Source organism: Amborella trichopoda, chromosome 3 (genome assembly GCF_054954075.1).
Source record: "Amborella trichopoda isolate Santa Cruz 75 chromosome 3, AtrichopodaSantaCruz75HAP2 v2.0, whole genome shotgun sequence".
Taxonomy (NCBI): Eukaryota; Viridiplantae; Streptophyta; class Magnoliopsida; order Amborellales; family Amborellaceae; genus Amborella; species Amborella trichopoda.
The window spans coordinates 58,210,873-58,282,961 of NC_142338.1; the positions used below are offsets into that span (position 1 = coordinate 58,210,873).

Consider the following 72,089-nt stretch of genomic DNA (forward strand, 5'->3'; position numbering starts at 1 on the left):
TTATGGTATTGAAATCATATTTTTCGACACTATTTGAAGGTAGGCTCTAATTTGATTGTTAGAGCCATTATTATATAATATTTATTTCACTTGGGTACTTTAAAAAAGACTTCACTTAATTATACCCAACCTTTTCTACTCAGGATTGGGAACGTGAACCAGTATTTTAGTGATGGGTGTGGTTTCTATAAGGTTGCAACCCTAAACAATCCAATTAAGGAGCACCTCCAAATTTTATCATATCATGTAATTTTGGTGTAAAACATTCTCAGCATTATCTCAAAATCTATTTTCATATCAAATTATAAAATTTTAAATTTTAAAAATGGTTAAAATCAAGTAGTTCTATAAGCATATGAAAATCTTGAAAATGGATGGTATAGATAATGTGTTGCAAGATGCATTATTTATGGACTCAAAATCTTTTTTTGCCTCATATTCATACATCTTGTTCTCGAGATGATCAATTAAGGGGTTTTTCAATATTAAAACATTTTTTTTCGATGGATTTTTGAGATGCACATGTAATAATTCTATATTTAAAGGTTGCGACCTTATATAAACTTTTTCCCTTAGTGATTTCACCCCACTTAAGTGGCCCGAATCCAATGTTATAAATATCTCTGCTTGTTCATTGTTCTAAATATATAACATGTTTTTTATATTAATTTTTCTTGTACATGCTCGTGAGGCAGAGGCATTTCTAAAGTAGTTTAGTCATTCTTAGGAAACAAGAATAGCAACATCTTATTTAATTAGAAATGCTCCTAAATCTAAACAAGCAGGGAGATTCATGTCATTTGGCTCGAGCCCCTTGTTTATGGTTTTGAATCCTAAATAGAGCTCTTTATGGCAACCTCCCCAGGCCTGATCTAGAAAAAGAACCCTGTTTCTCAAATAACAGAGATTAATTAAGAATAAAGCATGATATTTTAGATGCTTTTCGTGTTGTACATTTTTCCCAATAAGGTAGTTTGTCTCATGTTCCTCTGTAACTAGGTTCCCTAAGGAATAGCCTAGAATTGAATGATCATTAGAGTTAATCTAGGCTCAAGAAGAATAAATGGTCCAAATAAACAGAGCTTTAACTAAAGGAGGCATCTACTATTACTTTATTAAAGTTTGGGGTTTACATAGTAACAGTTTTTCATGCCCTTATAAATAGCTTGGAAAGAAATGGTTGTACTTAGTTTAAAATTGTAGTTTTGATACAAATTCCTACATATAAGAGAGGTGGTCATATAGACCTTAAAATTTCAGCTATGGATTCAGGGAGAAATTTGAAGAAGATTTATGCAGCTGTAGTTAATGGCGATTGGAGTTATCTAGAAGATCTTTTCGTGGACACCATGATCATGGAGAAGGAAGAAATCACAAATAATGATGATACCATTCTTCATGTAGCTGCGCAAGCTCGACAAACGGAGATGATGCAGAAACTTCTGGAGCTAACGGATACAGAAAATGTAGCTATGAAGAACAAACATGGGAATACACCTTTGCATGAGGCTGTCATCACTGGTTCGGTAGGAGTCTGCCGGGCTTTGGTCGGTAAGGATAGACAGATGCTAGACATGCGAAATGTTTTGGGAGAGACACCATTATTTTTGGCCGCGAAATTTGGGAACAAGAAGGTGTTGAGGTCCTTGGCTTCTCAAATGCCGAGTCTGTTTGACCCAGATGGTGATAGGAGTGCCCTAAGGAGAGATGATGGGCACAACATCCTTCATGCTGCCATTGAGCAGGAATCCTATGGTTTGTCTCTTACGTTTCACTCACTATTAAAATCACCTCCTTTGATCTCAATTCTCAATAAACTTAATTTGGAGCATGCTCAGCCAATTGAGCAAATTACAAAATATTTACATCAAAATTGAAGAGAGTTAAACATTTATGAAAAGAGTAAGAAAAAAAGGTCTCGGATCGGAACTCGATATGTTCCTCTTGGTCAATATCCATTTCATCCTTAGTCGCTTTAGAAGACTCTTTTATAACTTTGGAGTCTGAACAGGAATACATTGACATCACCAACTAACAGTTAAGTATTGTGCAACAATACACGGAAATAGATGGTTTTTATCAGTTTGATTTCACAAACATCTTTACAAAAAGGTTTGTGCCGTGATCAGCTTTCTGTAGTTCTTAGAAAATCAGGTGCAGACAAAATTAGGAGCTCAAAATAAAGCTCCAAATGAGTTCATATTCTAGATACAACTCTAGATGGCCATTTATTCAAAGCTATGATCTAGGGGCTCAAGAGCTCAAGATCGTCTTTTTAAACGGATCCCATTGTTAATCAAAGGATCGAAGAATAGCAGGTCCTGAAGATTCTCCTAACAGAGTGTTTGAAGGGATTGGTCTGTGATGGTCCAGAGAGAAATGTCAAAATACATCATCTTGAGAGTTTTCAAATTACAGAAGAAAAAGTAGGATGGAATAGTATTACACTGCAAAAGGATTGATCTGTGTTATTTCTTGCAGATTCTGCATTAGAGATCCTTAAGAACTTCCCATTTTTGGCACTTTACAGAAATGAAAAGGGCTTGCTCCCTCTCCACATCCTAATCCGCATGCCTTCTCGCCGCTTAGGATTAGTACATCGAGCTATCTATGCATGTAAGTTCCTCTCAAGATCCACTCTCATTTAATAAATAAACGTGCAATTTGGTGCAATACATGTGAACCACGTGCAATGCACAACAGAGGCCTACACTGGAACAGAAGATGTCTGTACAATTGCAATACACAAGAGATGCAATGCACTTCTTTCTTTTTTTCCTTGTTATTATTTTTCTTTATCAATTGCCATGCGTGCAATCACAGAGATATGATCATTATGCTCCAACCACGTTATTTTATTCCACCTCTTATAAAGAAAATAACTTGCATCAAAATACATAATAATACAAGGATACATTTGTACAAAACTTCTACCCTTGATAGACTTATACATTTATACAAACTTCTACCATGAGGATATGCGATGAAGCCAGAGACAGTCAAGAGATATCCAGTCCACAAAAAACAAAATCTGATATAAAGGCAGTATAATTGTTGTAAGGGTAGTAATGTTAGAGGAATCATTACGATAGGGTATAGAATGGATGCGGAAGGCAAATATATATCTAGTGGAATCATAACCATATAATATGACCATAATCAAAATTTCTAGATTTGTCTCATGCACTATGCGGATGAGAAGAAGAGATATATTTGACTTCCTAAATAAATAATTCACAAAAAATAAATTGATCAAAATAACCCTAAAAGTTTAGGGGTAGTTTGATAAATTTAAGTTTTGCAAATTATTATTTTTATATGTTTATTATATTATCTTATTTTTAAAGAATAGATGCTCAAAATTTCAAGAGATTTGGATTTTAAAATTAAAATACGAAATGCAATCATTACCATTAGATCGACCTAAATTCAATCTGGACCATTGAGCTAACATGGTAGTAGTTAATTAGTATATATATATATATATATATATATATATATATATATATATATATATATATATATAAGAAAAAGCTTGGGTGAGCCCACTAGCTCACAGGAAAAAATGAACCCAACTGCTCGGATTGAATTTGGGTTAATCTAACGATCACAGATGTCTGATAGTGTTTGAATTTTAATTTTATTTTTTACAAATCCAAATCACTTGAAATTTTAAGCGTGTGTTCTTCTCATCAAGCCGCACCTAATAAAAATATAAAAAAACTAATTTGTAAAAAGTAAATTGACCAAAATACTCTCGAAACATTTCGGGGGTAATCTGATCAATTTATTTCATGTAAAATATTTTTTGATATTTTTCAAAGATTCACCTATTTTTGATGTACACACGCTCCAAATTTCAAGTGATTTAGATTTGTAGAAAAAAAATTAAAATTCAGACACTACCAGACATCCGTGATCATCAAATTGGCCTAGATTCAATCTGAGCCGTTGAGCTCATTTTTTCTTGTAAGCTAGTGGGCTTTTTAAATGTCCCTTCTATAACAAATCAATTTTTTAAATCCATTTTTCTATAGATTTTTAAGTTTATTTGGATTTTTAAGGTTATTTTTGGTTTTATTTTACTTTTAGCAACATTATTTTATTATATATATATATAATTTTATTTTTTACTTTTTTTTTTTACTTCCAGTTTTTGGTATTGTACTTACTCGATGAGTACATTGGACTCGCTGAGTCACTCGAGTCCCGTAACATTCCATTAACAATATATTGACCACATAAATTTGAAAGAAAGACTGCATTGTTAACGGCAAAATAAGTAACGATAGTCTTGGAATTGTTGCAAATCTCCCGATTTAGAGAAGTATAGGCATTCTAAATAAAATAATGAAATTTTTTAAATTGAAATATGTGGGGGCCATGCTTTTTACTTTGTTCCTAGTATATGCCTTTTGGTCATGTTTATGTGATGGAGCAAATTTTTAAGGATTGTATACGAGTATCTACTTTCAATTTGAATATATCATACTCACCGTTAGGTCAATAACTTTTCTTCTGAACTTTGACCCTGATCAATTGTAATCTTTTTAAATTTAAATTTTAATGGCCTGATTGATTGTGACTTTCTTATACTGATAGCGAATTTTTTTATCATATAATTTTTTTATTTATTTTTAGTTATTTGTGTCATGGATGATTTTATGGTATAGTTTTTATTTTCAGATACAATAGGGAGAAACAAAAACAAAGTTCCAACAAAATGAAATAAAAAACGATGAGAATTAGTACATAAATATCACATGGCAGTTTTTTTTTTTTTTGATAGGCACCCTACTTGTTCCCCCTGAAAGGTGGAGTCCCGAGGTCATACGAGACGGTCCAGATGCAACGTTAGAAGACAACGGGCCTAAAAAATCGAGGGTGATTATCGGCTCCATGGTTAATCTTATTAAATCTGTGCACAACGTAACAAGGAGTACAGGTATGCTTCCTCATGTTAAGCGTGAGTGCCGGTATTGTTTTTAAAATATATAATAAGACTATTTATTTTGAGTACAAAGACGTCAGCATCATTCTTGACAATTAGATATAAAATCCGGCTGCCTTTGTGTACTATTGAATGGCTTAAAATTTAAAAGATAATTTTTTGAGCTTTGTGACACACATCATAATTTTTTTTTCAATTAATTGAAGTCGGCTGGTCCGTCAGTCTGTTCTGTTTAAGATCATACCTTCAGTGAGGCCATCTTGATGATAAACAATTTAATAATATAAAGTATTTATTTTTTATAATCATTAAAAACTTGTTGAGAAAATAAACAACCGGATAAAAGATTAACTGTTTACCGAAAGAGAAAAAAAAAAAAAAATTGAAGCTGATGAGCCTCGCCAAACAAGAACTAAGAAACCAATCGTATTAGATAACCAAGAACTATTGAAGTCAAGGTAAATTTTGAAGTCGGTAAGTAAATTTGCCAGGGGATCCTTATGAACTTCTTGACTTGGAAGTCATACTTATAGACTGCCACTAGATCATAAATAAGTGAAATGTGTAATTCTATTTATTTATTCGAAATAGATCTAAACTTTAAGGAAAATATTATTAAAGAGTTTACATTGTTTTCTAAAATTATTAAAGGGCCCAAAAAGATCCTCCATCATTGCAGGATTCGCTTTCAAAGTTTCACATTTAAAAGCTGCCTCCTCAAAACAATAGATAAAAATTACAAGATGCCTATGTTCAAGGTTGGGATCGCGCACAGTTGCAAAGTGACCGAGAAACGCAATCTCATAAAACCCCAAGAATTCCAAGATCGGAACTGCATTATCTCACGCGAATCCTGAATAATTAGGGATATTTTGATAGCTTAGCTAATTTAAGTGGGTCAAGCTGACGTACATCGCAGATATGGACGTCAAAATATTGTGCTTCCACTATACCTCAAAATGGATGGTGGAAAAGCATATTAAAAAAATATTTATTTATTTTTTAAAATTTAAAATTCTAAATTCATAATTACTATGATTGCTGAGATTAACAAATCCCCAAATTTTGGATCCAAAATCTACCTTAAGGGCAATTATTTCATGCAACCGTTGTATAGTAATATGATGCAATAACCTTAAAAGACCATCTTATGGCTATTTGTTTGATCCAAATTTTGAAATATACACTCTTTCATTCTAATGAATAATCACAAAAAAGGAAAATTTGAAAACACAATTTAGAAATTATTTTTTTAGCTCAATTAACATAGGACGTTTATTTTGGTGAGATGCTTAGATCTAGGCCTTAGAAGGATTTTTTCAGTTCCAATTTTTTTGGATGGCTTTATTATCAGCAGATGAACAATGTTAAAAAGAAAAAAATGATTTTGAGTTTATAAATGCTAAGATCTTGAAATTCACAAAATGAATAGTTTAGATTCGTTTTTGGAAGGGACTCATTTTGACCATATGGAGGGTTCAAATTGAACTTTGTTTTTTTTTTTTGGAATTGATTATTTAGATGAAGAGAGTGTGTGTGCAAAATTTGGGATCATACGAATACCACAAACATGGTTTTCTAGAAGTGTCGCTGGATTATACTATAATACAACCATTGCATAGATCATTGCTCTCTATCTTAAAGATGAATTTTGAAGGGGGCCGCATATCTATCGGTGAGTTGGTTGACTCACCAACACTTACCCATTACAGAAATATTCTGTACTCTTAAGTGCGGGGAAAGTAGAACCATTGTTATCAAGACCGAATCGAACCGACGATCCTGTTGGTTCAATCGCCGATCGATGCTTTGGCTGGTTTGGTCCAGAGTAAAACCTAGATTTCCTAAACAACCAATAAAAATTAGTATTTGATTGCTTTGGTTGGTTCGACCAGTTTGATTACTTTATAGTTTTTTTTTTTAATATTTTTAAAATCCAGTCAAACAAATTCGATGGACGGTCAGACTAGACCACTCACCGGTTCAATGAGTGGTCCAATTCAGTTGACACTGAATAGAACTACCAAATGACCTAAACAACCCTTAACAACCAAGGATATTTGAGTATAGACACTTAAAGTGGGATTACTTCCAAAATACCCCCAGTTTTCAACTCTGAGCAAGGGTAATTTGGAATGTTTTAGGGTACGTTTGGATGGTGCGTAATATATCCCCTGAAAAATATTTGCATATGTAAACACTTTGCAGTAAAAACTTTTACAAACTTATATTTGACCATGCTGGTTAACACAATTAAAAAGCACTATGTAATGAATTGCTTATATTTGATAACTTGTTTGGATTTAAATATATTTTATAACTTATTTAAATATATTTAATCTATACATGCAATATTTAAAATAAAACGTTTATATAGAGCGCAGGCTCTAAACAATCAAATTAGAGCCTACTTCAGAAATTTCAATAGAAGAGGTTGTTTTGATGCCTAAATATCCTCAAATTGATCATTGCAACATCAAGATGCATGGACATGAGAAAAAAATGGTTTTCAAGTTTTTGAAATAGTGCATCTTGTAATAAAATTTTAGATTGTTAATTTTCAAGATTTTCAAGTTTTTATAGATCTGCTTGATTTACACTATTTTTGAAATTTTAAATTTTATAATTAAAGATGAGAATATATTTTAAAGCTATCGCAAATATTTCTAATGTTAAAATCATATTTCTCTAAATTATTTGAAGGTGTGATCTAATCTGATTGTTTAGAGCCTCGGCTCTATACAAACGGCACACAATATTTACATATTATAACTAAAAATATAGTTAGCCTTAATGGAAACTCAGTGTCGTGGTTTGTTCTTAATTTTCTTTTTGTAGTTTATTTCATCTCTATTACTTTTCTTTCAATTTTGTTACACACAAATTCTTGGATATTTTCCGTTGGTTGGTTTGTTGGAACCACAAATTAGTGTTTGGATGAGTAAGGACCGGATGGTGGGAACGACTCGAAGGGCTTTCAATTTCCAAAAATTACCATGTAAAGAAAAAGGCTTGTGTGTAATGTATATCTATGTACGTCGTTTATAAACAGGAAATTACACATCATCTTTTTTTTTTCTTGGACTTCTAGCTGGGTAGAAGGCTAGCTCAGCTTTGGTCGTAACTAACTTGAAGGATTGAACGCTTGACTCGGGTTTGGCCCGATTTAGATGACATTCCTCAGCCAAAATAAATACTAAGTGTAGGAACTATTCATTATCAGTAATGGAGGTTGATCATCATTATCTTGATAGCCGTTTTTTAATTAATTGCGGTTGGTTATACGAATCGTGGTCCACTATTCTGCTCTATTAAGAATCATACCCTTATGGAGGTCATAACTCCCCATATCTTTTCGAATTACTTCTAACTGCGTCTTTTTGGGCCTACCCCTTTTCATTTTTGAGCCTTCTACTTGAACTAACTCGCACTTCTTAAGAGGTGTTGTACTTGGTTTGTCAAAAAAAAAAAACAAGTGCTGTACTTGGTGTGCGCTAGCCCACCTAAGTCCACTCTCTCTCATCTTATCGCCTATTGGTACCACCTAAATTTTTTCAAATGTATTCATTTCGAATTCTATTCCTTATTGTCTTGCCATTTATCTATTTCAACATCCTCATCTCCGCTACATTCATTCTATGTGTGTATTGTTTATTTTCCGCTAAATATTCTGCCCCATAGATATGACATGCAATTTGAAAACTATAACGCACCACAATATAACGATTTACCTTGATTCAGTATTCACTAGTTGGGATTAATGCGTATTTCTTGATATGCAGGGCGGAAAGTATTAACTTGGCGATTCCGGACTAGCTCGAGCGATAAGAGAAATATCTTGCAAGACCTAGAGAATCCCCCCGTAACTTCCACATTGAACCTTGCGGAACGTAGCCCCCAGATGAGTGAATTAGATGGCCAGGACTACCTTGCGGAACGTGGCCCTCAGATGAGTGAATTAGATGGCCAAGACTACGAAGGCCTTTTAGAAACACAAACTACAAGGGATAGCCATGCACAAAGATTGGAGCGTTCATGGTGCATCACATTCAAGACTTCTATAAATTTCACATGGAGAGTATTTATGGCTGTTTTGGTAAAGTTTGTTGATCCTATACTCCACGTCGTGACAATTGCCTTGGGGTTAGGTAAGCAGCTATGTCTCTTACGCACCCATGCCCCTCGCATTATTTCAAAGGAAATATAAATAAAAGAAAGAAAATTGTTTCATGCGGGGTGGACCACATTTCTACATATGTGATCCAGAAAGTGTAAAGCATAGTAGGTGTTCCATCTAAAAACAATTGAAACCAGGAGTCTTAATGTTTTCTTACTAGAATTATTACTTTTAGTTTTTAAATTTTATTTTATTTTTTCATATTCATGATCTCCATCTTTAAAAATTAATTCTTAAAATCCATCTAAAAAATAGATTTATTAAGAGGCCTACATTTCTACATATGCGGGTTTGGCGGAACAAAAACTGAGTCCAATACAGAAAGGTCATAGAACAATATAGTTGTTCATGGGTCAGTTTGGATGATGCAGTATTGGAAAGCAAGAGCTCATAGACGAGCTCGGTTATTTGGTGTCTGGTGAGGGGCAAATATAAAGCAGAAAGAGAACCTAATCATATAAAATCAATTAAATCATTACAATTTTTTTGGTCGTTTTATTTATGTATTTAGATGGCTAAGAATAGTTATGAGTTCCTTGTGAAAAAAAATAAAAATAAAATAAAATAATGAAGGTCTTTCTCTCTCACTCTCTCTTTGTTTTTTTTAACTGAAAAATAGCAGACAAAAAGCGCTTCAATCTGAAAAGCCTCAAACATGAGAGAAAAAAGTTTAAGTTGAAATTTTATGTGAATAATTCTGTTTTAGTTTTAAATAGATGATTGTTCAAAATTTATTATTGTCATTTAGCAATATCATTTTCACAAGAACGACCATATTTATTTTTACCACACAATCACTAATATTCGGTCACTGGCACGTTGAAGGGCACACATCGGTGAAGGAACTTAAAAATATGAAGCGGAGGCACAAACTGGGCACCCTGCTTGCGGTAGTGGCGGTTGCTAAATTGATGGACCATGGGACTGCGAGGGCCGGCACGCAAGGTCCACCAGCAGGCAGTGGATCATTCGACATGCACAATCCGTTGAGCCCCTTCTTGCGCATGGATAAACCCCCCAAAGCCATCGCATCAGTAACCCCACATGAAACCAGTCTGGGCACCTCAGACCCCATCGATTATGTTGGCTTTTTCGGAACTAGAACAATTGGTGCCAACCACGGTGGCTTCTATGGCCTCACACCAATTGATCGAAGTGGGAATCATTCGACATCAATTACACAAAAAGGAAGCGACAGCTCAGGTTTGAGTGCACAGGATGCCGTGGTTTGGAGTGCCCGCGACTCGGTTCTATGGGAGGCAACAAAGAACGGGGTTTTGGAGGTGGTGAGAGTTATTTTAGCTGCTTCGCCTGATGTGGTGAATGTGGTGGATGAGAGGGGAAGGAACATTTTGCACCTTGCAGTGCAGTACAGACAACCGCATATTTTCAAGCATATTCTTAAGTCTGGAGTACCCTTGGGGTTCGCTTTGAGGACTGTAGATAAGGATGGGAACAATTTATTGCACTTGGCAGCTAAGCTACCAGAGCAAACCAACCAGCATGCGGTCGTCCAGGGAGCTGCTTTGCATATGCAGTGGGAGCTGGAGTGGTATGAGGTAAATCTCTCGCTCTTAGTGGTCATGTTACAAAATCATACTCCCAAAATATTGACCACAGAGCACCCCATTCTTACGAAGATGAAAGTACTAGACCTCATAAATACTCAAATTTTATTTCAAGGGAGTATGAAGATTTTTCTTTATTTAAAATTAATAATATATTTTAGAGACATTTATGATCAAACTTTTGTTACTAGGGTTCTCTAACATCATGTACAAAAGAGTGATTTACGTATGTACCCTAAATTTTTTGGTAAAATACAAAATCGTTCGTTTATAGGCGGAAATTACAAAAAAGGTCGGTTAACCCATCTTTTTAACTTTTTCAAAATTACCCATCGGACAACCTAAATTTTAATTTTTTTTTTTTGATATAGTATTTTTCATTAGTAGGGCAGTGCTTTTATTTAAAATTAATAATATATTTTAGAGACATTTATGATCAAACTTTCGTTACTAGGGTTCTCTAACTTCATGTATAAAAGAGTGATTTACGTATGGACCCTAAAATTTATGGTAAAATACAAAATCGTTCGTTTATAGGCGGAAATTACAAGAAAAGTCGGTTAACCCATCTTTTTTATTTTTTCAAAATTACCCATCGGACAACCTGAGTTTTAAATTTTTTTTTTTGATATAGTATTTTTCATTAGTAGGACAGTGCTCAAAGCTTTAAGCATTAGTAGGGCAGTGCTCCAAGCTTTAAGGCACTGCCCTACTAATGAAAAAACTAAAAAAAACTATAAAAAAAGAAAGTCAAAATTTGGGTTGAAAGAGATTCAACTTTGAAAAAAAAAGTGGGTTGAACGACATTTTTAGTAATTTCCATATATAAGTGGAGCATTTCGTATTTTATCTAAAATTTTAGGGTCCATATGTAAATCACTCTATATAAAAGGAAAAGGTTTACATAAGCCTGCAACATTAAAATGTAGAATTAAGGTGTACCCTAAATATCCATCATAAATAGTTATTTTGACGTTGGAAAACCCTTTAATTGATCATATGGACATCAAGATGTATGAATATGAAAGGAAAAATAGATTTTGAATCCCAAAATAGTGTATATTGCAACACTTTATCGGGACTATCTATTTTCAAGATTTTATGTATTTATAGATCTACTGGATTTGACCCATTTATGGAGTAGAAAGTTTAATAATTAAATATGAAAATAGATTCTCGAGCCATCCTAAATTTTTTGGACACCAAAATTATATTTATGATAAAATTCGCAGATGCGCCTTAATTTGATTGTTTAAGGTTGCAACCTTACAAAACCCTATATAAAATGAGATTTTTTCTCTAATTATTTTCCATACCGAACGCTGATTAAGGGCCTATTTGGATTTGTGCATCATAGGCAGCCCGAATTCAAGTGCCCACCCTTCTCTTTTAATTTAGTTTGGGGCCGATTGTTAAATACGAATCGCTCTGGCTTGCATGTTAAATGCCGCTTATTTTAGAGTGGGTAGAATCTATGAAAGGTGTGGTTAAGCTTATGAGGTGTATTTTATACAGCGCCTCAAGTAAAAATAAGGTCGTTTTATAGCAACCATTTTTTTGGGTAATTATTTTAGGAAAAATATCTCTTTATCCTCTATTTTTAACTTCCATATCTCATGAGATCCAAGAATTGAAACTATTACTTGTAAACAAAAGGTCATCATCTTTTCTATCTTACAACCCCCTGGATCCTTTTGACCATAAATTTCTGACCCAAACAAACACTAAAACGATACCCTATTCAAACTCTATATCTCTCTCTCTTCGCTTCTCGGTGAGTTTACCAGCAAAGGGGTTTAGCTTGAGCTCGAACATGAGCATACCTTCTTGTGTGTGAGAGAGAGATGAAGTTTGGGTTTTAGAGAGAGATAGAGTTTTAGAGAGAAAGAGATAGAGTTTGGGTTTTAGAGAGTGATGGAGTTTGGGTTTTAGAGAGAGAGAGATAGAGTTTGAGTTTAAGGGAGAGAGAAGGAGTTTTGAGACAGAGAGAGAGAGACGATGATGTGAGAGAGAGACATGGAGTTTGGGGTTTAGAGAGAGATTGAGTTTTGAGAGAGAGACGATGATGTGAGAGAGAGATTGAGTTTTGAGAGAGAGAGATGATGATGTGAGAGAGATGGAGTTCTAAAGAGAGAGTTAGACTCATTTCATAATTTGTTGAAGTCCATAATACATGGTCAAAAGCGTTTAGGGGTTGGAAGATAGAAAAGATGGATTCCGTTTGCTTACAAGTAATATTTTCAATTTTTGGATCTGATGAGATATAGAAGTTAAAAATAAGAGATAATAGGATATTTTCCCATTAGTTTGTACCATCAATTGTAGTTGAATAGTATCGATTTGACATAAAACTTAAGATAGTATCAAAATTTGATGCTTTAATACTATAACAAAACTACAACTAAAATGAATGATGCTGTAACCTACTCCGTTCTTTCTGCAACTAAGATTATTGCCCTATATAGACTTTCTCCGAACCTAAATTCGTTTTTTTCATTCTCCGGTAAGTTGGCCTAGTGCTACGGATTTGTATACCGCATCCAAATTGACCCGAGTCTCACAAATCACTGATAATATCTTCATGTCTTGAAATTGTGAAGATGGTGAAGGAGTTCTTGCCCAACCACATGGTCCTCAAGCAAAACAAAGACCACAAAACGCCCATCGAGCTTTTTAGGGCAACGCACAGCACACTGGGCAAGCAAGGCGCCGACTGGCTCACAAAGACCGCCAAGTCCTTCTCACTAGTGACCACACTCATTAGTACAGTGTGCTTTGCCGCCGCCTTCACGGTGCCAGGCGGAGTCAAGCAAGAGAACGGGCAGCCCGTTCTCTTGGGGAAGACTCCATTCCTTGTTTTCTTGATAGCAGATCTGGTGGCCCTCTCTTTCTCTATCACCTCTCTGGTTATGTTCCTTGCTATCCTCACATCTCACTTTCAAGAATGGGACTTTCACCGCCGTTTGCCATGGCAACTGTTGGGGGGCCTCTCTACTCTCTTTATCTCTATTGCTGCTATGCTGGTGGCCTTCAGCTTTGGGCTCATTCCCCTTTTGCATGGAAGGTTCAAAGACTTGAGGCTCATTATCATTCTTGTTCCAAGCATTCCGATTGGTATCTTTGCATTCGTTCACCTTCCTCTCTATCTCGATCTGTTCGAGTACAGTCTCCGGAAATTGCCACGACTTAGTTACAAAGATGATGTGCTGTGATGAACTACTCGGGGGGTAGAAAGCACAGCGCGTTTCAGCTACCAGAATGTTGGAGGATTATCCTAATTAGTCTCTCCCTCTCTCCTCTCTCCAAATTTGTTTTTTTTAATTGGAAAAAATTTATATAATTTTCAACCTTTATATTATGTAAGTAAGAAGCCCCTGAAAAATGTATGAAAAAAAAAGGTTGTTTTGACACGGAATACCATCCCATTGATCATCTAGACCTCGAGATTTATGAATATGAGAAAGATAAAATGATTTCAAAAATTTCAAGTGTTTTTAGATTCGCTAAATATGCAAAATCTTTTAATTTTCATGCCATCACAAGAGTTTTCAGTCCCATAATTGCATCTATCGACATGGTTTGGTGGTGTGCCTTACTTTGGTTAAGGTTGTTGCCTTATACAAATCACACTTTTTTTATTGGTAAGCCAAAAGATAGGAAAACATGGCTCATGCTCAACTCTTGTCTATAATAGTTCTGCTGTGTAATACATCAGCTGAGTATTAGCACCTAAGTCGATATTTAGGGCTCCACAGCAGTTTAGTTTTAGATAACACAACTTTACGTCATTCATGGCCCGGTCCTGGCCTAAAATCCCATTATCGATTTGTGTTGGAATCTTGTGCCTCTTCTCTCTCTCTCTCTCTTTTTTTTTTTTATAAAATAAATTATATTTAGATTAGGCCAAGCTACCTTTACCAAGAGTAGAGTCGGGCCTGAGCTAGGGTCCCTTTGTGTACGTCTAGGCCAGGCCCACCTTTATGGGGCTTGAGCCTGCCCTGGCCCTTCCCTTGCCACCATTATAACGTGTGAATGTAGTATTTGTAGACCGGCACCATGTGCAAATACAGATCGTGATTTCAATTTCAATTTTAAGCATCTGTATGCAATGAATTTATCATGGCCGTTGGCGGTTTACATCTACCGTTGGGGTAATTTTGCTTTTTCCTACGGTATTTCATTCAGCTCATTCAACACTTTAGCGCCTATTGAGTTTGCTGGCAATGCTTACATCATTTTCATTAAATTACTAAAGGTAAAGCAAATCTGTTCTAAATCTATAGTTAAATGGAAAATTGTACTTTAAAGTGCTAAGTACAAGGGTGAATTCCCAACTAAGAGGCAAAGTAAATGGCATTGGCAATAAACAAAGAAAAGTAGGAAGCATATATGCTCAAATTTTTGGAAGAATATATTCCTCTCGAATGGCATACGGTGAATGGAAAGGGAAATGGGCATTGCCCTCTGGACGATTGCCCATTCGTAAAATTAGACATACATGAGTACGTTGAAATTTGATATTTTTGAAGATATGGTTATCAATTTCCTTGTCCATTTTTTTTTTTTCAATGAAGTTGATTGTATATTAATATATATTAATAGAGACTGTGTATTATAATAGAATATCAGGATTGCATATTCTACAACTATTTACCTAAAATACAAGAAGGTCATAATCAATTTTTGTCATTAGATGTGAAATTAGGCAGTGAGGGTACAAGAGGCAGTTCAAAAACAAAATTTACTGAGTTTTACATGTAGTTATTGCCACAGCTACATGCATTAGATTCCACATCCAATGATCAACAGTGATTATGATATTTTTTTACCAAAACTAAACAGTATGATCATTTTCTTTTTTTTTTCATAATAATATGTAATAAACAAAGGACTTACATAATGGAGACGGTGACAAGGATTCGCCCACTGCACAAAATTGGTGTCTCAGTCTAGAGGGAGTAACCTGCATAAGCTACGATGCTATATGAAATTGCTTCTCAAGTTTAGGGTCGGATAATCAAAAAGCCCAAAAAATCTGTTAACGTATTGGACTCTCTCCATGCATGCAGGGCAAGGGCTGTGAGATGTTGCCAAGACCCTCTCAACCAACTAAGTAGGGTAGAATTGTTCATGTTGAGATGGAGGATGATCGCACTCAACTCGAATAGAAGACTCAATCAACTCCAAAAGGCCGAAAAAAAAAATGCTTCCAAATATTTCTTTGATTTCATTCAAATTCATCATCTTCCTTTGCAACTATTATATATCCCTTATTATAAACTCAAAAACTAAGTCTACATGTTTCCAAAGACGCCAAATCAAAGTCCCTATACATTAGAGACTAAATCGACCTTTGGAATTCTCAAAATAATAAGGGAAAATTACAAATATCCCTAAAATCAATTTTTTAGACATTTTACCTCGAATATTTTTTCTCTCACATCTTAACCCCAACAATGTTTTTCTGTCTTTTGTATTTACCCCCAGTCAAGAAATCAATAAAATTGGGACTAAAATGCCTTCGCTCTCTCCGGCTGGAATTCTATGACATAAATGCTTTTCTTATTCTCTCTCTACCTGCCCTATCCGACTCTCTCTCTCTCTACCCACAACTCTCTTTTTTTCTCTCTACCCACCCGTTCTTTATCTCTCCACCAGCCCCCTCCCCCCCCCCCCCCCCCCCCCACCCTCTCTCTCTACCTTCCTCTCTTCCTCTAGCACCTACCCACTCCCAAATCTCCAGCAAAATCACCAAACAAATCCTCATTTTTCAGGCATGAGAGTTGCACAGATAGAGACTTGTTGTTGCTGCTCTTTACATGAAAACCAAGGGAAATTTCAATGTTTTGGATGCTATATGCGGATGTGGAATCCATTCTTGGAGGTATTTTTCTCAAGCAAATGCTGATTTTGTTTGAGCTGATGGTAATGAAGAGCAAAGGAACACAATTCTTTCCAATCTTAAGCAAGAACCTAGGTTTTGGAAATCTGTGTTTGCTAGACCTCATCAAAGCAGGGGTTACAGAGGAGATGGACATGGTGGGTCTGACTGGTCTATGGAATATGATGTTTTTTATAATGGATCTCAACAGATTTGGGTTTCTAATGAAGGGTACGATGAATTTCAGAGAATTAGGGATGACAGATAGAGAGAGAGAAGGAGAGAAAGAGAGGGCCAGAAGAGATAGAGGAAAAAAAGAGAGGGCTAGTAGAGAGAGAAAAAGAGAGGGTGGGTAGAGAGAGAGAAAGGGGGATAGAGAGAGGGTGGATAGAGAGAGAAGGTGTTGCGAACACACGTGACTATAAAAACATAAGGGTAGAGAGAATAAAAGGGTATTTTTGTTTTAAATTTTTTTTTATTTTTTTGATTAGGGAATAAATACAAGTAAAAATAGTATTGGCTTTATGTTGTGAGAAAAAAAGTGTTTAAAATTGAGATTTAGGGTGTCAGAAAAAAAAAAATGTTGAGAGATAGAACGTCTAGGTAGTTGATATTGGGGTATCTATAATTTTTCCTAACAATAACTAGCTCCATAACTAAGCCACCACCCATGCAGATGTATTCTATTGCAATCCTAGTTCTCATGGAAACTAAGCCCACGTGCAACTCGAGTTCCAATGTGAGTTTTGCCAAAGAAAAACATTAATTTTCATACATGGAACCTATTTTCTATACAAACATCTCAAAAAAATGAAAGAAATTTTATGCATCATTAACCATTTGTCCGATGCACATGCACTTGCACATCCACCTCGGTGCTAAGTGTCGGATTGGACCATGCTGTGACTGAAAACTGCATCTTATGTGAAAAAGAAACAAAAAGAAAAATATAAAAAATGACAGGGGTGAGAGATGATATTCATTAAGATCTGAAACTCCACTTACAAACACATTATTCGGATAGGATACATACAAATCATATGCGGGCTCATAAAATCCTGAGATGAACAAGACGACTTACACACCGAAGATCACATCCACACATGGACACTCACAATGCCTTATTTAATACTCAAGATACCAAACAAAAACATTCAAAACCAAACAGAAGAAAGCGATCAAATCCATGTTGAACGACGCCCTGTTTGCTCCCTCGTCACATCAGAGAATATCATCTTTGTAACTAAGCTGAGGGAGATCAGCTAAGTTGTACTCCAAAAGATCAAGGTAAAGTGGTAGCTGATCTAGAGCGAAAATGGCAATGGGGAAACTAGGAACCAAGATGATGGAGAGTTTCAGGTTCTTCAAGTGACCATGAAGCAAGGGAATCAGACCTGAGCTAAAGGCAACAAGCATAGCAGTGATGGAGATGAAAAGAGAAGTGAGGCCCACTAAGAGGCGGCGGGGCAAGCGAAGGTGAAAATCGGATTCTTGAAAGCGCGATGTTAGGATGGCAAGGAACATAATCAATGCAGTGACAGAGAATGCAAGCGCAAGCAAATCAGTAGCCACAAATATAGTGAAGGGCCGGCTTCCCATGAGCACAGGCTCTCCACTTTCTTGATTGGTTCCACCAGGTAGGGTGAACCCTGCGGCAAAGCAAACGGTGCTGATGAGTCCCGCGACCAGCGAGCAAGACTCAGCCGTCTTTGTGAGCCACTCGGAGCCTTGCTTCACTAGGTTCCGGTGCGACGATCTTAGAAGCTCTATGGGTGTCCTGTTGTCCTTGTTTGCCATCATAGAGAAGTGGACGGGTACGTACTTCCTCACCAACTACATGGTCACAAACAATAAAGTTAGTGCTCATATGTTATGATTGTGCATGGCACAGATACTTGCAACTGACCTTGACCTCCCCAATCTATACTAATCCACATGAAGTCTTACCATGAGCCGACTTTATCAATTGGGCAAATATAAGTTCGATCAAGATTTGTTTTTATCGGGTTAACGGGAGCTTTTCTGGACAGACATTATAGAATAACACTCTTTGATGAGAGATATGAGCACCCTCTTTTCCGGTCCAGTCGTGGTACGGCCAAGCTTCCCCATATTCATATGATGAGCGAGATAGTTGCTTCCCGGCAGTGGCACTTGAACCTGAACGATTAGATCCAATTGGATATGGTGCGTTCAGATTCTATAGATCCAGCCGATTTGGGCTAGTCTTATCTTACCCAACCCCAGAACTCAGAATGGGCGGCCAGTTTTGGATGGTGGAACGGGGTTTTAAGTCCTCAGGTCCGGTTTAAATGTTTGTGTGAGATGGGGGTGTTTTAATGATTAGCATGCTAGATTTCATTGGAAAGGGTATGAGGTATTGTGACCTTCTAGTACCAAATTTAACTGGTTTGTATGAGGCGCCCTCTTTACATGTAAAAGTAAGGCGCATTTCTAAAATTTGTTTGGAGATGTGGTTCTAATGTCCAGATACTTATGATGGTTTGAAAACATATTTTCTTCCCTAGATATAAAATTCAAAATTTAAAAAATGATACGTATCGAATAGATCTATAAACACTTGAAGATCTTGTAAATAGATGTCTCAAATAACTTGTTACGATATGCACTATTTCTAAGAATTATTTTTTTCTTCATATCAACTTTTCTCAAGGTTGATATGATCAATTGGAGCATTATCCAACGTGGGAACACTCTTCTTAGATGATTTTTTTGGTGCACCTTACTTCAATAGTATGAGGTTGGCATCTTCGGACCGCTTTATTTCTTGGCAAACAAATGAGCTAATGCGGTTCGAGGATGCCAACCTCGGACTGCCCTGAAGAGCACCAAAGAGGGTGGTCAGAGACTTGTAGCTAGGACCGCCTCTCAATTCTTAAAAAATTTGCGGTTTGAGGATGTCAACTTCATACCGCTTTGAAGAGCATTACAGAAGGCGGTCCAATGATGCTAACATCGGACTGACTGGGCACTGCTCCAAACACCAGGGCAAAACCCTACTATCGAAAAAACTTAAAAAATAAAATAAAAAAATCCAACAAGGGGAGGGGCAAATTTTGAAAGAATAAATGATCACAAGTTGACATACCCTCCGTGTAATTTTAACCACAAATTGACTCATTTCGTATTTTGTAGAATTTTTATGTGTCCGTATTCTTATACTGTGCCTTTGGAATGTTTTCCTTTCCATTGGAGGGCTGGGGAGAGGTTAAGTAGCGCGCTATCGTGCTGGGCAAAAGAAAAAACTTACATACCTCATACCACTGTAGCTCCCACTGCATATGCAATGCAGCTCCTTGGACCACGGAATGCTCATAAGTTTGCTCCGGTAGCTTGGCGGCCAGATGTAGCAAGGTGTTATCCTCAGCATCCCTTTCTCTCCGTGCACTTGCCCATGGTAAGCCGGAGTCAGCAATGTACTTAAAGACGAGGGGTTGGCGGTACTCTACAGCCAAGTGGATAACATTTTTGCCCGCCTCATTTCGAAATGCGAAGGAATCCGGCGCTTCGTGAAGGACCACTTTCACCACCTCCAGAATCCCATTCTTAGTTGCTTCCTGTAAAAGCTTGCTCCCCATGCTTGTCTGTGTAGTGCTTGCTTTAGGCTTTTCGCCGACGCCAGTGCCAACGGGAGCAATTCCATAGAAGCCACAGTAGCCACTACCGATCGCTTTATTTCCGAATAGGGCTACATAGTTAGTGCCATCTGAATCGTTTTTATCGTCAATTCCCCCGCTGCCATTAGGTTTAGGGAACGGAATAACTGAGGCTTGCTGGGAAGGTTTAGGGAACGGAATAACTGGGGGTTGCTGGGAAATAGTTGCACTTCCTGTTGGAGGGACACTTGAGGAAAGAAAAGGAGGAGCAGTTGAGGATTTTTCAGATTCTGGACGTGTGCCATCTCCTTGACCACCGACTGTACCGCCAGGCTTTTCCTGTAAATCGATTTCAGCTGCAAGCGCCTTCACAAGTACTTTTGCCAGTTTATGCTTCTTCTTCTTCTCCTTCAGCGACCTTATCGTCAAATAGCCTGTGAAGAGAGATAAATGCAACCTTCACCGATGACAACTTCCCTATGTATGTTTTTTTTTTTGTTGTCGTCTCTCCCCCAAGCTGGCTTGCAAATTTTAATGCTCGGACCAAGCCAAGCCAAACAGCTAGTTTATTGATCAAGCCAAGCTCAAGCTCGAGCTGAGCTTAGCTAGAGCAACCCTAGCTCGAGCTTTTTTAACACGATATATATATATATATATATATATATAGCAATAAATATTAATAAAAAATTTTATGCTTCAATTCAAAAATCACTTGAAGCTTGGATCGATGTAATAGATATGAGTAACATGTTTATAGATTGATTTGGCTTTATTTGGTTTATATGAACTTGTTTATGGCTTGACTTAGCTTATTTGGCAGCTTTCTTAACAAAGTAAGTGAACTATTTAGTAGTAGAAAGGGCTATTATGAGCTATATAGTATTTTACCTTATCTTATGATTTCATTTAAAAAAACGTTATCAAAATAGAGATGATGATGATAAGCTATATAGTATTTTAGCATATCTTATAATTTCATTTAAAAAGAAGTTATCAAAATAGAGATGATGATGAGCAGCAATAGTAAAAAGAAGAAGAAGAAAAGAGTAGAATATTAAATAGTTGATAAGTCAGGTGTATTTCAATAAATTTTGTTGTGAAAAAATCCTCACCTAGCCCCAACACAACCGTGAATGAGGTTACTAAGAGATGCACAATCATTAGAAGGGTGTTGTAAATGCGTGGATATCGAGGCCGTAAAGATTTCTTCACTCCCGCACTTTTCATGAAAGAAGCTCCATTATTTTGGCTTTGGGAGGCCGCTGGGGCATCAACTGCAACGTTTTCATTTTGGCTCTGGGACGACGGCTGGGTTGCTTGGGCTTCACCTGAAATGTTTTGATTTTTGCCTCTTGTCATTGTTTTTTGGCTCTCTATATCTCCATCGTTACGACGCTTCCACGCTGAGTAAAAACGAAAAACAAAAGGTTTTCTAAGTGCCTCAAATGGAGGAGCTCATGTGCGCAGAAGCTTTAAACTAGACGGCTTCAGTTTCGGCAAATAAAGTAAGAGAAATCAAGCATGAAACATACACTACAAGAATACAAATATTTACTTGGTTAACCTCAAGAGAGCTACATCCACGTAATATAAAGATTCATGTGGTTCACCCCATTAATAAAAATATTTACTTGGTCAAACCCAAAAGGGTTACATCCACATAATACAAAGATTCAAGTGATCACCCCAAGTGGGCGCACGGCAAACTGAAATCCGTTATACCAATGAAAGTTATATATAAGATTTTGGAACTCGTAACCATTACCAACAATATCAGATAGAGATGCGAGAGTAAAAGGAAACTGACTGCGAGAGCAATGAGAAACTGACTTTCTCTCAACCCACAGTTTCTCTTTAACTAAAAGGGAAAACAATCCAAAAGAGAACCGCTTCTATACATGAAACAATCATCTCAATCTTCATGAGGCACAATCACGATGTTTCTTTCCATAAGAAGCTTTCTTTTCTCTAGGATGGCACAGGAGGCCCTGCCCCACTCTCCCTCTAGAGGAACCACCATTCCCATGTGTGACTTAACTAGGGCATGTGTGACCCAACTAGAGGGTACGAATTCTCTGCGCTTTCATCTCATACATATAACATTAGGAATCCACACTAAATAGGAAATTTCTTATTGATGTTACATATATCTCAAAACACCAAAAGATATATCCATGTCGTTTTAGATTTTTATTTCATTTAAAAAACTTATCAATATCAATCTCAATCCCACATAATAAGGGATTTATTTGTGTGGGGGATTTGGGATAGCATCATATCCAACAGGGACATCGAAGTGGCTCGATGAATCTTAGATTCCACCCAGACATCCAATGCCTCAAAGAATTTTATACTAGTGTGAGTTTAAGAGAGAAGTTGACACCTAAAATTTTGTGTCAAAAATATTTTGCAGAAATTTTTTAAAATAAAATAGTGTAGAGACGTAACATTCTGATTGGGGCCCTATCAGCCGTCCAATCAAAATGGACAGTTGGATAAGGAGGAGTATGTAAGTTTCATGTTGTAGAAAAAGCGTAGAAAGCTTTCCTAAAATTGATTTGATTTAATTTAAAAAAAAAGGAGGAAATTATTAATTAACCTTTGGTGGGACCCATTCCCTCTTCATTTTTCAATTAATTTGATGGATGGTAAATCAAAAAATTTATAATGATTGTCGAACTCCTTAAAATTCCAAAGTCAACAATCATTGTTGACATTGTTGAGGTTAACCATTCTCTCTTTTTGAGTGGAAGAACATCTTACCTCAAATTTTGACAAACTCTTAAGTAAGTAATGGCACCCATAAGCATCTTTGTTGTTAACAGGAACTGTTGAGGATCTGCTAACAAAATGTTTAAAACTTAAACTTCTCTTATGATTTAGTTCTCCCATGGGAATTAAGGGGTGGGGGAGCATGCTATGCAAGCAATTCGCATGGGCCAAACATTATTTTGTTTTGCTTTCTTTTTAGAGTTATTTACGTACAGGCCCTAAATTTTTTTCTAAAATACGAAATGTTCCGTTTATAAGTGGAAATTACAAAGAATATTGGTCAACCCATTTTTTTTTTTTTTTTTTTTTTTTTTCTATTCCATCCTCAGACTGAATTTTAATTTATTTATTTTTTAGTTTTTTCATTAGCAGGGAAACTAAAATTAAAATTAAAACTAAAGCAAAATCTAAAACAAAAATAATTAAAATTCTGTCCGAGGATCCTCAGATTGAGGGGAAATTTTGGAAAAAAAATAAAAAAAATGGGGTTTTACTAATCTTCTTTGCAATTTCTGCATATAAATGGAGCATTCATATTTTAGAAAAAAATTTAGGGTCTTTACGTAAATCACTCTTCTTTTCAGAAAAAGCACACAGTCACAATGAACATTAGCCATTGGATGTTGAATCAAGTGTCTAAGATCATCCCACTATCTCAGGCTTGAAATCTCAAAAAGAATTTTAAACTTTGGGACATATTCTAAACTCTCATATTTCATATTTGACGGATATGACTGATTGTCCTCCTTATACCAAAGATAAATAGTCTGGTAAAATACAACCAATTTCATGTACCTTTGATTTTTTCTACAATGGGCTTGATGATGCCTTCTTTGGTCCCGAAAAAATAACCCATGGACTTGCAAACCATTCTTGACAAACCCAATACCGCTCCATAATTTGATGGAAACTTCGAGCTGACATTGCGCTGCCAATATTCATCGAATTCTTCATATTCTTCGCCTTGATCCTTGCCTGCATGTTTTCCATCCTTCAATGGTTTCCACACTTTTGGGGATGCCAATTGAACTGAGATGACTACCAAAAAGAAATAAAACTATTGATGTTCAAGGATAAGTAGATCTGATTTAGCATTCCGAGGTAGTAATGACCATGAATCAGGAGACAAAATCCATGTATGGTAGTAAACACATCAGGCATAGGTCAAGTGACCATGGTTGAACCAATTTTCCGGAATATACCCGGTTATGTTCAGAATCATGAAACCTTAACGTAGACCTGGCTGCATTCAGAACCATAGAACTGAGAGGGCAAGAATCCCGGACTCAAACCGACTCTGACCCAGGACTGTTTTTTCTTTTTAGTTCAATTCTTCAGGGTTTTCAAAGTAAAGGATATGTTTTCTAAGTTCTCTGTAGATATGGATTTATGGAGAGAGCGAAGAAAACGAAAGAGAGAAAAGAGATCTTGTTCTAGTATAAGATGCCATCTCATTGGAACATATGAATATTCCTAAGAGACAAAATTGATTAATTGTTGATGGTCGCAACACTTCATTCCAAGACTAAACTGCTACAAAAAAAAAAAAGAGTAGAATGATAAAGCATGGTAACATGGGTAATCTTTTTAGGTCTTGTTAGTTTAATTCTTTTTGTTGTTTCAAAGATTACTCTTTTTTTTTTTTTCTCTTTCATTCTGATGGTTTGCATATTTTTTGTGGTCCGTGTGGACGACCATCTGTTTAAAAGTTTGTCCTTGTGTGTAGAAGGAAAGAAAATGAGGCTTGTCCATTACTTGGCTGTTTATCACTCCCTTTTATTTACCAACCTCGCATGTAGCATAAAGGTTATTGGTATTATTTTTTCATGGGAGACGTTTCTATATTTCTCCCACTGTACAAAAGTTCTATACTTTCATCCATCCAGCCATTCCATTTGGATCAAATAAGTTATTGACCGTTTGATTTAGATCCAACACTTCAGAATAATTTATTTTTAGTCTATATTCTGTAAATTATATTAATATGTAATTTGGTATGTGCTATCATCTCAATGGGACATACCTAAAAAAATATAAAAGAAATAGTTTCAATAAAATAAAATACCAAAATACTCCTGAAACATTTGGGGGTATTTTTATCATTTTATTTTATTAGGAATTTTTCTATATATATTTTTGGCTGGTGAGAGTTTAAAAGACGAATCTGCGTAGTGTCAAAATGTTCTGTAGAAAAAAATTTAAAATATAACAGTATAGAAGCATGACATTGTAATTAGAACTATCTCTACCGTTCATTTAGATATAATGGCTAGATACGGGGAAATGTATAACTACTATGGGAAATGATCTAATGCAACGGTTGTAAAGTAGTATAACACAACCACACCTCTAGAAAACCATATATTTTGGCATTTGTAGAACCCCAAATTTTGTACACACATTTTCTTCATCCTTATAATCAAATATTATGATTTTTTTTTTCAATTTTCACCTTAGATATGGTCAAAACTAGTACCCATCTAACAATGAATCTCGATCATCCATTTGGTGAATTTCAAGATCTAGGCCTTAACAAATTCAAAATCACTTTTTTCTAGTATTATTTAATCTAATGATGATAACGGTATATAAAAATTTTGGGAATAAAAAAATCTTTCTCAGGCCTATATCTAACCATCTCAATAAAATGGACGGCTTATATTAATTGAGCTAGCATGAAAACTTTCTGAAACATTTTTTCAAAATTTTCTTTTTTGTGGTTGTTCTTTATAATGAAAAAGGTGTACATTTAAAATTTTGTATCAAACAAATGTCTCTAACATAGTTTTTGAAGATAGTTGCATTATACTACTATACAACCGTGGCATGAAATCATTCCCCAACTACTATACATTAGGGGAAGTATGGAAAACTTGCCCTATTTTCTTATGATCGTTTTCATAATCCACCTTAAAAACTTGCCCCATCAAAATCCATCTTAAATATAGATTTTGGATCCACATTTTCAGATTTATTAATTTTAACTATTGTGGTGACTATGAATATGTAATTTTTATTTTTGAAAAACAAAAATCATATTTTTTGAGTATGTTTTCACTGTCCATTTTGAGTATGTTTTCACTGTCCATTTTGAGTTTATGACGTACAGCTCTAAGATAGACGTATGATTCATGAGGAGACTCACATGTTTTGGTGAGTCATCTGAATCACCAGAACTATGCCATTTTAAAAGAAGGGAATCGAATGCAAGGGTGGTTGACACTATTAAGAAAAACGAGAAGAAAACGTTGTTCCAAGAAGGAGTTGAATGCTACTAGGAAGAGATGGGAACTTCGAAAGTCAATATCAAGATTTCTAGAAGTCTATTAAGGTCCATTGACTGTCTTTGTTTATTTTTTATTTGTTTTGTATGTCAAATTGAGTTCCTTGATCACTATCAATTTGATAACAAGATTAGTAACGATGTGTTGGTGGTGTTAAACGTTTGAAGAAATCGAGTTTCACTTGTGCCTCCAAATCCTGAACTAGTTTAATCACTTTGTAACCTCTAAAAATACTTTTAATTTTTATGAAAATTTAATTGGGATTAAGAGTATTTTTTAATATAAATTATCGTTCTAGATTTAATCCTTGCGGGGTTAACTGGTTGTAGAGTTTTTGAAGATTTGTACTGACTCCAGAAACTTCGGATTGTAGCCTGCCTAAACAATGTTAGGGCCTCCTATCGTAAGCTCTATCTAGAAATGTGGTCCTTTAATATTTTTTACTTTTTTTCCTTTTTTTTTAATGCAATGAAAGGGGTATTTTCCAACTGAATGACACATATCAAACTCCTAAATACATACTAATACCTGTAAATATTCTCCATATAATTACTTGGCTTTTGAGTATTTGTAACATGCATATTCATTTAAGTATTTAGGTGCACCTCAAAAATCCATTGAAAAAACCTATTTTGACATTGGAAACCATCTGATTGATTATCTCAATATCAAGATATATGGATATGGACAAAAAAATAAAAAAGAAAGAAGATTTCAAGTCCCATAAATAGAAGATTTCAAGTCCCATAAATAGTACATCTTGCTACAAATTATCTGGACTGTCTATTTTTAAGATTTTTATGTATTTATAGATATATTTGATTTAAACTATTTTTGGAGTTCAAAAGTTTTTAATTAGATATAAAAATAGATATCCGGGCTGTCCTAAAAATTTTAGACACCAAAATTGCATCTTACAACTAAGTTTGGAGGTGCACCCTACCTTGATTCTTTAAGGATAAAACCTCACCTATAGAGCATTTTATAATTGTACTCAACAAATTTTGGACACTTATATATCATTGTTTTGGACATAGAGCATTTTTTTTAGTAAGGATATTTTTTGTCATTAGGAGAGATCTGACATCATTCACATGAGGTGTGACATCAACCATATAGAGTACACTAGTGGTATTTAATGTTCCATATAAGTAATGTCACAGCCTATGTGGATTATATCACACCCATTCTAATGATTAAAACATACCCTTATTAAAAAATATTAAATATAAAAGAAAGATATATAAATGACCAAAATTTGTTGCACATAGTTATAAAATACTCTATATATATATATATATATATATATATATATATATATATATATATAGGAGGAATGATTTCATGCAACAGTTGTGTAGTTATATAATTCAACAACCTTAAAAAACCATGTTAGTGCCATTTGTTTAATCTCAAATTTTAAATATACACTCTTTTCATTCCATTGAACAATCACAAAAAAAAAAGAAAAATTCATCCTAGAAAATGTTATTTTAGGCCAATCAACATAAGCCGTCCATCATTTTGTTAAGGTGTTTAGATCTGCCTTAGAAGGATTTTTCTCCTTTTAAAACTTTTACTTAGCTTTGTTATCATTAGATGAACAATGTTGAAAAATGAAAAAAAATGGTTTTGAGTTCGTAAAGGCCTATATCTTGAAATTGACCAAATAGATGGTCTAGATTTATTGTTGGAGGGGACTCATTTTAACCATATCTATGATGCAAATTAAATTTTTATTTTTAGAAATTGACTATTGGGATGAAGAGAGGGTATGTGCAATTTTTGAAGTGATACAAATGCCTGAAACATAATTTGTAATTTGAAGGGATATGAAGTTTAGAATATCCCAAATAGCATTTCTATTAAGAAACTATGTTGAGGCCATTTGTTTAATCTTTATTTTTAAACATATAATCTTTTTCATTTTGATGACCAATTACAAGAAAGATTTGAAAACCAACCTAAAAAAGTACTTCTTTACCCGCTTAATATAGGCTGTCCATTGAGTGAGATACTTGGCTCTAGAATTTAGAATGACCATTTTAATTTTCCAAATTTTTTAGATGGACTATTCTCATAAGATGAACAATGATAAAAAAAAAAGGAAAAAATTAATTTTCAGGTCGTAAAAGTCTTAATCACCTAATTGAAGATCAAAATTCATTGTTAAAAGGGAATTCATTTTAGCCATAAGGTAGAAATTGAATTTTATTTTTTTAAGATGGATTGTTTGGAGGAAACAACTGCTTGTGTAAAATTGAATGTCATACTAATTCTATAACCATGGGAGAGAGAAAAAGTAGCATACATCTGTAGAGAAGTCGTTCAAATACTCTAATGCGGCACCCACTTTTAAACGCTGAAGGCATCCTGGTTAGAATCTCTAATGGCGTGAGACCTTTTTCGTTTCTGTACTCAGCCAAGTACGAGAAGTTGTTGATAATGTCCAATGCCAAACCTGCAAGAAGTTCAGAGCAATCATTATATCACAAGGTTTTAAAGAATGGATCGGTGATAGGGATCGCTCTTCCAAATTTCTAATCCAGTTTGGCATCTACGATCTAGATTCCCAAACCAAATATTAAAAAAATTAAAAAAATTTAAAAATTTTGAGCAACAATCGGCCCGTTCTGACAAGTTCTTTGACAAAATCAACCATTTCTATCAAAGAACTAGACTTCCATGTGATGGGGAGAATCAAGTGGTTCTTGATATTTTACAGGTTAGATAATTATTCTAAAAAAAAGAAGGGAATTTGAGATTTTAAAACTTAGGTCTCACAATCTAAAAATTTGATAGTGTCTATTCAGTCTCAAGCTATTATTTTTTTCAAGTGCATAAAATGTACAATTACAATTGTTATTTTTATTTTTTATTGAAGTTTACGCAAGGGATTAAATGGACATTATATTCCTGTGGGAGTAGAACATCTTTAAACTTTAGGAAATTTGATTTATGCCTAGACCATTGAAATGGGAATATGGCAAGAAAAACTCACCCTTGCCAAAAACATCCATATTACATATAAAAACATCCTCTCTGTTTTTTTTCGGGCAAGCTTTCTATGCTTCTCCTACAGTATAGAAGTTCTATCCTCCCCTTTAGCCAACCGTCCATTCTGAATGGACGGCTAAGATTGCCCCAATCACAATGTCATGTCTCTACACTATTTTATTTTTAAATTTTTTCTATAAACTATTTTGACACCAAATTTTGAACGTCCATTCTTCTATTAAATTCACACTAGCAAAAAACATAAAAAAAAATATTTTCAACAAAAAATTGATCATCTCGACATCAAGATACATGGACTTGAAAAAAAAATATAGATTTTAAGTTTATGAAATAGTGCATCTTGTAATACATTTTTAGACCGTCAATTTTTAAGTTATTCAAGTTTTCATAGATCTGCTTGATCTACACTATTTTTGAAGTTTTAAAATTTATAAGTAAAGATGAAAATATATTTTAAGGCTAATCAAATATTTCCAATATTAAAACCACATTTCTCGACACTATCTCAAGGTAGGCTCTAATTTGATCGTTTAGAGCCTCGGCTCTATACAAACCGCACCCTTCTTTTAAGACTTAGAACCTTGAGCAACTTGAAGTAATAAAGCATATCGCTACGATCATGAGCATTAGAATTTGTCCCAAAATATTGATGCTCCTTGTATATATGTATCATGATGCATAAAGCAAACAAATAATAAAACATCACACTACCATCACCACACAGAAGTACAAGCTATCTTTTATTTTTCCAGATTGGAATCGTCAAATGCGATCATGAACATTAGACTTTGTCGCAAAATATCGATGCTCTTTATACATAAAGCAAAGAAATAAAAAAAAAAAACATCACGCTACCGTCGCGTGCATTCGACGTCTTTTGCACAATTTTGATGCTCTTTATATATATCATGTTACGTAAAAGCGTAAATCAAAGAAACTTACATCGGACTTAAACAAAGAAACTCACACGGGACTTGAACAAAGTAAATGCCCAAAAACATAAACGAAGGAGAAAATCCCTAATGTTTGTTATTTATTTTTTATTTTTTACATAATTAGCTTTAACTTTTAATGTTGTAATTTGTAAGGGCTTAAAGGGTGAATTCTAAAATCCAAAAAAAGAAAAAAAAAAAAGAAATTTGTTGGGTCTAAATTATTTTTAAATTGTAACTTTTATTTTCAAGAACATTTAGATTAGTTTTTTTTTTTTTGTAAAAATCACAAAAACCAAAAAAATGAAAATGAAAACAAACAAACAAAAAAAGGAATATGTTTGGGGCGCACTTTTTTCTTTTCCTTTCTACTACTATTTTTTCGATTTTTGGTCTGGAAAATATACAAAATCACCTAATCCAAAAAAAAAGAAGGAAAAAAAAAATAAAAATGAAAACTAGATGTAAAAAAGAAATAGAAAAGTTCTTATTTTGAGTATGTTATTATACTTTATTGAATTTTTATTTTTTCTATTCTATTATTTTCACATCGAAATAATGTTGTTAAATTCGCTCCGGGTTCTTCGGTCTGGAGAGAAAAATGAAGCAATTTGGTGCTTCAAATTTGGAGGAAGATTTTCAGATTTTTTATTTAATATAAATAAATTATATATTTATATATAAATACATATAAACAATGAAAAATTCAAAAATTAAAAAAAAATTAGAAAACAATTTTATATTACATGAGACCAATTTGAGTTGAATGTAAGTTATGTTTCTGTGAAATTTGGAATTTCAAGAGTTTTATAGCTTTAGTCACCTTAACATCTCTATCTACATTCCTGTCACCCACCCTCACAGCTTCACATTTTAACAGTAATCAGATAAATATCAACTACTGAGAAATTAGTTTTATCTCCACCATCGATCACCCTTTGTTTTACCAAGTACTGCTAAAAGCTGGTGCAATTTCTATGGGGAAAGAGAAAACAAATGTTGCAAAATATACTGTTTCCAATTGAGTAGTGGATGGATACTTACTGAAGGACTCCTGCTCAATGGCGGAGTGAAGAACATTATGGCCGTCGTCTCTTCTCAGCGCGCTTCTATCACCTCCATCTTCAAACAATGCCGGGACCTGATAAACCAGGTACTTGAAAGCTTTTTCATGGCCGTGCTCTGCCGCTAAGAACAACGGTGTCTCGCCGAGTTTATTCCGCATGGTCAATGGGTTTTGCGACGTTTCATCCTTCTCAGACTTTAGATTATTCCGCATCGTCAATGGGTTTTGCAACATTTCACCCTTGTACCGCTTCACCAAAGCCCGGCACACACCCACCGATCCCCTAATGGCCGCCTCGTGCAAAGGCGTGTTACCCTGCTCATTCGTCTTGCTCAGGTCTTCTTTTGGAACCATTGGCATCAACTTCTCCACCATCTCAGTTTGCCCGGTTTGTGCCGCTACATGAAGAATGGTATCTCTGTTCACCGTGTTGACATAGCTTTCAGCCATCAAGGTGTCCTGGTAGATGTCCACCACCTTGTTCCAGTCCCCCTTAACCACCGCATTGTAAACTTCACTTGGCTTACTATTGGGATTCATAGGGGAAGATCTTAGGCAGTCCTGTGTTCTTCCCCTACCAGTTGCACTGCAATGGGCAACAACGGTCTCCTCTCACGCTATTATTTATACTCCCGCCCTGTGGCCCACTGTTATTACTGTGGGAGAAAAAGTTTTTATGGAGCCTAGGCTCTAAAGTCTAAACAATCAAATTAGAGCCTACCTCAAAAATTTCACTAGAAGTTTTTTTTTTATGTCCAAATACCCTCAAATTGATCATCTCGACATCAAGATGCATAGACTTGAGAAAAAAATGGATTTCAAGTTTTTAAAATAGTGCATCTTGTAAGGCATTTTTGGATCGTCAATTTTTAAGTTATTCAAATTTTCATAGATCCGCTCAATCTACATTATTTTTTAAGCTTCAAATTTTATAATTAAATATAAAAATATATTTTAAGGCTAGTCAAAGATTTTCAGCATTAAAACCACACTTCTCGACATTATTTGAAGGTGGGCTCTAATTTGATTGTTTAGAACCTGGGCTCTATACAAACTGCGCCCTACTATTAAGGGTGTAGTTCCTAAGAGGCCACGAAACAATTAAAATAAGGCGCACCTTGTAGCTTGTACGAGGCCCGATACAATTAAAATAAGGCGCACCTTCAAATAGTATCAAAACATGTAATGTCAGGTATCTTAATGATGGCTTGAAAGTTTATTTTCATCCTTAATTATAAATTTATTTTTATCTTTAATTATAAAATTTAAATATTAAAAAATAGTATAGATTGAACAAATCTATAAACATTTAAAAATCCTGAAAATTTACTATCTACATAATATATTACAAGATGATTAATTTTTAAGACTTGAAATCTATTCTTCTTGTGTCCATACATCTTGAGGTCGAGATAATCGAAATCAGGACTTTTTTGCAACGAACCAATATATGCTAATGAATTTTCGAGGTAATCCTTAATTTGATACGTCAAGGCTTCACTATATATAATTTTCTTACTATTAATTTGCAATCTATTAAATAATAAGAAACGATATAATGACTAATGGTCGGACTAAAAGTATGGCCTTTGATATAACGAAATGATAGAACAAATTTTATACTCCCTACCCCTAAATAGTGTTCAAATAAGACTCTAATAATGATGAGAACATTTTCTTCCCTACAGTGATTAGTGCCGTCTCTCCACTTATACGGAGAGGCCATCGATGAGAAGAGGCCCGACGAAGACAACGTGAAACACTCTGGGCTTAAAAGATAAATCACAATATTACTTTTTCTTGTGTAATAGAATATCGTTTTTCCTTTTCAACTTTGTTTAGGGGAATAAAGGATGAGACGGACGAAAGAGAGATGTTGTCTTGCGAACTCGCCCAAGTATTTTACTTTAACTAAGGATGCGGTTTGTAACAGAGCCGAGGCGCTAAACAATCAAAAGTAAAGCGTAATTTCAAATAATGTCCTGTCCAGAAATATGGTTTTAATGCCGAAAATCTTTGTGATAGCTTTAAAATATATTTTTATATTTAATTATAAAATTTAAAGTTTAAAAAATAGTGTAGATAGCAGATCTATGAAATTTTGAAAATCTTGAAAATTAACAGTCCAAAAATGCGTTACAAGATGCACTATTTCTAAAACTTGAAATCCATTTTCTTTCTTATGTATATGCATCTTGATGTTGAGATGATTAATTTGAGGATATTTGAGCATCACAACAACATTTTTTGGTGAAATTTTTGAGGTGGGCTTTAATTTGATTGTTTGGAGGCTTAGTTCTATATAAACTTTTTCCATTAACTAATTGTCTTTGATTGTGATGAGTGTTTGATTCTATTTGAAGATTAATTATTTTTCTGTGGTACAATTAATTCTCTTACATATGAAAATTGTTTGTTTCTGTGGGCAATATAATAAAGAAAAGTATACAAAGAAAATATTTATCTTCTGTATAAAGAGGTCAAAACCATTCTTGTCCTATAAATTTCAAAATGGGTGGTTGTAAGTGTGTCATTTAATAAATACGAAGTTCCGAAAGAACCTTCTTAGACTTTGTGACTCACCCCAAGACATCCAATTTGACATGTAATGTGTGATAATAGTTGTGATCTTCTTGTAATAAAGATAAATGATCGCTTTATAGACAATCCCATATAATAAAAAAAAATTGTTTCATGCAAGCTGGACTGCATTTTTACAATATGCGGTCCCAAGGTATAAAGCAAATGAAATTAACAGTCCAAATGTTTCCTTAATATAATTATTATTTTTATCTTTCAAAATTTATTTATTTATTCATATTCATGATCTGCATGTTAGAGATTACATATCATTTAAAAATTAAGTCAAAAAATCCATCTCAAAAAATAGATTTTTAAGAGCCGACTCATTTCTACCTGGCATCATAAAAACCGTGTGCAAAAATGGTGCCTCAATCATGGGTTTGTACTTGTATGCTTTTCGGAAGTAGTACCTGTGCTTTTGGGAATACAGGAAGGAGAGGGTTTCCATGCCCCAGCCAAGAGAGGAAAGATTTTCGAAATCAAGAACATTAAAAGCTCTTCGATATCGATTACATTCACTTTCTCTAAAAAATGGTAAATTTGGAAATATTTTGGAGCCTATGCTTGTTTTTCTGTGGTTGATGAATTTGTTTTTTTTTTTTTTTACAGTCACACAAGCTTCTCAGTGAAATCAAAAGGGGTTATAAGAAATACAAGAGAAGCAAAGAACTAGTACAGATTATAACAATGACATATTATCACTCTTGACTAAACAGTCTGCTTTCTCATTGGCTTCCCTATAACAATGACATATCTCAAAATTTTGTGTTCTGTCGATAATTTATCCTTGATTTCGTGAAATAAGAATCTTAGTCTCTAAGGGGTGTTAAAAGCTCAATTACTCCATCCTATCACATTTGCTAAGTCTCCTTCTTAACTGCCTTGAGATAACTTCAGGCATGATATTACAAGTTAGTTTCTAAGCATTTGATATTTATCTTATGTCTCAGAGTATTTTATCTTATTATTTATCTCAAAATATATGGTTCAATAAAATTTTCTGCACGCAGACCTCTCACATAGTTATATCGGATAAAAAAAAATTTGATAAAATAAAATGATCAAATTTACTCCTAAAATATGCAAGGGTATTTGTCATTTTAATCAAAATATTGTTTCTCTTTTTTGCTATGTGGACCCTAAAAGGTGAGGCCATGCCCCAATTCTTTTGAAAACCGATTTATTAAGAAAGGGAAAATTGATTTATTAAAAAGAAAAATTAGTAAAGAGGTCAAACAAATTACCTTTGAGTTGTTGTTTTTAAATTTCTATTTCAATCTTTGTTTCAAGTAATGAATAAAATTATTTGTTTTTTTCGAACTCCAAACAAGTAGAGGTATTTCTGTTATTCTATTAAAACCTTTCTAGGCAAAAATTACTAAAGTTCCTCAAATTATTTGGATTTTCCAATGCTGAACAAGGGAAATATGGCAAGTATTTACCCTTTTATAGGATGTACCTCATTGAAATAGATATTCGAAAGCAAACCCCAAGTGTACTTAGTGATCTTTTGATACTTTTAGTGATTTTGTAAGAAGTTTCAACCCCTTAATTTATATTTTTCCATTAAGAAATAAAGATTTAAGCAGTGTTAGGCATGGCATAGTGACTGAAGCTATTCCAGCTATCAAATCCAGACAGATCAGATGGGTGGGAATTAGAGGTGACAACTGCTTTATCTATGGGTGACTCGATGTGTAAATTTTTTTCCTTTATTTTGTTTTGGATAAATGTAAATTTTTCCACTCTTTTAAGCTTTTTTTCCAAGTTTATTTATATTGCTAAATGTAATTGTCAATTTTGTAATGGTAGAATAGCTTGCAGGCATTATGCTAGTCCATGCGGCAAGTGGCCAATTTATTGTGAAAATGCAAAATCATCATTACAATTTGATTTTCATTCAGCCTTATACATTTTTTATGAAAAAGTTTATATAAGGGTGAAGCTTTAAAATGAAGAATTAAGGTACACCTCAAAAAATCTTTGAAAAATGTTGTTTTGATATTGAAAAAACATTGAATTGATCATCTTGACATCAAATTGAATAGATATGGAGAAAAAACATATTTCAAATCCTAAAAATAGTACATCTTACAACATATTATCTAGCCCGTCCATTTTCAATAATATCATGTGTTTAAATATCTTGATTAGAATCATTTTACAACATATTATCTAGCCCGTCCATTTTCAATAATATCATGTATTTATAGATCTTTGATTAAAATCATTTTTAAAATTAAAAATTTGTAACAAATAAATCACTGCACTATCCTAAGAAGTTCATGACACCGAAGGTGCATCTTGTAACAAAATTTGGAGATACACCTCAATTTGATGGTTAAAAGTTGCAACCTCATGCAAACGACACCCTCATTTGAATCAATGAATGCACGACAGCGTAGGTGTTGTACGTTATGGGCCCCAAGGCTGGAGAGAAAGTACCTAATTTATTCCTTTAAATTTTGCTTTTATTAAAGGCATTGGATTTGGAGCAAAACAGTTTGGAAGAATCAGATGTGGTGCGAACTCGCTTTTAACATTTATTGCAAGAGAGTCCGAGTGGGAATAACCAAAGAGCAAGGTTCCACGGGAGTAAACTGTACACATCCGCTCCCTCGGTTAGAAGGCCTACTTGGGAAAATTATTTCAATGTGAAATTTTTATAACCACTTAATAATTTGTAGATGATTATTTTTAAAAGAAACCTAGAATTATTTAGTTTCTTAAGACTTTGATCTCACCTATCAAAACTTGCGTGGTCTATACATAATCTTGAGACATTATTTTTTTTCAAGTAGATAGAGAATGTAATTGGAATTTCTTTTATTGAGGTTGGTCCATGGATTGAAGAGGTTCTGTACCCACAGTTTGGGTTCATAACGTTACACTTAAAAAAGAGTTTTGCCTCAAGGTGTCAATGGACAATATACTCCAGCGAAAGTATATTTTGGCATCACTAACACGTAACTTGTAGAAACGCTTTATAGTGCCTAACGAAATTAACTTTTATAACTGTATGGTTGAAGCTATTCAGAATCCTACTTTTCTTTTTGCTTTTTTTTTCTTTTGTCATATGGGAACAACCATCATTTTGTTACATTTTATTATTATTGCCGAAAATTTTCCATTATGCAAAAATGCATGAGAAGGAGAGCAAAAGTACCGTATGTTAAAAGTAGTGATCCACATTAAGAGTGAAAGTGGGTAGGGCAGCTAAATGGAAATGTAACGCCAAGGTTCCAAACCCACCGCTTGCTGACATGGTAGAAAAGTTAGAACAGTCGGAGCTAGGTGCACCTAGTCTAAAAATGAAAAGATAACAACCGTGGTTTTCCATGAGCTAGGTGCATTTAGTCTAGAAATGAATCTGCCTCCAAATCTTTTTATACTATACACTATTTTTGAGACTTAAAATCTTTTTATTTTACATGGTCATACATCTCGATGTCGAGATGATCAATCAAAGGGTTTTTTAACATTAAAACTATCTTTTTTGATGGATTTTTGAGGTGCATTCGTAGCTGTAGAGGAAAAGTTGCCACCTTATATAAACATTTTCTTCCTAAAATTGATTTCATTCAATTTAAGAAGAAAATAGGAAATTATTAATTAACCTTTGGTGGGACCCATCCCCTTTTCATTTTTCAATTAATTTGATGGATGGTAAATCAAAAAATTCACAATGATTGTCGAACTCCCTAAAATTCCAATGTCAACAATCATTGTTGCGTTTGTTGAGGTCAACCATTCTCTCTTTTGACTGGAAGAACATCTTACCTCAAAATTTGACAGATTCTAAACTAAGTAATGACACCCATACACTTCCTTTTTGTTAACAGGAACTATTGAGAATCTGCTGCCAAGATGTTTAAAACTTAGACTTCGCTTATGATATAGTTCTCCCATTGGAATTAACGGGTGAGGGAGCATGCTTTGCAAGCAATTCGCATGGGCCAGACATTTTTTTTTGGTTTTGCATTCTTTTTAGAGTGATTTATATACGCACCTTAAAATGTTGTCTAAAATACAATATACTTTGTTTATAGTGGAAATTACAAAAGAAGGTCAGTCAATCTATTTTTAATTTTTTTTTTCAAAATTTCCTTTGAGTCCGAGGATTCCATCCTCACACTGAATTTAATTGATTTATTTTTGGTTTTTTCATTAGTAGGGAAACTAAAATTATAACTAACACAAAATCTAAAAAAAATAATTAAATTTCGGTCCGTGGAACTCGGATCGAGGGGAAATTTTAAAAAAAATAAAAAAACGGGGTTTGACCAACCTTCTTTGTAACTTTCACCTATAAGTGGAGCATTTCGTATTTTAGAAACAATTTTAAGGTCCGTACGTAAATCACTCTTCTTTTTAAAAAAAATACAAAATACGACCATCTACGGTTTGCACAAGGAGGTCACAATGAACATTAGCCATTGGATGTTGAATCAAGTGCCAGAGATCAACCTATTATATTGGGCTTGAAATCCCAAAAAAAAAATTAAACTTTGATCCATAATCTAAACTCTAAGATTTTTATATTTGACGGCTATGAATGATTGTGACTTCTTTATACCAAAGATAAATAGTCTGGTAACATACAGCTAATTTCATGTACCTTTGATATTTTCCACAATGGGCTTGATGATGCCTTCCTTGGTCCCGAACAAATAACCGATGGACTTGTAAACCATTCTTGACAAACCCAAGACCGCCCATAGTTCGGTGGAAACTTGGAGCTGACATTGCGCTGCCAATATTCATCGAATTCTCCGTATTCTTAGCCTTGATCCTTGCCTGCATCTTTTCCATCTATCAATGGTTTCCACACTTTTGGGGGTGCCAATTGAACCAAGATGACTGCAAAAAAGAAATAAAACTATTGATGTTCAAGGATAAGTAGATCGGTGCCAATTGAACCAAGATGACTGCAAAAAAGAAATAAAACTATTGATGTTCAAGGATAAGTAGATCTGATGTAGCATTCCAAGTTAGTAATGACGATGAATCAGGAGACAAAATCTATGTATGGTAGTCAACACATCAGGTATAGGTCAAGTGACCATGGTTGAACCAATTTCCCCGCATATACCCGGTTATGTTCAGAATCATGAAGCCTCAACCTAGACCTGACTGCATTCAAAACCATAGAACTACGAGGGGGTGGAGAGGAAGGATGCCGACTCTCAGTGAATGACATAATGAGTTATAAATGGTGGATATCTTAATTTTCTGGTCTATTTATTAAAAAAGTTATTTTTTTTTAATGATATCTCATTAAGAAATGGTAAGTTTGTAAATATCATTTGTCACCTCCATAAAAGGTAAAGTTGAAATTTTTACTAAAAGACAAGGCACTCTACAAATAAATTACAGACACTAACTTATAAAATGTCATGGCAAAAATAATGATCTTTTTAATAAATACACCCATCACAACCCCTTATATCATTAACCTTTGTATTTTGAGGAGTTGTGAATTGTGGATTTACAAATTTTGTAGTCTATTTTAAAAAAAAAATTACTTTTTGTATGCAATTTTGTAAATATTACTACAAGATAAGGGATACTTTTATCATCTCTAAGAAAGGTGAAATTGAAATTTTTACTAAAAGACAAAAGCACTCTACAAATTAAATTTCAAGATCTTAACTTCCAAAATGACATTATACTTTTGTAACAATATCAAATTTTTCGTTCTTAATGGTTAAGTTAGCTATTAAAATAATTTTTAAAACAAAAACTAATGTTCTTTTTTATAAATACGTACATCACAACCCTTTCTAACTTTAACCTTCATATTTTGAGGGGTCGTTAACTTTAGATAAATCCATATATATAGATAGATAGATAGGAAATGTCTTCCCAACGCTTATAAGTGAAAATGAACAGTGATTTCACCTACCCTCATCACCGTCCAAAGTTCATCGCATGGTTATAGTTGTTCAGTAGTATTTTAGTTTTTATTCTTTTCTACAAATCAGAATAATCTGAAATTTGGCACGTGTATACATCTTAGTGAGACGCATCTAATAGACATATAAAAACTAATAATTTGTAAAAAAATTTACCAAAATACCCCTGAAACGTTTTGGGGGTATTTTGGTTAATTTATTTCATGTAAAATATTTTTTTGATATTTTTCGTAGCTTCACCTATTTTTTATGAAAACACGCACTAAATTTAAGATCATTCCGATTTGTACAAAAAAAACAAAAAAAAAAAACACTACTGAACAATCGTGATTGCGATGAAATTTGGACGGTGATGAGGGTAGGAAAAATCACTGTTCATTTTCGCCTATAGGCGTTTTGTAGTATCTTCCACTAGCTCACAGGAAAAAATGAGCCCAACAGCCCAGATTGAATCTGGGCCGATCTGATGATCACAGATGTCCGGTAGTGTTTGAATTTTAATTTTTTATTTTTACAAATCCAAATCACTTAAAATTTTTGGCATGTATTTTCCTAATCAAGCCGCACCTAATAAAAATATGTAAAAAAAAATTCACAAAAAATTAGTTAACCAAAATAGCCCTGAATCTTTTCGGGGGTATTTTGATCAATTTATTTTATGTAAAATATTTTTTTTTTTATTTTTAGAAGATTCACCTATTTTTTATGTACACACGCTCTAAATTTGAAGTAATTTGGATTTTTTAAAAAAACAATTAAAATTCAAACATTATCGAACATCGGCGATCGTCAGATCGGCTCAGATTCAATCTAGGCCGTTAGGCTCATTTTTCCTGTGAGCTAGTGGGCTCACCCTAGCTCATATTCAAGTGATTTGGATATGTATAAAAATAAATAAAATGTAAGCACTACTTGACATCGGTGATCGTTAGATCGGCTCAGATTCAATATGGGCCGTTGGACTCATATGTTCTTATGAGCTAGTGAGCTAATATATATATATATATATATATATATATATATATATATATATATATATATATATATATATATATATATATATATATATATATATGTGCTGAGAATTAGCCCACGAGCTCTCATGAACATATGTGTTCATATGAGCTCAACGATCCAGATTGAATTCGAGTCAATCTAACGGTCACGACCTCATTTCATATTTTATTTTTTTTCTACAGATCTAAATAAATTCAAATTTTATATGTGTATTCTTCAAAAATAGGAGAATTTAATAAAAATATCAATACAATAATTTGCAATAAATAAATTGACAAAAATACCCGTAAAACGTTTTGGAGGTATTTTGGTCAATTAATTTTTTAAGAATTATTTTTAAAATATTTTTATTAAGTGTGCCTTGATAAGAAGAATATACGCCAAAAATTTTAAGTTATTTCGATTTATAAAATAAAAATAAAATTCAAACACGAAATGAGGTCGTGATCATAAGATCGGTTCAGTTTCAATATGGGCCGTTGGACTCATGTGATCATATGAGCTAGTGGGCTAATCTCAGCATTTTTCATATATATATATATATATATATATATATATATATATATATATATATATATATATATATATATATATATATATATAAAGAGAGAGAGAGAGAGAGAGAGAGAGAGAGAGAGGAAATAGCTAACAAACATTTGGTAGATATGATGAATAGTTGTAATATAGGTGGAATCCCAATTGTCATATCTTCATTGGGTAATTCAAAATACATATTGCTATTTGAATTTTAATTTTTGTCTATAAATCAAATTGGGATAGAATTTTGGGTATGTGTACCTATATAACTATTCATTATTGCTCGATAAGAAGAATGGATTTCTAAAATTTCATGTGATTTGAATTTATAAAAAAATATTAAAGTTATATTACAAATGAGGTCGTGACAGTCAGATCGGCCCAGATTCAATTTGGCCGTTTGGCTAACACTGTAGCTATTAGGTTGTAGGCTAACCTCAACTTTATATATATATATATATATATATATATATATATATATATATATATATATATATATATATATATATATATATATATATATATATATATATATATATATATATATATATATATATATATATATATATATATAACGTTGAGGTTAGCCTAGTAGCTAACAGCTACAGTATTAGCCCAACGGCCAAATTGAATCTGGGCTAACCTCAACGTTAGCATTGCTACAGTATTATTTTTGCATTGCTTTCTTCTAATACTGTAGCTGTTAGCTACTGGGCTAACCTCAACGTTATATATATATATATATATATATATATATATATATATATATATATATATATATATATATAGAGAGAGAGAAAATGGTTTGATAGGGCTGCAACCTATTAAAATAAGTGAAGCCTCTACTCATCACTCATCGAAATTTATAACTCAAATATTGGAAAACATTTACATTGATCATCTTGGCTTGAACATTATGGTTGAGAAAAAAATGTAGGATTTCAAGTTTTTAAAAAATAGTGTATATTGTAACAAATTATCTAGACAATTCATTTCGCCCTAAAAATAAGTGTTCATAGATCTTGTACCATTTTTTGTGTTTCAAATTTCATTGACAGTGTTGAAAATTATATTGCCGAAAGTGCTTTTTGGATGAGGATTTTAGGTGAGGCTTTTATAAAGCCTAGGCCTTATAAAAACTCCATCCTATATATGTGTGCGTGTGTGCACGCATATGGGTGTAAAAAACACTCACAAGTGAATTTTAACGGTACTTCACTCATAGCTCATCGTCATCCGTTGTCTATCAAACGATCACATTTGCGTGATATTATTTGACTTTGTAATTTCTATACAAATCGGATTAACCTCGAATTCGGTGGGTGTGCACGCCTTAGTAAGTTGCACATAAATTAAATATTAAAAGCTAATTGAAATGATAAGAATGAAAAAATTGCCCCAATGAATTTTTTGGGTATTTTTCTCATTTTATTTTTTATAATTTTAATTTTTTATATAGGTGTGAGATGGTTGGATATATACACAACCTACATTTCAAGTGAATCAAATTTATTAAGAATATTAAAATTTAAATACTGTTAGATAATCATGATAGTCTAATGCACTCGAGATGGTAATGGGTCATTGAAGTACTACAGAAACTCACTCACAGGTTTTTTGACTTAATTTTTAAGGACATTTAATCTCTAACATGGACATCATGAATATGAAATAAATAAATAAATAAATTTTATAAACTATAAATAATAAGAAAACATTTGAACGGTTAGTTTCTATTGTTTTGAGATAGAAAACCTTCTTGCATCCATCCATCTTTAAAATTGATGCTTTACACTTTTTTTTAACATCATATGTAATCATGCGGACCAGCCAGCATGAAAAAAAAAAAATTTTTGTAATATATTCCATCTATAGGAGAAACTGCGCCAACAATAGGGGAGAGAGAAAGGAGCTTACATTATCAATCAAGCACGTCCACTTAAACAATATTCCTGGATTACCTCTTTGGATGCCGAGCAATTAGAGACACCAAGGTAATTATACCCCTAAAAAAAGACTCCACAAATTTTAGAGATGCACCTTAATTTGATTTGATGGTTTAAGTTGCAACATCACGCGCAAAAGACCCTTGTCTTTTAATCCATGCACGAAAAGCAGGTGTTATTCGTTATAGGCCCCAAGACCGGGGAAAAACGTACGTAGATTATTCCCTTAAACTTTGGTATCAATGGAAGGGATGTAATTTATTCCCTTGAACGTTTTCAATGGAAGGCATTGGATTTGGAGTGAAACATTTTAGAAGAAACACATGTGGCGCGAATTGCCTTTTGAGAGATGGCATTGGATTTGGAGTGAACCTTTTTAGAAGAAACACCTGTGGCGCGAACTGCCTTTTTATAGACTCTGAGTTGGAATAAGCAAAACAGCACGCTCCCACGGAAAAACGAATATCACACCATGAACGAAAAAAAGGCATGAGAGATGGCTAGTGATAGTTGATTGTGACGCCCCAATTCCGGACCTGAAGGGGCACTAAAGGAAACCTCCCTCATTAGTAATGACTGATATATTTTTGGACACCAGACGAATCGGTGTAGCAAAGCTATCTTATGGTAAAAGTAGAATAGGAGCACGCATGCCTTGGCTACGATAGCTAAATTGAAATATAATTCCAAGGTTCAAAACCCACCGCTCGCCAACGCACTAGAAAAAAGTTACAATAATAGGAGCTGGCTACATTTAGTCTAAAAAAGAGAGAATAATAGAACTGCAGTTCCTTTTTAGAGTGTTTTAAACAAGATAAAGCACACAGTTTGGTGCTGGTTGGCGGTCAAAGCAAGGAAGGAGATCTCAAAAGTGGATGTCACGGTCAATCTATTTAATCTTGTGGTTGGATGTAATTACAAGTAGGCCCAGAAGTGCGTGGAGTTGTCCTCAATATGGTAGTTTCAAATTAAATTTTGATAGAAGCTCGCTAGGGAATCCAGGTCAAGCAAATAGAGGAGGAGTGGTTAAGGATTGGTATGGGACTTCGATTTTCAGCTTTACCGGTCCTATTGATATGGCTAATCAGGCTTAAATTGTTGCACTCTTTCATGGGTTGCGTCTTTTTCATCAGAGACATTTGGGGGTGAGTTGTATAGTGGGAGGTGATTCTATGAATGTTATTAAATTGTGTAATAAGGAGCAGAGGATTTCCTAGGAACTTAGGAACTTTTTAGCTACAAATTATGTCACTTGTTGAAAATTTGGTGATTTCGTTTCAGCATGTTTACATGGAAGCAAATGTGGAGGTTGATTCGCTAGCCAAGATTGGGGGTACTTTATCTTGTATTATGGCTTCTGAGCATGTAATAATATCTATGTAATTTCCTTGTATCAATGAAATTAATGATATTTGTCAAACAAAAAAAATAGAACTACGGTTTTCCATTATGCAAATAACTGTAGACATATTTGAATGGGATTGTCAACAAAAAAATTATTTACTTTTTATACAAGCAGCTCACAGTCATTCATGTCTCTTAGATTTCAAAATGAACAGTTGTAATAGTGTCATTGATTAGGCATAAAGTTTTCAAAAAAAATTCTCGAACCAAAATAATTGTGACCTCCTTGTATAAAAGATAAACGGTCTCTTTATAAACAATACCTATTTGTATAGACTCAAGGTACAGGCAGCGTATATAAAAATTCTACAACTAAAGAGCTTGTGTAGGAGATACGATGGACGGCCTAGAATGAAGGAAGGTGACCGGTCGATAATAGTGGACATATTTTTCTTTTGAGTGTATAACATTCTAATATTTTTATTTGGAGTGTCCGGAGGAGTCACACATGCGAGCAAAATATAGGGTTCATTAGATCCCTATTTTTACCAAAAATATCCTAATGTGCAATACTCAATATTCACTTTTTGATTTTTCAATTCAGGCCATCCAACGTGTACTACTTTGGCCAGTGGGCTTAGAATATTACTGTACAGCCTGAGAGATCGAGAGAGAGAGAGGATAACACTTATAAACACTGATGAGTGAATTTATACAGTACTTCACTCATGGCTCAGTATCATCTAAAGTTTATTAGACGGGCATAATTATCTAATAGTACATAAATTTTAATCTTTTCTGCAAATCTCATTTTGGAGCATGTGTACATCTAACCCTCTCTCACAAAAAAAATATAAAAAATTATCAAAATTAAAGTGATGAAAATATCCCTAAAATATTCATAGGAATAATGTGGGCATTCTTATTGTATCAATTATTTTCACCGTGTTGTATTTAAGTGGTATTCCTTGGGGCGTAAACAACAAGACAATTTAAGGTTAAGCTAAACTGTTAAAAAAAATAATTAAAATTGAACCACTATCATAAAATCATGATCATCTGATGGACTTTGGATGATGATGAGCCATGAGTGAAATAATATAGAAGTTTACTCATGAGTGTTTTTATGTATTTTATATGTGTGTGTATGTGTGTGTGTGGGGTGGAGAGTGAAACTAGACTTCTAGAAAACCATGTTTGCGCTATTTGTATGACTCCAAAAATTACAAACACCCTCTCTTCGTAGTCTTTAAAAAAATAAAATTCAATTTACACCCTAGATATCGTCAAAATGAATTTGTCTCCAACAATGAATCTACATCAGCCATTTGATGAATTCCAAGATCTAGGTCTTTAAGAACGCAAAATCATTTTTTTTTTTTTTTAATATGGTTCATCTAATGACAATAAAGCCATCTAAAAATTTTAGAAAGGGAAAAAATGGATGGCTTATGTTAATTGGGCTAAAAAAACAATTTGTATGGTGTCTTTGTAAATTTTTTTCTTTATGATTGTTCATTAGAACAAAAATAGCATATATTTTAAAAGAATGTATATTATGAAACCATTTACCATTGTTATAAGGATGTCACAATCACTCTTTGCTATTAGATGTCAAATTGGATGGCTTGGGATGTGTGACAAAGTTGTAGAATTTTTTTATTTCTTAGATCTTTGAGTCTAGTCAATGCAATACTTATAACCATCCGAGCTGAAATCCGCACAAGAGCAATTATGACCTTTCATACTAAAAGTAAGTGATCTCTTTATGTTTTTTTATATAGAGTAATTATGATCTTCTTGTACTAAAAGTAAATGATCTCTTTATGTTTTTTTATATAGAGTAATTATGATCTTCTTGTACTAAAAATAAGCGATAACAATGTAGTAAAAAAAATGGCTCTAAATGATTTTTGATGAGTGTTTCAAGACAAGCTATAAAGGGCACCATCCTTGGCTACTCATCAGAAGGAAAAGCATATCAATGTATAGATCTAGAAACCCACTACACCTATTAACGTGGAAGATGCGAAGTGCGACGAGCAGATATAGGAGCATCAATATGTACAATAAGAAGAAGCTGAAGGAGAAGAGTCTTTGTCACTTATTAAGATCCAATTTTCCCCTTGAGTGAACTACTCCCACATCAGCTAAAGATAGTAAAATTACTCCCTCAATTTTCCAGAACTAACAAACAAATTACGCGGTCTAAAAACGAAAAGATATCCGATTAAAAGGCTCGATGATTATTATGGCTAAAATGTGCGTTATGCATACAGAATGCATGGGTGAGCATAAGTTAAAGAGCTTTTGAAGAAGTAATAGGCAATTCAAAGTGGCAACATATTATGGAAGAATAGATGGATAGAAGACTATTCACCAAGTTCCAATGATCTCAGAGCTCACCCACGTAAAGTACAAGTTCTCAATATATTTGCCAAAGTTTTGAAGTAAGAAAGAGATTGAGATTTTGAAAAAAGCACTTCAGTGTCCGGCTTAGCAATGTTGGGGATTGTTAAAAGATCGCATTGCTAAGCTCTTTAATTAGAATTCTTTTAGGACTTAAAAGTGTGGTACCACTATCTATTTAGGGCTTGTTTGAATGAACTTTTCATCACTCATAATTCATTATTTCAAACAAATTAGTCTTAATAATGAATTATCTGTTGTTTGGCCATGTTCATCATAAAATTATATGTAGTTAACAAACATGCAGCATTACATATAGCTTTTTGAAAAGTTATTTGTACTTTACTCAAGGTAAGTTGCTGAAAGTTATATGCTTTGGCTAGAAATAACTAAAATTATGTTACATATAGCTCTTTGAAAAGTGATTTTTCCTTCAATCAAAGTTACATGTCTTGGCTAGAAATGGCTAAAATACATGGAAATGGTTGGAAAAATTGAATAATTAAAGGGTGTGGTTTGTATAGAGCCCAGGCTCTAAACAATCAAATTAGAGCCTACCTTCAAATAGTATCAAGAAATGTGGTTTCAACACTCAAAATCTTTGTGATAGCCGTCAAATATATTTTTATCTTTATTTATAAAGTTTAAAGCTTTAAAAATAGTATAGATCGACAGATATATGAAAACTTGAAAATCTTGAAATTTGACAGTTAAAAAATGCATTACAAAATACACCATTTCTAAAATTGGAAATCCATATTTTTCTCATGTCCATGCATCTTGATGTCAAAATGATCAATTTGAGGATATTTGTGCATCAAAACAACCTCTTCTAGTATTGTTTAGAGCCTCAGCTCTGTATAAACTTACATCAAATAGAAGGTATGTACTAAAAGCTGACAAAATAATATATACAGAGTATATTACATTAAAATAATCTACCCGTTATAACCTTAGTCATCATCCCGGCAGCCCATAGTTCAGGTATGCTATTTTGATAAGATAGAGGTGCAAGTGGCTGGACTTTAAAGTTAGATTAGGATTGAGTTAGGTTAGAATATCTCACTATATTAGGATTTCTAAAATGTTACGACTAGGGGACAGGGATCGGCCAATGGCTGAGCCGAGTAACTCCAGGCAAGGCTGAGTTACTTGGCCCGAGTTGGGCAGAATCCAGCAAAGCTAAGAAGTGTAAAAAAACGAATCCTAAATAATAGGAAAATTATGTTTACAATGTAATTAATCAAAACACATACGAGGCAAAGATTTTAGGAAAAGTTATGACTAGGGGTTATTTGTATCCACCAATGGTTTAAAAAACGGATCGGTGACTCGGATCGGGCTCTCAAAAAATGGATCCGGATCGACGAATCGATGATCCGGATCGAGAATCGGTCAGAATAAAGCTTAAAAAAATTTCGAAAAAATTATTAAAATTCATTATAAATATTGTTTTTTAGGAATTCAACAAGAAATGCGGGTACTTCATTAAGAATTTTCAAGTTTTTGAACGAATATGCGAATATTGATATGTTCTTTCCCTGCATGAACCGCCATTCAGCATTTAATTTACATCACACAAAAGGATAAACATAGAATTATCATGGAATAAGTATATCAACATACATGGACTACAATAAAGCATAAAATTAGTAACATATGATCTAAAAATAAAATGATAGACGACGTTATTGTTCTTCTTGGTCACGCTGGTACCATTGATTGAATTCGTTTAACAATTCATTGATTCGATCTAAAAACGAATCATCGATATTAGCAGGCGTCTGACTATTACCAAATCCCTGAGTGTTAGTGTTTTGTTGTGTTTCCAATCTAAAATCTCCGAAGATTGTTCATCCTTCATGTTCACCTGCATTGTCGTGCTCATCCCTATACTGTTGCTGTTGGGACTCGATATGTGAATAATATGGCTGGGATAGGGTGGCCTTAGAATCATCATCTCTCTCATTTTCTCTTTGAATAATATGGATTAAAAAATAAAAATAACAAATTTTCAAAAAAATCGATCATGGATTAAAAAAAAAAATCACAAATTTTCAAAAAATTCTATCATGGATTACAAAAAAAAATTCGATCATGGATTAAAAAAAAAATCACAAATTTTCAAAAAATTCAATCATGGATTACAAAAATTCGATCATGGATTACATAAAACTCGATCATGGATTACATAAAATTCGATCATGGATTACAAAAAAAAACAAAAAATTCGATCGTGGATCACAAAAAAAGAAAAAAACAATTCGATCATGGATTACAAAAAATTCAATCATGGATTACAAAAAACTCTATCATGGGTTACAAAAAAAACAAAAAACAAAAAATTCGATCATGGATTACAAAAAAAAAAAACCAACATTTCGATCATGGATTACAAAAAAAAAACAAACATTTTGATCATGGATTACAAAACATTCGATCATGGATTACAAAAAATTCTATCATAGGTTACAAAAAACAAAAAATTCGATCATGGATTACAAGAAAAAAAAACAAACATTTCGATCATGGATTACGAAAAATTCGATCATGGATTACAAAAAATTCTATCATGGGTTACAAAAAAAAAAAAAAAAAACAAAAAATTCGATCATGGATTACCAAAAAAAAAAAAAATTCGATCATGGATTACAAAAAAATCGATCAAGTATTACAAAAAAATCTATAATGGATTACAAACAAAAAAAAAAAATCCGTACGGGACTCGCCGATTCCGTACAGTGAATCGGCGAGTCACTGTACAGAATCGTCCGGTTCTCTCTAGAACCGGACAATTCCCGTTTTTTTTGTTGATTCGATCCGTCCATGGCGATTCCCAAGTCGAACCGGCGTTTTTTTAAACGCTGGTATCCACTAACAAACAGGAGGTTTAGGGCACGTAGTGTTATGAGCCGAGCTAGGGTCAATATAAATGGTTTTGAGAACTCTTTCTCCATCATTCAAAAAAAACAAACTTGTGTAGGAAGATTTTTTCGATCTGGATTTGTTGGGTCCACAAATACCAAATAAGTATTTTTAAAACAAACGAAGTTACATTTTGTGTCCCTAAACACTCATCTGACAGCCCAAAAACTAAACAGTTTTTATTCTACAATATAATTTTATTATTTTGTTGTTCTATCTTAGAACGTTGCTCTTTCTAATTGATTTCTAGGTGCTTTGCATATAATTTTGTTTCTTTTTTTTTTTTCTTTTTTCTTTTAGTAGAAGTTCATAGCTAGGTTGAGGATATTTGGATTTAAGAACCCTCTTAGATGCGGAAAGAAGAATCCCAAAAATTGGATCACACCAAGATCGTGTACTTATCCAGCTAGAAACAAAATAGGAGAGAGCACGAGTCATAATACTAGAAATGAATCATGAAATATACATCACAAGAACATAAAGATTTACGTAGTTCACCCAAGAGGGCTACATCAATGGGTTTGGGAAACTGAAATCCACAATACCAATGAAAATTACATTACAGATTTTGGGACATAGAGTTACCTCTATAACGCTTGATAAAACCCCAGATTTTGGGGCATAGAGTTGCCTCTTGTAAACGGATACACATAATCATCCAAATTTTTAGGTTCTCCCTAATATTGTGGTCATTCTCGTTCAAAAAGTTGTAACAAATAAAAAGTCAAATACATTCAAAATATTGTTCCAACAATACATGATATTATTGGGACAATATATCCCATGTATATCCAAAAGTATAGATATCGTTGTTTATGTTGCAAATTGGAGATATCTTAAAAGGAAGATCCCTCAGATCTGAACACCACAAACCAATTTTTTAAGAGAGTGATAGAGAGTGGGACAATCAAATTTTGATCAGAGAACATATCTCCTCAAAAATGAGTAGATTTGCTCGCAAATCAGTGGTAGAGCTAGTATTGATCCAAAATACGAAATATTATGTAAAAAGCAATAAAACTAATGTAATTCTAATAAAATAAATAATAATATAAAAGAAACACAAGAAAGAATAAAAATATACTAGATCGGGCCAGTTGGCCCGGAACTCCTGAGGCTTCGAGGCCTCGTCTGTATCAAGACAGACTGAGTTTACGTAGTGCGCCATTTTTGTCTCTCTTCAGGTTTTGACCAAGCCTTTACTTGGTTGAATGGATTTCTTGATCTAAGGGCTGCAAGTAGCCTAAAGGTTGAGTTTTTCTAAGTTTAAGGTTTTCTCAGGCTTCATGATCTCTATGTTTTTTCTAAGCATAAGGGTACAAATCAGGTCTAAATGGTCTCTAGCGTCTAAGAGTCTCAAGGGTCTCAAGAGTCTCAATAGTCTAACCTAAAACGATTATGAAATGACCCTTTTATAAGCAGAAAATCGTCTGAAATATATAACATACCATAACCAGAAGATTTTCAAGCCTGGATTGTCGTTTTTGGTCAGTTTGGGTTGGGCAATACTAGGAACGTCGCTCAGAAAAAATCTGCCCAAAATTAGTTGATTCCTATATGGGCTAATTTTGGGGCTGTCGGGATGTTGGCTGCCAAATATCAGCCGATTTGGGTCAGTTTGGGCTAGGAGACACTGGAAGCGTCGCCCAGACCAGATCTGCTTAAAATCGGTAGATCCTGTCTCGACTGATTTTGGGGCTGTCGGGATCCTGCCTGCCAAAAACCAATCGATTTGGGTCAATCTGGGCTGGGCGACACTGGGAACATCGCCTAGACCAGATCTGCCCAAAATCGGTAGATCCAGTATGGGCTCATTTTGGGCCTGTCAGGACCTGCTTGCCAAAAATCAGTCGATATGGGTCAATCTGGGCTGGGCAACACTGGGAGCTTCGCCAAGACCAAATCTATCCAAAATGGAAAAGTTCTTGCTCTAAGGTGATCTACGGGTTATTGTGATGCTGCCTCCCAAATTTTGGGTCAAAACGAGATGTTTTGATATTTTTAATGATTTTTTACTAAAATCAGGGCATTTTACTTGATTCTTTATCACAGTGCATGCATTATGAACTATGGTGGTCTATGGTCTAGGGGTTTTCTAGGATAGTGTGGTCCTAAGGGTTGTCTAAGGTTTGAAAATCATAGAATTTACTAGTAATTAAAAATGAGGTGTCTACAATATTGTGTTATAAATATACAATCTCATCTCATGTGAAAGTCAAGAAAGTGAGATAAAGACTTCTTCAAAATATTTGGGTCATTCTATTACCTCTATAACCCTCAACAAAACCAGTCGAGTAAACCCTTTTAGATCAAGTCTCCCGATCTGCATCATCATCGACCTCTCATCTCTATTCCACAGTTAAAACATTGTCCATGAAGAAATCCCTTGAGAGCAATCGAGATTTTCTTTCACTAAAAGTAGAAACGACCCAAAATCTTCATGGGAACCGTTTCTCTACAAGAACAAGTATCTTAATCTACAAGATCTATAGAAGGCACATCGGGACGTTTCTCTCCATCTACCTCTCTCTCTAGAGGAAGTCACATTTCTCATATGATGATCCAAATAGGGCACACAAATTCTCTACACTTTCATCTCATATAAATAAAGCTATGAATCCACATCAAATAAAAAACTTTCTATAGATGTTATATACATTTCAATAACCAAGAGATATATTTCAAAGTCCTGACCTTTTTGGATTTCTATTTCCATTAAGAAACTTATCAATATCAAGCTCAATCTCACATAATATGGGATTTTCTTGGGTGATTTTGGATATTACCATATCCAAACATAGGAGACCTCTCAAAACTTAGGATCCTAAAATCCCCACGGTTGGGCTGTAACAGAGGAAGTGAACAAACACTAGGGTATACTTTCCATGAATCTACATTTTACATATATCTCCATACTAGAATATTTTCGTGTGTATATTTGTAGTAAAAAGAATATATAATTGGGTTATATTGGGATCATATTAAAAAAGTCCTTAGGGCCTCTCATGCTCTCTCCATCCAACATCTTAAAGGGACGGTGATGGCCCTAAGGATCATGGTTCTTCAATAATCCTAGGGACCATATCACACTTTTCGTTCTTGTTTTATTATTCGCGTCCAGCGAGGTAAAGCAAAACCGGATAGATAAAGAAAGGTTTAGAAAGAACCACGTAATCCTTCATGCCTTTTTCCCGGCGACTGTGGGAAAAGAAATGCTGGAATCACAAATATCTTCAGCTACGAATTTGGAAGCTCAAGAAAGAGAGAGAGAGAGAGAGAGAGAAAGAGAGCTAATTTAATTTAAAGAGGGAGACAGAGGGAAGGGTTGTTACGAATGATCTACAGCTAAGGAAACGCACCTTCGCCATGTCTGATGAGAAGAAACCAGGTGCTTCGACCTGGGTTGGTGGGGTGTTCGAGAGGGGAATCTACGCCGTCCAAACACTGAGGATAGAATCGATTCCGTCAAATCCTGTGTCCCCGCCAAAACCCCTTCTGATCACCGCCCCCACCGCGAGCGGAGAGTATCCGCTCTTTCTCTTCCTCCACGGATACCTCCTCTACAATTCCTTCTACTCCCACCTCCTCTGTCACCTGGCGTCTCACGGCTTCATCGTTATCGCGCCTCAGGTCCACTCCCCCAACTTTCCTTCTTACCTTCCTTTGCTACTGATTTTTTGTGCGGTGCTAATTCTAGAATCATTCGTTGAAAATATATATTATTTAATCTTCAATTGGTATCATCGGCCTGTTCCCATTCATATTTGTTTTTCTTTTACCACTTTTTTTTGGGTGGAATCCAAGTTTTTTTAAATAAAAAAAAAATCAGGTTGGAACATGAATTTCCCAAAATTCATGTTTTTAAGACCAGATTAGAACGTCATGATCCAGGTTTTTAACAATATTTATTGCGTGAGAAACTGGGTCTAAATTTGGATAAGGACACGGTTTTTGCTAGTCCAATGCGGGCTCTTTAATAATTTATTTTAAAATAAAATTTGATCCGCATTTTTAAACAATTTATAATGTTTAAGAAAATGACCAGCCCCTCCCAGGTTATGTGTATAAGACTTAAAAAGATTACCATTAAATTTATTACGGATATCTAAAAATTAAGTTCTACACGCATGTATGTGATAACTTTTCTAAAATTTGATGTCAAATTTAATGATGGTCTTTTTAAGTCCAACCTATATGGATGTGGAAAGGTTTCCTAAAATCATTAATCTAATTTTTAATATGGCGATTATTAATATATAAAAATAAATAAATTTTAAAAACTAAAAATGATATTTTTTTTGGGAGAAGATATTTGAAGAGCTGATTTACTTTTTCTTTAGAAGACTATTTATTGAGGGGTGGAGTATCCGATTTTGGTGGACGGTGTAGATCTCCAAGCTCACATAATAATAGGTTTGGGCTTCAATGCACCAAACAATTTTCCTTTGAATAACCAAAGAGTCTTTAAAAAAAAAAAATCACAATTTTTTAACCTTAGGTTGGAACTTCGTGGTCCAGACCCATTTTTTTTACAAAAGTTTCTGGTTAGAACTCAGGAGTTCTAACTCCAAAATAAGAAAAATAAAATAAAACCGTGGGTCATAAATGAACAGACTAGGAGTGTTGAAAAAAACAAAAAACACAATAAAAGGGACATCGGTGGAAAATCCAAAATATATTTTTAAAAACAGCTAAAATTAAGAGATATAAATTAAAATTTCCGCCATCTGAGGTAATTAACGATTGCTGTTTTCTTTTTTTATCATTCAAATGTAGTATTCTTGATATATATTCTGTAAACTGCCCATGCGAAAATCAGTGAAAAGATTTCAAATGAATTATTCTTGATACACTCTACAAACCGGCCATTGGAAATTAATGAGAAGATAAAATAAAAAAAAAATATTGCGCATCCGGGGAATCGAACCCCGGGCAGTACCGTGGGAGGGTACTATGATACCACTGGACCAGATGCCCGACGCATACCTTACTATTTATATATACTGTTCGTTGTCAGTACTGAACGGTGGAGATGAAGCACTTCTCCACTCCATTAAGATCCAAGAAAACGCCAATTCATTTCTATCATCTGTTAACTGGAGGACCACCAATGTGTTGCATGAGTACCATACTATCCCATTTCTCTTATGCTTCTCTCCCAACAGCTCTACACGGTCGCCGGAGCAGATTGTACGGCCGAGATCAACTCCGTCGCCGCCATCAGCAACTGGTTCCCAACGGGCCTCCCCAACGCCCTCCCAAAAAACCTAACTCCTGACCTCTCAAAGCTGGCTATATCAGGCCACAGCCGTGGTGCCAAAACCGCCTTCGCACTCGCCCTTGGCATTTCCACCACCACGACCCTCAAGTATTCAGCCCTCCTCGCCATCGATCCGGTTGATGGCCCTGCTCCAGGTCAGCAGAGCACGCCCCCGGTGCTCACCCACGAGCCAAATTCCCTTGTCACCCAGATGCCCGTGTTGGTCGTGGGCTCGGGGCTGGGTCACCTTAAGAAGAACCCTCTCTTCCCACCTTGCGCGCCAAATGGTGTCAACCACGCCGATTTCTTTCGAGAGTGCCAGCCTCCGGCTTGGTACTTTGTGCCATCGGACTACGGACACCTGGACATGCTGGACGATCAGACAGACGGTATACGCGGCAGGGCAACATATTGTTTGTGCAAGAATGGCGCGACCCGCCAGCCTATGCGACGGTTTGTGGGCGGGGTCATGGTGGCGTTTGCAAGGGGTTATTTGCAGGGGCATTTTGGGGATTTGAGGGCCCTAATTGAGGATCCCGGAACCAGCCCAGTGAAGCTCGAGGTAGCCCAGTTCCTCTCTCAGTAGAGTTCTCGTCTCGTTTTCATGTATAAAAAAACAGAAAAAATTTATATAAGGTTCCAACCTTACCTCTACATTTAGGATGCACCTCAAAAATCCGTGGGAAAAGATAGTTTTAATGTTGAAAAACCTTTTGATTGATCATCAACATGTATGACCATGAAAAATAAAAAGATTTTAAGTCTTAAAAATAGTGCATGTTACAGCATATTATATATACCGTCCATTCTCAATATTTTCATATGTTAATAGATCTACTTGATTTTCACCACTTTTTAAATTTAAAATTTTATAATTAGATATAAAAATAGATTTTGAAATAATCTTAGAAACATTTTATATCAAAATTATATACCATGATAAAATTTGAAGGTGCACCTTAATTCTACACCTACGGATGCATCTATATGCCAACTGTACCCATTAAAAAAATGGGACATGTTTGGAAAAAGCTTATGTCAACTTATGGGCTCATGGAATAGTGTAAGCTCAAGAACTCAGTTTGAATATAGATCAATCCAATTATCACAATTGTATTTTGTAATTGAATTTTAATTTTTTTTCTACAAATCCAAATTAATTGAAATTTGGAGCCTCTAGTTTTCAAAAATAGTAAACTCTAATAAAAATATCAAAAAATATAATTCACATAAATTAAATTGATCAAAATACCTCTGAATTTTCTGGGGGTATTTTGATCAATTTATTTTATATGAATTATTTTTTTAATATTTTTATTAGGTACGCATTGATGAGAAAAGTTTACGCTTCAAATTTCATGCTATTTGGATTTATAGAAAAAATATTAAAATGATATTACCGATACACAGATCGGCCTATATTCAATATGGGTTATTGGGCTTGTACTATTCCATGCTCACCCTAGCATTTTCTTTTATATATATATATATATATATATATATATATATATATATATATATATATAAATATAATTCAAAAAAACATCTAAAGATTAAACAATTACTCTTACTTGGCCTCAAAATAGAGAAAAATATGTATAGCAGACAAAAAAAAAATGCAACGTTAGATTTTGGGTCCAAATGTAGAAATGAACAATTTTCCTAGAAAGTTATTTCCTTGTAAACTTCTTCCAGAAATGCAAACAGTCCCACTAAGGAGTCAGCATTAACATAAGTGCTGGAAAATTGTAATGCTACGGTTCAAAAAGTTGATAGCGCTCGTCACTTTGTTACATAATAATTTATAAGCAACATGTTGACGTTTTTAAGTGTACACAGCATAATTTCCTTTTCTATGCTTCGGCAATGGTAGCATAGGACAATTGGCAAAAATGGTTGGAACCCCATACTACTATTATTATTATTATTATTTTACTATTTTTGTTTTGGCAAAGGATCACTTATAAATGGTTTTATTACAATAACATATACTTCAAAATAAATTCAACAAAACAATAAAACCAAAATATTGAAACTTGCTATTGAAATAACTATTTTTTATGCTTGAGAATATAAATATGAAATTGCAAAAAAAATTAGAGAGTGCTGGATATTACCTCAATCGGGTTTATTACACCCCACATCGAGTCACCACCATCCGATGGCTCGGGATCGACGATCTAGCTTCAATCTCAACTGGAAAAACAATTTTAGGCCAAACATATCCTATGGAACCTTTTAGAACTCCTTTTTAATCCCCAAGCTTTGAACCTAGGTCTTAACCCTCAAGACCTAATCTAGTATATCCTCTACTACCTAACCCTTAGGTTTAATGAAGATGAGAGAGGGTGGGAGATATTCTAAGATTAGGGCGTGCCCCTTTTATGGGTTAGGAGAGAGAAGATGCTAAAGAGATAAAACTTAAGAGAGAAGAGAGACGTTGAACGTACCCCTTAGAGAGGGAAGAGGGAGGAGAGTTAAGAGAGAGAAGGGAGAGATGTGTAGAGAATAGAGGTTGGGAGGTCTCTATTTATAGAACAAGTTTGAGGTTTTTTATAGTTTGCCTCTTAAGTGAGATTAAACATGGACCGTTGATCAAGGGTGACTTGTGGGGTGAGAGATCTGAGTCATATGTTTTATAGATGGGTCATCAATATTATGGAACGTATATAAACTCTTATCCCCATTTCTTAAATAATTTTCCCATAAATAGAAATTAAGTCAAATTAATTTCAATCAAAATACTGTGCATTATATAAAATAACACAAGTCTACTCATATTTTTCAAAAAAACTTTCAAAGCTTCCTCAAGTCAAAATTTCAACTCAAATCTTTCCAAGTCATATGGTTCCATTTAACCATATGACATAACTTACAAATAGAAGGAAATCGAAGGGTGTGGCGTGCCACCCCATTGGGGTTTTCATGGGCCCCACCTTCTAGAACATAGTAGGCCCATATGCATAATGGGCCCTTATGAAATTTTATTTTACATACAAAATTTTAAAATAACTTTAAATATATTTGAATATTTAAATCATTATAAAATCAATATCTTTAATTTTATAAATCCAAATATTATAATAAAATATTCAGAGATTTATAAAAATTCTAAAATAATACGTATCATAAAAACATAATTAAACTAATATGATGGGAAAATGATACATATGGCTTAGGAATTAAATCAATAATCATGGGGCACTCCACCTTCAATTGTAGACTACAGACCACACTTGTTTTATCGAACCAATCCAATGTTTCTCATGACTCGCAGTCCAAGCAGAGGCTCATTAACGTGTCACTAAAGTTTGGGTCGCAATCCTAGTTTGCAGATTTTAGATTCTCCCCTAGAGATGGATCAATATTACCTAAACTTGATGCGACCACAGCTCCTATGACGCATAGGGGGTATCTCTCGTACATGCATACGTTTCACCTTGAAAGGTGGATTGCTTTCCTAAACGGTCTATCAATATGCATGCCGTGTAATGGTACATGGATGAGGCTTTGGCCTCAGTTTCTGTAGACCACCATCACACACAAGGGTCACACAGTTACTTGGCTCACTTATCCGTGCTTACTTCGACCTCATCAAGGGATGACCCATTAGAACCCTTATCGGTTTATACACTATGCCTAGGTAACATGGGTTTTTTCCAACTGACTGGCCTAGACTGTTAAGCACAGTCCGGTATCTGTAAATATTGTTTGTATAGTATTGTCCACGAGGACCACACTCCCACTGAATTCGCACTCCACTATATCAAATGTTTTATTACAATAACTCATAAGGCCTGTAATGGCCACACAAACCCAACAATTAAATGGTTTGGTGTGAGACACGAAGTCCGAAAATTATCTTTTTGAACTTTTGGCTATTCAATAACACTCTTACAATATTCCATTTTAAAATTCAAGAATGAGTATAACCTTTATGTACAAAAGATAATTGGTCTTAATAAAAAAAATCTCAAGTTATCAACACATACCCTAATGTCAATATGCAACACCAGCGAATCGGGTGATGTATTAGGGTTGGGTAAGATTGTTATGAGGTCGACGTTTAGATATAGCAAAATGCTTCATGCGCGTGGGAGAGCATACTATCAATTTACTCTCTTAGACAAAATCGAATTTAGGAGTGCTTTTAAGACCCCAAAGTTTGGCAATATAACCTATTCTATAATATTCTATGCTCATTAAGAAAAAATTTCATTCTCTTTAGACATAAAAGAATAATGTCTCAAGATTAAATGGAAGGTATCCATTTTTGACAAGTGAGATTAAAGTGTTAAAATATTCAAAATTCACATTTTTTCTTTTGAAAATAATCATTTAATGATTTTTACGTGGTTCGAATATATTCAGTTAATGAATTTTAGATGGTTCCTAAAATTTCAAATTAAAGAGATCCTCCAATTCAGGTTTCTACCTAAGAGAGTATCGCTCTAGTGGAAGCATAGTTTACAATAGTATATATATCTCTCTCTCTACCATCCCCGGCACCCATTGTGCTTGTGTATATATACAGAAATGCAATCCAAAATCCTATTTTAACATAGTTTTAAGTTAGTTGGATCTTTGTAGGGCCTTGAGCAATAGGTTTGGCATCACATTGCACGTTTTCCCTCACTTGGTAGCAATGCTAGACGTCAATAAGAGAGCATAGAAGCATTACAGAAGTTAGAGTCAAAGGAAAATATCTCCATAAATTTTATTTTTAAGTTTCATTTTTTCATAAACACAAGGTCTTAAAATCTATCTAGCTGCATAAATATTATATTTATTGTATCTTTCAACCCCTAAACTAACTTTATTCTATTTTTTAACCCAAACAAATTTTATAAAGATATCTTTTTTAAACCTCTATCTCCACATTATTCTCTTTCTCTCTCCAATCTCGCAAACCCCTCTCTCTCTCCCTCCCCTATATCTCTCTCACTGTTCCCCCAACTCTCTCTCTCTCTCTCTCTCCCCGTGAGAGAAGCGCATGAAGATAGAAAAAGAAGAGAGAAAGCTAGGTTTTTTCTAAAAAGGTTTTTTTCAAATTTGCTTGGGCTAAAAAGTTAGGATAAAAATAGGTAAACATAGTTTAGGGGGTTAGAAGATATAAAAGATGAAATCTATATGTTGTACGATAGGTTTGGAACATTTGGGTCGATAGAAAAATGAAATTTAAAAATTGGGCCTGCGAAGATATTTTCCTTAGATTCAATGCAATAAGCATACAAAGCTGTATTTCTCTAAAGAAATCACAATATCAAAGAAATTAAATTGGTCACAACCGGTGCTCTAAAAAACGGACTAGTGACCTAGCTCAAGCACCTCAAAAACCAGTCTGAATTAGTGAATTAGCGATCCAGATTGATTGATCGGCCGGTTTCGGTCATAAAAAAATTTAAAAATTTATTAAAAATATTATAAATGCTATTTTTTAATATTCCAAAAAAAATAAGGGTAGTGCATTATTGGCTTTCATTATTCTACATAAATAAGCTAATATTGAGATGTTGTCTCCATGTATAACCATTAAATTCACATCACATAAAAAGAGCATTGAATCACCATGGATGAAGTATATATCACACGAACTACAACAAACCATATAAATTTCAAAATACAACCTAAAATAAAATATTTAGAATTTACTTCAAATTTTGAGGCCGATTTTCCAATATGTGTACTTGGTGCAAATTAGTGTTTCAAAAACCCGATTAACAACTTGGATCGGGTACCCCAAAAAGAATTTGATATTCACAATTTCTCTTGAAAATTTGTTTTTCTTGAGAATTAATTAATTTTCTTGAAAATGCTTTTTGTTGTTGAAAATGATATTTTCTCATGAAAATCCATATTATACCATATTCCTTCTCCAGAGAAATGATTTTTTTTTTTTAAATTAATATTTCTCATGATATTATTTCTTGCATTTTATATTTTTCCTGAAAATTAGATTTTGGGTAGGGTGTAGTATAGTCTTAAGTGAGGTATATGGAAACCTAAGGTGTAGGGTAATCTAAAGTGAGGCATATAGAAGCCTAGGGTGTATGGTGGCGTTGTTGGCTACGTGGCCTTTCAAAGCTTTAAGCCAAGAATCTTCTACTCAGTGAGAGCTAGAGAGAGAGACTGAATCCGGGTGCTTGACGCACTGGGGCCTAGATTCATTTTACCTCTATAAGGCATTGAGAGCTTATATTTTGGAGAGAGTAATCTCTCAAGTAGGTGTGAGAGTCACCTCCAATCAAAGTGCTTAGGACACACAACCTTGCGCTCTTGGGGAAATGGTAGTAGAGACTTGCCACTTAGAACTGCCAGCTGTGAGCTCAGGTTATCTGCTGCAAGTATAATATCCCACCAGATATTTGGTGGCCTGAGGGTAATCCAACGATCAGGAGCTCGAGGCATATGGAAATTGTTACTCTCCTCCCTCCCACCGTTTAAACAACTCATTCGGTTCCATGCTAGAGGAGGGACTATAGTGCGATTTTGGTCCGACCTTGGGGTAGGTCACACCCCATTAAGAGAACACTTTAGTTTTTTACAAAAAATGATTTTTATCTTAAAAATGATATTTTTTTCATGAATATCCCTATTATAAAATATTTTAAGGATATTTCTTTTGAGAAAATTGTATTTTCAAGATAGCGACAATTTATCCTAAAAATATGAATTTTCCGCTGAAATCAATACTACATCATATTTTTCTTTAAAAATATATTTTCTTCCTGAAATTTGGAAATTGAGCAATAAAATTAGGGATACTTACAAGAAAATAAAAGAAACTCGGAATCTTAAAAAAAACCATACCAAGTATCAAATGCATCAAAATCCATCATATTAATTAGTAATTCAATAAATTTTCAAAAAAAAAAATTTCAGAACCTCCAAAACCGAGCACAGTTTTGCGCCCAATCCATTGGGTTATTCATGTAGATCTATTATATTGGATCTATATTATTGTCGATAGGTTGTCCACGATTATTTTTAAATAAATTTGAAGAAATTTGATTTAAAATAAGAGTGGAAATCAATAAATTGGCGGATTTAATTTGCTGCCGTTGATTAACAGCGGCTATGACCCAAAAAAAAAACGTAACAACAATACAAAATAAACATTAACATTACCGGATTCAGATGAAAGCTAAGTCCTTGTAGATCGAAACTCCCACTGATATTCGAATAATCAATGGTCCCAAGGAGATCGATTGAAGGTTTTGATGAACCACGAGTGAAACAAATCAGAAAAGTTTTGAGGAAGATATAGGATTCCATGTTTCAATTTATCAGAAATTGAAGAATGTAGATTGGAGTTGGTTCTAACTTTTACCACGACCATCTAAAAAATATTTGAGCCAAATCGGTGGTGAAATGGCTACCAATTTCACAGAATGGCAGATACCCTCAATCCGCACAAAATCCCCAAGTGTTTATCCCAAATTTTCAAAAAACAAAGTGCTTTGCAATTGATTCATTGCAATTGTCATTTTATAGACACTGATCAATAATTTTCTTCTGTAACTGATTTGATAAGGCCCGAAAAAAAATCACTATAAGTAAGATTTCACCACTGTTTTTGTAGCTTTTTGTTGAGGAAAAGGGCAAAAAAAGGAACAGACATTTCTACGGTACGGAATCGTCGGCGGTTCCCTTATAACTCGGAAATAACGGTTCGGTGCTCTGATCGGCACCCCAAAAATCCATCCCGATTGGTGAATCGATGATTCGAATCAAAATTGACCGAATCGGTTGGATTAAGTTTTAAAAAAAATTAAAAAAGTTATTAAAATTCATTATAAATATTGTTTTTTAATAATCCAAAAAGAAATCGGGGTACTACATTATAATTTTTTATTTTTTTCATCAATATGTGAATATTTAGGTTTTTTTCTCTGTATGAACTTATTTTAACAAAAATACTTGTTGTATTTTTGAAAAAAATAAAAAATGCATTTTTTTGACAAAAATATGAACTTATTTTCAAAAAAGTAAGAAATAAGTTCTTTTGACAAAAATATTTGCTGTATTGTTTTTTATAAGAACTTTTTATTTTTTTAACAATAAATTTTTATTTTTTATTTTTTTGATTTCACAAGAAAAAGAATTGATAAGAACATTTCATTTTTTTATACGAAAATTTTATTTTGTAGATAAGAAAAAAAATTTGACAAAAAGCGAAATTGATAAAAACCTTTTATTTTTATTTTTTAGAAAAATTCTTTAACTTTTTTTATAAGAAAAAAATTTGACAAAAAATTTCATTTTTTTTATACGAAACTTTTTATTTTATTGACAAGAAAAAAATTTGACAAAAAGCAAAATTGATAAAAACCCTTTTATTTTTATTTTTTTACAAAAAAACCTTTTATTTTTTTTATAAGAAAATAATTTGACAAAAAAAAAGAAGAAAAAAAAACAGTTCATCAACGAGAGGATTCAAACCCGCGTCCATCCACACAATGAGCGCACGCAATAAAAAGTATAGCACTTGCAACTTAATATACTATATACATGCAGAATCTTCCGGTTCTCTGTCGACACGAAGAACCGAGTGACTTACTATACGAACCGGCCGACTTACTATGCAGAATCCTTCGGTTCTCTGTCGACACGAAGAACCGGGCGACTTACTATGCAGAATCCTCCGGTTCTCTGTCGACACGAAGAATCGGGCGACTTACTATGCAAAAGCCTCCAATTCTCCGTCGACGCGAAGAACTGAGCGACTTACTATGCAAATCGGTCCACTTACTATGTAGAATCCTCCAGTTACTATGCGAGAAGAACCGGGCGACTTACTATGCGAACCGAGCCACTTACTATGCAGAATCCTCTGGTTCTCTGTCGACCCGAAGAACCGGGCGACACTTACTATGCAAACGGGCCACTTACTATGCAGAATCCTCCGGTTCTCTGTCGACGTGAACAACCGAGCCACTTACTATGCAGAATCCTTCGATTCTCTGTCGACGCGAAGAACCGGGCCACTTACTATGCAGAATCCTCCGGTTCTCTGTCGACTCGAAGAACCGAGCGACACTTACTATGCAGAATCCTCTGGTTCTCTATCGACGCGAAGAATCAGGTGACTTACTATGCAGCATTCTCCAGTTCTCTCTGTCGAATTTTGCCTCGTGAAGTGTGCAGACCAAATGGACTCTCGATCTCTGACGAATTTTGCCTCGCATTTCCCCAAAATTTACAAAAATGCCCCTTAACTGTAGAAGAATGGGCAGGTCCTGAGTCGACGCGAAGAATCGGGTGACGCACTATGCAGAATCCTCCGGTTCTCTCTGACGAATTTTGCCTCATATTCCCCGAAATTTACAAAAATGCCCCCCAAAATTTACAAAAATGTCCCTTGACAGTAGAAGAATGGGTGGGTCCTGAGTCGACACGAAGAACCGGGGGACTTACTATGCAAAATCCTCCAGTTCTCTCTTGAATCGGGCAATTCCTGGAAGAAGAGACACGGGATGACCAATTCTCGATTCAAATCGTCTTATTCCGTGTGGACTCGGTGATTTTTTAAGATACTTCCCCCAGATATTAAGGGAACCGAAATATGGTGAACTGGATCAGGGATTTTTTTTATAACCCAACATTTTTTAAAACACTAGTCAAACATGAATATGATGCGACCATCTGCGTGTATTTAAATCGTCCAAACAAGCCTATAATCCAACTATTCAAACCATATGAAAGCATTTGCGAATCCATTATAGTCAATATACCGAGTTGTTCCAAACCGGTCAAAACCAAAAGGAAAAGTATCCCATCCATATCGGCGAAAGGGTGGAAGATCTTTAAGATTTGTTGAGGCCAAACCCAATAGTCAAAACTTAATGAAAGATGAAGCAGCCCGCCAACGTATCCACAATTCGTCGGAGATGTCGGTGATATTGCACCAAATGAGGGGAAGTGGGACGGGGGTCTAAGGGAAAATGAGAGAGATGATGATTCTGAGGTCACCCAATCTCAGCCAAATTATTCACATACGAGTCCCAACAACAAGAGGGTAGTGATGAGCACGATAGTGTAGGTGAACTTGAAGGATGGACAAGCTTTGGGGATTATGGATTAAGACCAAAACAAAACACTAACACTCAGGGATTTTGGTATAATCAGGTGCCCACTAATTTGGATGATTTGTTTTTAGATCGAACCAATGAATTGTCACGCGAATTCAATCAATGGCACCAGCGTGACCAAGATGAAGAATGACGTCGTCTGTTATTTAAATCGTATATTACGAATTATATGCTTTATTGTAATTCATATATGATGATATACTTAATCCATGATAATTTTATATTTATCGTTTTGTGTGATGTAAATTAAATGATAAATAGTAGTTCATGCAGGGAAAGAACATATCAATATTCGTATATTCATGCAAAGAAATGAAAATTCTTAATGGCGTACCCTCATTTATTATTGAATTCCTAAAAAACAACATTATAATGAATTTTAATAATTTTTTCAGATTTTGTTTAAGGTTTAATCCGACTGATTCAGTCGATTCCTGATCCAGATCACCGATTCGCCGATCTAAATGGGTTTTTGAGATGGCTTATCCGAATCACCGATCCATTTTTTAAACCACTTTACATGGCTCCTAAGGGTTCAGGATAAACTTAGAAACCCCATGAGATAGTTGAGCATGCTCATGGGGTACTAATTTCAAGGACTTTCAAGGTCCTAAGTCCAGTCTATGGCAACTGAAGTTGATCAAAGAGTCCAGATTGGACTTCGGACCTTCGAGGTCTTAAATTGTACTCTTGGTTCTAAGAGGAATTTATAACCTTCGAGGTGTTAAGTGATTTTTATTATTTAAAAAAAACAAAAGAAAACGGACATCAATAAAGCAACGGAAATTTGAAGACAGATTTCTTCAATAATGGAAATTAATGGAGATATATGCGTAAAGCTTTTTAAAAAGGGTGTGGTTTGTATAGAGCCTAGGCTCTAAACAATCAAATTAGAGCCTACCTTCAAATAGTATCGAGAAATGTTGTTTCAATATTGAAAATATTTGTAATAGCCTTAAATTTTATTTTCATCTTTATTTATAAAGTTTGAAGCTTCAAAAACAGTGTAGATCGATGTATCTATGAAAACTTGAAAATCTTGAAAATTGACAGTCCGAAAATGCGTTACAAAATACACTATATCCAAAACTTGAAATCCATTTTTTTCTTATGTCCATACATCTTGGTGTCAAGATGATCAATTTGAGGATATTTGAGCATCAAAACAACCTCTTCTAGTTAATTTTTTTCTTAGGTAGGCTCAAATTTGATTGTTTAGAGCCTCGGCTCTATATAAATTTTTTCCTTCTAAAATTAGGGATTGTATAGTATGATATCATTTATCTTTTTTCAAAGAGATTACAATTATTATCAACTATTAGATGTCAAATTGGATGGCTTCGATGAGTTATGAAGTTCGAAAAATTTCTTTCTTTGAACTTTTGAGTCAAAGCAATACACTCTTACCACCACCCAATTTAAAATCTAATGGATAAGAGTGAGTGTCACCTCCTTGTATTATTAAAAAAGTAAGGAAAAAGTTTATGTAGAGCTGAGGCTCTCGACAATCAAATTAGAGCCCATCTCAAAAAATTCATTAGAAAAAGCTGTATTGATGCACAAATATCCTCAAATTGATCATCTCAACATCAAGATGCATGGACATGAGAAAAAAAAAAAAAAAATAGATTTCAAGTTTTGGAATAGTGCATCTCATTTTTTTACCCCCAATTTTTCATAGATCTTCTCGATCTACACTATTTTTTAGGTTTTAAATTTTATAATTAAAAATAAAAATATATTTTAAAGCTAATACAAAGATTTCCAGTATTGAAACCATTTTTTTTTTAAATATTTCTTTGATTATTTAGAGACTAAGCTCTATATAAACTGCACCCAACTTTTTCCCCAAAAATAAATTGAGGAAAAATAATTGCGTAGAGCTACATACAGCGAAGGGAAAAGTTGATATAAAGTTGCAGCCTTCAAATATAGAATTACTCACTTCAAAAATCCATCATAAAAGGTTGTTTTGCTGTTGAAAGACTCTCTAATTGGCCATCTCGACACTGAGATGTATGAATATATAAAAAAAAAAAATTTGAGCCCCAAAAATAATACATCTTACAATATATTATCTATACCGTCTATTTTTAAGATTTTCATATGTTTATATATCTACTTGATTTTAACCATTCGGAGTTTAAAATTTTATAATTAGATATAAAAATAATTTTTTAAACAATTTTAAAAAAAATTTACGCCAAAACTACATACGATAAAATTTGGAGATGTGCTCTAATTGGATTGTTTGTTGCAACCTTATAGAAACCGCACGCTACACCGAATATTTCGCCCCCTGAGATCGGAAATCTCGGTTCCCGCTGCCGGAGAGACCCTTCTCTTAGCAGGTAAGAGAAGGCGCGGGAATACACCGGACATTGGACACACAATACTTGCCTGCATCCTACATGGCGAGAACTGAACAAGCCACGTATACCATAACGGATAATTCCGGAACTTTCCAACGCATCGGGTTCAAAGCCTAGAGCCATCCCGCATTTTCCAAATTGCTGTCAATGCCCTCAAAAAATCCTCAAACCAACCGCCAAGGGAAACAGGAATCAGAATACCTCAATTGCAAGCAAAACTATGTAGGAATCCTCTGGAAATTTGACCTTCTCTTAGTCTGGAGTTTTTTCCAGAAAAGAAAACCCTGTTGTTTAATCTCTCTTTATCTTATTAGTTGGAAATTTTCAAGAACTTCATTGCCATTATTCACTATAAGTTCTCTTTTCCTGAGGAGAGTCTCCCATTCTTGTTCTGCAACTTTCCGTTTGAATTCTCAGCATCCCCCAACAAAACCCAAATAGTGATTTCTTCCTGTAAGTTCTCTCCAACTCTCTTAGAGATCCTAATTTATCACTCCTTTTCATCTCCAATTGGCGGTTTTTATTGCTGGGGTTTACGATTCATTCGCAATTTCTTGTTTTTTGGAGAGAGAAGTAGTTTGTTCTTTTTGGGTTTCTCTTTTTATCTCCAATTTTCTGTAAAAAATAAGTGGTTTGTTCTTTTTGGGTTTCTCTTCATCTCCAAATTTCTTGTTTCTTAGAGAGAGGAGTGGTTTCTTCCCTTTGGGTTTCGCTCTTTTCGAGTGGTTTTTTTCTTATTGGGTTTTCTATTTTTCATCCCCGAATGTTGTTTTACAGAGAGAAGCGGTTTTTCTTATTGGTTTTTTTTTTTTTTTTTCTCTGTTTTTTAGGAGAATCAAGATGTGGCCACCAATGCCTCAAAGGAAAATGGGAGATCTGGAGGGAGGAGCGGCTCCTCTCTATCCTACGATGCTTGAGAGCCCTGAATTGAGATGGGCCTTTATCAGGAAGGTCTATTCCATCCTGGCCGTCCAATTGCTAGTAACTGTGGCTGTGGCAAGCCTGGTCGTGTTTGTGGATCCTATTCCTCGATTCTTCACCACCACCTCCGCTGGCTTAGGCCTTTACATCTTTACTATCATATTCCCATTTCTCAGTAGATTCCTTACTCTTGGTTATTGTTTTTCTCCCGTATTTGATATTGTTTTGTTCTCGACTATCACGTGGTCTTGAGTTATGTTGATTAGTTCTTTCATGTATTTGACACTGGTTTTGTTCGTGTACCCCTTAGTCTTTAGTTTTTATGGTTGTTTCTCTGTTTTATTTGATGTTGGATTGTTTTTTGAATTTTAATTGTTTCTCTGTCTTGAATTTTAATGTTTATTGTATTTCTTGTATTTTATATTTGGCTTAGGTTTGTGTAAGGTGTCAATATTAATCAATCACGGTAAGCTCCACCTGAAAATCTCGCTATAAGATTTATTTTAAGTAGTCGAAACTCTTATGATCGCCCTAAAGTGTATTTCTCACCCTATTATGAAATTGAAAGATCAAAAAACGGAGTGGATCTGGGGAATTTATGACCACTTAAATATCTTGGCAAGGGACGGTCTACATAACATGTTACAAGATACTATTTTTAATATTTGAAGTTCAACTTTTCTTTTGTATTTATATATAATGAATTGAAAATGATCAAGTGGAGGGTTTTCTAATAACGAATCAACCTTTTCAAATGACCAATGAGTTTTGAGGCACCTCGTATAAAAATTTTCCTTTATATGCTGTCCTTTAGCATTTTTTCCTTGTGAATTAATTTTTTTTTTTTGGTGTTTTGTAGTGCTTTGCCCTCTGTTTTACTATCACCAGACCCATCCTTTGAATTACGTCCTGCTGGGCCTCTTCACAATTGGCATCAGCTTCGCAGTGGGCTTGACATGCGCCTTTTCCAAAGGTAATGTACAAAGACAAACCCTAATTTTCATTCTGCAGCCGAGAACTCTTTTATGTCATGTTTCTTTCCCCAACTGTTGTTCACTTGAGAATCCAATTTCTGATAGTGGTTCTGTTTTGTTTCTATTTCTGTAAAGCCTAGTTTTTTCTTATACTGCATCCTTTCAATGCATTACAATGATGCATTAGAAATGGCGATCTTAAAGTCAGTAATTACTCTACCTTGATGTTGAACTCTTGAGCTCCTTTTTTTCCTTGTGTGTTGAAAGTGCATTCCATTTGCTGGACTCTGCTAACATAATCCAAAAAAGGGAATTTCGAGATCGAAAAAACCAAGTGCAATTCTTATATTTGGTCCACTTTTTCACCTATTCTGAAGCTCCAAAACCAAACATTTTGGGATGGAGATGGATTTGCAAGTGAGTGATAAGTGTTTGGGTCCTCGATCCATCTCCATGATCGAGAATTTGGTTACGGTAACAGGGAACCGCGGTCGCGATATTCAATTTCTAGATTTGCGTGAACCATGAAAAGAGGACATGACATTTTGGTGGTGGTGGTGTTTTGTTCATTCCTCTCTCTTGAAGCATAGTGTTACTCCTCTCTAAAGCATGGTGTTACACCTCTCTAAAAGTTGATTTATGTCTCTCTTAACAGGGAGGGTCATACTTGAGGCTGTAATATTGGCGGCTGTGGCGGTGGTGAGCCTCACGCTTTATACTTTCTGGGCTGCAAGGAGAGGGAAAGATTTCAGTAAAGTTGGCCCCTTACTCTTCTCAGCCCTCATAATTCTCATTGTCTTTGGGATCATTCAGGTAAAATCCCGAGACTCAGTGTTGTGAAGTGTCTTTGACAAGGTTCATGGTGAAATATATCTTTGTTTGCACTTTGCAAATGATTCAAACATCTTCAAATTACTTCCGTACTGAATCTCCACGCATGTTACACACACACACAACAAAAAGACGGCTGTCTTTTAGAGATGTTCCACAGATGGTTGCTAAGGTCTCTCTTAGAGATGTTCCAAGAGATGAGCGCTATATTTTCTGTGACTGGATGATTTAGACATTGAGGGAGTGTTCTGTTCTTATTTGAGTTGTTTGAGAGAGATCGGCTTTCTTTTGCTGCTCTTTCTTAACGTTCAAATAAACAAAAAAGGCTCTTTCCCCTTACAATTGACCGTGATATCAGAGTGGAGTTGATGATGATGGTGCTATTTCGATCTATGTGAGTTGATATTAATTGTGGTGTGGCTGTGAATTGAAATTTTAGCTCTTCTTTCCCATGGGGAGGATAGGACTGATGGTGTATGGTGCCATTGGAGCGCTAATATTCTGCGGATACATCATCTACGACACCGATAATCTGATCAAGCGCCACACTTATGATGAATACATTTGGGCTGCTATCGCCTTGTACTTGGATGTTATCAATCTTTTCCTGTTACTTCTGACCCTCTTCAGTGCTTCTGAATCTTGAACAAGAGAGAGGATACTTCTGAATCTTGAATGCAAGAGATCTTACACACTTATCATCTCATACCTTCACAAGCTGCTTGTATGTAGAAAGATGTGTACATATGACTCCAGTCACCTTCTCTGTGATTTCATCCACCCTTTTTGAGTTATATTCTCTTTTGGCAAATGAGGAAATGCATTGTTCTGATTTGGTTTTGAGTGTACATGTTTAAAAAATAGAAACGAAGGAAAATGTGGAAGTGAGTGAGGCTGCGGTCTTGCGTTGCAAAATGAAGCCAACGACCTCCTGATGTGGAATGTTCCATAATTGCCACACCTAATACTCCTCATGATGAAGTGACCGACTCAGTAGTCAGTAACATGTGAGGTGCAAAAAGTATGCGCTTAAAATGAACCGCTTGACGGTCCCCAAGTAGTTTGAACTTTGTTTCGAGGGCAAAGCGATTTGTGATATGGAGCGCGTTCGGATGTAGCACCGGTATGGATCCCGGTTTAGGTGAACCTTTTAGCTAATGTTTCGTCCCCTCCCTTATCCTACTACAAACTCGTGTTTGAATTTTTATTTTAGTTCATTTATTTTTAAATTTTTCTGGATCTATGATTTGACCATCTACATCACCAATCTGATAGATCCAGATTGGGATGGAAGGTGGATGAGCGGCCCGCTAATTGTCAATGTCTAAGCCATTGATGATGAGAAAATGATTCGTTAATTGGAGAAAATGAATCACGCCAAGGCTCAAATCATGTCGGTCGAAAGCGACTATTGCGGTACAACATTTTAACTTGTCTTACGTACTGGTGGACTGCATGGAAAGAAGAGCGGAGTTGGAATGCTTAGCCGGATGTGAGAAAACCCAAGTGCATATGTGGATCTTTGAGATTAATTAAGGAAAAGCGCAGATCTTTGAGATTAATAAGTGCATTTTTACATCTGAATCGTCGTCAATGACGACAATAAATGTAGTCATAACTGCGTGGTTAAATGCAGCGTTTAAAAAATCGCCGAGTCGAACCGGATTCGCCCGGTTCGACTCGGAATTCACGAAAAAG

General features: G+C 34.5%; 4 protein-coding genes across 8 annotated transcripts; 3 read left to right on the forward strand and 1 right to left on the reverse strand.

The window, feature by feature from the left end:
* Window positions 1-1,163: 1,163 nt before the first annotated feature.
* LOC18429609 (uncharacterized) lies at window positions 1,164-14,178 on the forward strand. 3 transcript variants are annotated; one of them, XM_020664179.2, is made up of 6 exons: window positions 1,164-1,755; window positions 2,482-2,616; window positions 4,790-4,945; window positions 8,734-9,099; window positions 9,954-10,687; window positions 13,297-14,178. In XM_020664179.2, exons 1-6 carry the CDS (start codon window positions 1,263-1,265, stop codon window positions 13,906-13,908), a joined length of 2,496 nt encoding a protein of 831 aa, XP_020519838.1. In that variant the 5' UTR covers window positions 1,164-1,262; the 3' UTR covers window positions 13,909-14,178. The 3 variants fall into 3 exon arrangements, with proteins under 3 accessions (XP_020519838.1, XP_011621743.1, XP_020519839.1); XM_011623441.3 differs by lacking the exon at window positions 4,790-4,945 and having other exon boundaries at window positions 1,192-1,755; XM_020664180.2 differs by lacking the exon at window positions 2,482-2,616 and having other exon boundaries at window positions 1,192-1,755.
* Window positions 14,179-17,527: 3,349 nt separating this feature from the next.
* On the reverse strand, window positions 17,528-31,839 carry LOC18429610 (uncharacterized). Of its 2 annotated transcripts, none has more exons than XM_020664572.2 (6): window positions 31,245-31,839; window positions 28,562-28,711; window positions 23,762-23,941; window positions 21,307-21,597; window positions 19,853-20,628; window positions 17,528-18,410 (listed from the first exon to the last, which is right to left on the reverse strand). In XM_020664572.2, exons 1-6 carry the CDS (start codon window positions 31,804-31,806, stop codon window positions 17,799-17,801), a joined length of 2,571 nt encoding a protein of 856 aa, XP_020520231.2. In that variant the 5' UTR covers window positions 31,807-31,839; the 3' UTR covers window positions 17,528-17,798. The 2 variants fall into 2 exon arrangements, with proteins under 2 accessions (XP_020520231.2, XP_020520230.2); XM_020664571.2 differs by having other exon boundaries at window positions 23,762-24,004.
* A 21,424-nt stretch (window positions 31,840-53,263) lies between these two features.
* On the forward strand, window positions 53,264-55,973 carry CLH2 (chlorophyllase 2). The gene is made up of 2 exons (XM_006838895.4): window positions 53,264-53,572; window positions 55,108-55,973. Exons 1-2 carry the CDS (start codon window positions 53,309-53,311, stop codon window positions 55,786-55,788), a joined length of 945 nt encoding a protein of 314 aa, XP_006838958.1. The 5' UTR covers window positions 53,264-53,308; the 3' UTR covers window positions 55,789-55,973.
* Window positions 55,974-67,535: 11,562 nt separating this feature from the next.
* Window positions 67,536-71,232, forward strand: LOC18429614 (protein LIFEGUARD 2). Of its 2 annotated transcripts, none has more exons than XM_088861719.1 (5): window positions 67,536-68,118; window positions 68,496-68,779; window positions 69,446-69,559; window positions 70,216-70,373; window positions 70,831-71,232. In XM_088861719.1, the coding sequence occupies exons 2-5, from the start codon at window positions 68,506-68,508 to the stop codon at window positions 71,035-71,037; spliced, it is 753 nt and encodes a 250-aa protein (XP_088717845.1). In that variant the 5' UTR covers window positions 67,536-68,118; window positions 68,496-68,505; the 3' UTR covers window positions 71,038-71,232. The 2 variants fall into 2 exon arrangements, with proteins under 2 accessions (XP_088717845.1, XP_006838960.1); XM_006838897.4 differs by having other exon boundaries at window positions 67,544-68,118; window positions 68,496-68,761.
* The last annotated feature ends 857 nt before the right edge of the window (window positions 71,233-72,089 follow it).

Excerpts from the sequence above, each read along its gene's own strand:
- LOC18429614 (XM_088861719.1), top strand. The coding sequence starts at position 68,506 with ATGTGGCCACCAATGCCTCAAAGGAAAATGGGAGATCTGGAGGGAGGA. Across the intron at positions 69,560-70,215 it reads GACATGCGCCTTTTCCAAAG|GGAGGGTCATACTTGAGGCT; the intron begins GTAATGTACAAA and ends CTCTCTTAACAG. Across the intron at positions 70,374-70,830 it reads TTGTCTTTGGGATCATTCAG|CTCTTCTTTCCCATGGGGAG; the intron begins GTAAAATCCCGA and ends TTGAAATTTTAG.
- LOC18429610 (XM_020664571.2), bottom strand. The coding sequence starts at position 31,806 with ATGAATCCCAATAGTAAGCCAAGTGAAGTTTACAATGCGGTGGTTAAG. Across the intron at positions 28,712-31,244 it reads CATTGAGCAGGAGTCCTTCA|GTTTGGCATTGGACATTATC; the intron begins GTAAGTATCCAT and ends AACTTCTTGCAG. Across the intron at positions 20,629-21,306 it reads CACGGTTGTGTTGGGGCTAG|GCTATTTGACGATAAGGTCG; the intron begins GTGAGGATTTTT and ends CTCTCTTCACAG.
- LOC18429609 (XM_020664179.2), top strand. The coding sequence starts at position 1,263 with ATGGATTCAGGGAGAAATTTGAAGAAGATTTATGCAGCTGTAGTTAAT. Across the intron at positions 1,756-2,481 it reads CATTGAGCAGGAATCCTATG|ATTCTGCATTAGAGATCCTT; the intron begins GTTTGTCTCTTA and ends TATTTCTTGCAG. Across the intron at positions 2,617-4,789 it reads ACATCGAGCTATCTATGCAT|GCACCCTACTTGTTCCCCCT; the intron begins GTAAGTTCCTCT and ends TTTTTTTGATAG.
- CLH2 (XM_006838895.4), top strand. The coding sequence starts at position 53,309 with ATGTCTGATGAGAAGAAACCAGGTGCTTCGACCTGGGTTGGTGGGGTG. Across the intron at positions 53,573-55,107 it reads TCATCGTTATCGCGCCTCAG|CTCTACACGGTCGCCGGAGC; the intron begins GTCCACTCCCCC and ends CTCTCCCAACAG.